The 72,089-nt window shown below is 40.3% G+C and overlaps 3 protein-coding genes, 2 non-coding genes and 1 pseudogene across 6 annotated transcripts in view; 4 read left to right on the top strand and 2 right to left on the bottom strand.

Moving 5' to 3' along the window:
- Positions 1-36,808: 36,808 nt before the first annotated feature.
- LOC148927449 (small nucleolar RNA R71) lies at positions 36,809-36,915 on the top strand. Its single transcript, XR_016129732.1, has one exon. It is a non-coding gene; the product is annotated as a small nucleolar RNA R71 (small nucleolar RNA).
- Positions 36,916-37,620: 705 nt separating this feature from the next.
- Positions 37,621-37,692, top strand: TRNAD-GUC (transfer RNA aspartic acid (anticodon GUC)). The gene has a single exon. It is a non-coding gene; the product is annotated as a tRNA-Asp (tRNA).
- A 3,865-nt stretch (positions 37,693-41,557) lies between these two features.
- LOC125186726 (dirigent protein 2 pseudogene) lies at positions 41,558-42,022 on the bottom strand (annotated as a pseudogene).
- An 18,145-nt stretch (positions 42,023-60,167) lies between these two features.
- LOC125192025 (uncharacterized) lies at positions 60,168-61,639 on the top strand. Its single transcript, XM_048089477.2, has 5 exons — positions 60,168-60,296; positions 60,392-60,568; positions 60,678-60,851; positions 60,929-61,035; positions 61,110-61,639. The coding sequence occupies exons 1-5, from the start codon at positions 60,168-60,170 to the stop codon at positions 61,510-61,512; spliced, it is 990 nt and encodes a 329-aa protein (XP_047945434.1). The 3' UTR covers positions 61,513-61,639.
- A 5,800-nt stretch (positions 61,640-67,439) lies between these two features.
- Positions 67,440-71,048, top strand: LOC125197133 (calreticulin-like). Its single transcript, XM_048095843.2, has 13 exons — positions 67,440-67,596; positions 68,546-68,653; positions 68,726-68,918; positions 69,051-69,309; positions 69,418-69,474; positions 69,566-69,613; positions 69,702-69,788; positions 69,870-69,927; positions 70,000-70,067; positions 70,172-70,267; positions 70,410-70,490; positions 70,577-70,684; positions 70,795-71,048. The coding sequence occupies exons 1-13, from the start codon at positions 67,482-67,484 to the stop codon at positions 70,804-70,806; spliced, it is 1,290 nt and encodes a 429-aa protein (XP_047951800.1). The 5' UTR covers positions 67,440-67,481; the 3' UTR covers positions 70,807-71,048.
- Positions 71,049-71,777: 729 nt separating this feature from the next.
- The window catches only part of LOC125196082 (uncharacterized), a 4,058-nt gene continuing 3,746 nt past the window's right edge, over positions 71,778-72,089 (bottom strand). For both annotated transcript variants that reach the window (XM_048094444.2, XM_089057584.1), the window contains exon 7: positions 71,778-72,089. This exon is cut by the window's right edge and continues 57 nt beyond it. In XM_048094444.2, coding sequence (XP_047950401.1) covers positions 72,005-72,089 — 85 coding nt within the window. In that variant the 3' untranslated portion in view covers positions 71,778-72,004.

Below are 72,089 nucleotides of genomic sequence, written 5' to 3'. Positions count from 1 at the left end.
GTTCGGACAAGCATCCAGCAATCCCTTGAACCGGGACCAATAAGAGCTCAGAGACTCATCATATTCTTGCTTGCACTTCTGAATTTCCTTCTTCAAGGCATTCGTCTTGTTGGACGGGAAAAAATAATCCAAGAACTCCAGTTTGAAATCCTTCCATGTGTTTATCGAGTCCGGTGGGAGCCTCAGCAGCCAAGTATTAACCTCCCCCTTGAGGGCAAACGGAACTGCACGTAAACGGTAGTCCTCCTCAGTCGCCTCGTTGGGGCGCTTTTGAATGCTACACAGCTTACTAAACTCGTTCAAGAATTCGTAAGGACATTCGTTCCTTTGTCCAGAGAATGTGGGAAAAACTCCGAGCACATTTGTCTTGATATCAATAGACCTCCGACGCGGGTTTGAGACTATTGCATGGGCGGGTTCACCGTCGAGATGTGCAGTGAGTGACCCTATCTTCGGACCGGGATCTACTAAATGAGCCATATTTGGGTTTTCCTCCTCCTTAGTCTCGGAACGCTCTGTTTCTGTTGACGACTTCGGGTCTTCTTCTCCTGACGAATTCCACTCCCTCTCACTTTCTGATTCGAACGGAAATGGGTCCACTGTCCTCAAACCTGATCTGGTGGTGACAGTGGACATAGACTCTTTGACTTGCCACTTGTATTGGCCGCTCCCTGACCTAGATGAACTAGCCCAACTTCCAGAATGGAAGCCCGTGTTCATAAACTGTCAAGAAAAACAAAATAACAGAAATTAATTATTTACACCAAATCCTCAACGCCATCCATCCCCGGCAACGGCGCCATTTGAAGCTCTCCTATTTTTCTTTTTAGGTTTTGTTTAGACTGCGTGCTCAGTAAGGAATAACAAGACTCCTAGGTCAGTGAATCCACTAGATCACAAGGTCTAGGAACTCACGGATCGTTGGAAAATCTCTGTCGTCGGACACACAGAATACCACTTCAAAAAAAACCCTCAACCACGTATACTAAAATTTAGCACATGGAAGTAGGGATCGATCCCACAGAGATGGATGCGTAATGAACATGCTCATGGACTTGGAAATTATTTTTGGGTTGACTACTGCCACGCAACGCATTTTTTTGGGTTGAGGAAATTAGACTAAACTTGAAATTTAAATTTGTTACGCTAACAGCTAGATCTAGGCAAATGGAAGAAATCATGCATGTAAACTGGAAATTGAGACAATCACTAAATCTAAGAAACTATCCTAAATTACCTAGACCTGGGAAATAAACTGATAGTGGGGACCATGGCTGAAAAAGCAGAGTACGGTCGAAAAACTGGAAAATCAACTAACTAAAGTACTAACTAACAGCGACATCATCTTCTTCAAATCAAATTTCATCAAAACTCAGTAGAAACAGGTATGAAGCGTAATCGGAAAACAAAGCAGACTGAATTTAAGCAATTTAACAATTAGGAACTAAACGGATCTATGGCTACTAAACGAAGTAAAACAGAAAGGAAATAGAAAACTCAAAATCCATGCACAACTTGAATCCCCTGTTCAGATCCGACCTCGAATGCTAAATCCACTCCGGATCCAAGCATCCGACACAAACTCCGGCCAAAAACATACCATTACTACAAAATCATCAAACAACCTCCGATCAACAACAACACCACAGATCTACAGCCAAATTCCCCAGATCAAGCGCAAAATTGACCAAAACAGAGATTAACATGCAATTGCCGAAATAAAACTTCAAACAAACAGAATCAACGTAGACCAACACGAGATAAACACCATCATGACAGAAACTAAATGCATAGATGAATCGGTAACAGCAACAACCAAATTGACTTCCAAAATGCGAAGTTCAAACGAAATAAAGTGCAAAAACAGAATGAAAGTAGATTGTTTCTTTGCCCTTCACGCGGACGGTGTTACGGCTGACTTTCTCGGAAGATGAGACCCTTAGAACCCTAAACTACCCTAGAACTCCCATTTCCCAAGTGTGTGTGTTGTGTGTGAGCTAAGAGCAAAATCGTCCCTCTTTCGTGCGGTGCATGCTCCTTTATTTATAGGCGTTGAAGTGGGGCCCAGCGAGGTATAGATAGTCTTTGTTGCCCTCAGCTATTGACTCCCTTCTTCTAGCCATTCTTTTCCCTTCACTTCTGCTCATTTTCCTTCATTTCCTTCGCTAGTCCGTTTCCTCCGGCTTTTCCTGGATCTAGCGATTCTGTCACACACCTGGCTTAAAAACTGTGTTAGACCCAGTAAAATATAGTGCTTTTCACGACATAACTGATGCATGAAATTAGCCTTATCAGCCGCATCATAATTCTAACTGGTCAGGGAAGAACCAAGAAGGGCCAAACAACTTGAGCAATAGGAACCAGGGTAACCAAGGGAATTCTTATGTGCCACCACACCAAAGGAATGCCACTGAGAACAATCAGAATTTCCAGCATAACCACCAAGGGAATCAAGGGTCAGGAAATCAGTTCAACAACAATCAGGGAGGTCAAGGGAGCTATCGCCAGAATCAGAGGAGTGGACCAAACCATAGCCAAGGGTCAAATTCAAATCAGCCCAACTATAGGTCTTAGAGGAATTTAGATGCTAGAGAGACTGGGTGGGAAACAGTATTTTTGTTTCCTTGACGGATATAGTGGGTATTTTCAAATCTATGTCGATCCCGACGATCAAGAGAAGACCACTTTTACATGCCCGTTTGGTACTTACGCATACCGGAGAATGCCTTTTGGCTTGTGCAATGCACCTCGCACCTTCCAGCGTTGTATGATGAGTATCTTCTCAGATCTACTGGAAGAGTGCATTGAGATTTTCATGGATGATTTCACTGTGTATGGGGATTCTTTTGATTCCTGTTTGGCCAACCTAGATCTGGTGCTGAGAAAATGTCAAGAGAAGAATTTGGTTCAAAACTTTGTGAAATGCCACTTTATGGTGCCGGAGGGAATAGTCTTAGGCCATGTGGTCTCGGAGAGAGGTATTCAAGTGGATAAGGCCAAGGTGGATGTGATCTCGAAGTTACCCTACCCTACGAATCAGAAAGAAGTCAGAGGATTCCTGGGGCATGCAGGATTTTATAGAAGGTTCATCAGGGACTTTACAAAGATTTTGCAGCCGCTTACTCATCTCCTGCACAATGATGTGGAATTCGTCTTTAACGAAGATTGCAAGAAGGCGTTTCAAATGTTGAAGGATAAGCTTATCTTTGTAGAAGAAGTGATTTTGTAGTAGGAGAAGTCTTGGGACAGAAGATCGAAGGAAAGAGTTATGTCATTTTCTATGTCTGAAAGATCCTCAACCAGGCTCAGAAGAACTATGACACTACGGAGAAGGAGATGTTGGCCGTGGTATACTCATTTAAAAAATTCTTACCGTACTTACTAGGGTCGAGGGTGATAGTCTACACTGACCACGCTGCATTTAAATATCTCCTGGCCAAGAAAGAGTCCAAACCAAGGTTGATCAGGTGGGTGCTACTGTTGCAAGAATTCGATTGGGAAGTAAGACATAAAAAGGGGACAGAAAATAAAGTGGCTGACCACTTAAGCAGAATTACTCGATGCATTTCCCGAGGAACATTTGTACTACTCGATGGGACTTCCTTGACCCATCGAATGGGTAGCGGTGCTAGCAGCAACAGGTCCAGGAACATCAGATAAAGGGAAATATCCAATGAATATAGAGCCATGGTTTGCTGACCTGGCTAATTACTTGGTCACAGGGCCCAGAGAATGAAGTTGAAGAGTGAGGCTAGATTCTACTTTTGGGACGATCCTTACCTCTGGAAAATGTGCTCAGATCAAGTAATCCCACGATGTATTCCAGAATGGGAATAGAAGGACGTACTCAACCACTGCCATGCCCTGGCGTGTGGAGGTCATTTTGGACCTAGGAAAACTTCCCGAAAAGTCTTAGACAGTGGATTTTATTGGCCAACACTGAACAAGGATTCTTTCGAATTCTGTCAATGTTGCGAGAGATGTCAACAGACAGGAGATATTTCAAGAAGGGACGAGATGCCCCAAGTTCCAATAATAGTTTGCGAAATCTTTGACGTGTGGGGGATGGATTTTATGTGACCGTTCCCATCTTCCTATGGTAACACTTATATTTTGGTCGCGGTTGACTATGTGTCCAAATGGATAGGGGCGAAGGCTACACCCACCTGTGAATCAAAGGAAGTGGCAAAATTTCTGAAGACAAATATTTTCAACAGGTATGGAGTGCCTAGAGCTATAGTCTCAGACCAGGGAACACACTTCTGCAACCGCACCATAGAGACGTTGATGAGGAAATACGGTGTCCACCACTGATTGTCTACTCCATATCACCCCCAGTCAAATGGTCAAGCCGAAGTTTCGAACCGAGAAATCAAGAGCATTCTGGAGAAAACGGTGAACACCACAAGGAAGGATTGGAGTAAGCGCCTTGATGATGCTCTCTGGGCCTATAGGACCGCTTACAAGACACCAATTGGGATGTCACCTTATAGTTTGGTGTTTGGAAAAATGTGTCATCTGCCCGTGGAAGTGGAACACAAGGCATATTAGGCCATAAAGGAGATGAATATGAAGGCACTGGCCTGTGAAGAAGAAAGGAAGCTGCAACTACAGGAGCTGGAGGAGCTAAGGCTGGAAGCATTTGATTCGACAATGTGGTATAAGGAGAGAACAAAGCTCTGGCATGAAAGGAACCTCCGGGTCAAGGAACTACGAGTTGGGAAAAAAGTACTTCTTTTTCAATCTCAGCTTAAGCTAATGTCTGGGAAGCTGAAATCAAAGTGGATAGGCCCATACACCATCGTCGGCCTTCGAGCAAATGAAGCAGTGGAAATCCAAGGAAGCGCCCCAAATTCTGTTCCCTTCCTCGTCAATGGACATCGGGTAAAAGTATTTAGGGATAATTTGGAATTGCATGTAGTGGAGGAAGTGCCACTGCATGCATCCGTAATTATTGCCTAACTGGTCAGGCAAATGATTATTCTCAACGAATTCCTGGGTCAGGTAAAATGGGAACAAAATTTTATCTGTGCACTGACCTAGGGAATCTTGAGAATACTCATCTGCAGGTGTAAATAGTTTAATCGCTTTTCTAAAATAAGAAAATCCAAACAAAGAAAAAATTAATCTTCCTAAAATATTCTCGAAACACCAAGCTCCTTAGGGAAATTGGGTTGTCATTCATAATCCTCGACCTTGGACTTTGGTGTTTCACCTTTATCTTTGCGTGGTATTGAGAGATACATAGGGGAGACAAAATACTTTTGGAGGGAAGTCGGTTACTTTTTGAAATTCAAAATCCGCCTTTGAGGAGACGTACGGTTGCTTACACCATCCTGCAACCGTTCGCCTTCCTTATCTAAAATAATTTCCTTTTTCCTTTCAAATCAAAATTCCAACCGACATTCTCTCTCTCATCTCTCCCAAATACTCTCTCTCAATACCCAATTTCTCTCTAACCCTAACCCACATATTACCCTAGTTTTCGTGAAATCTCTACAGAAAAAAAACCATGGAGAACGCACCGGCTACTACTGCAAGGAAGGAAAACCCCGCCCCAAAACCACCATCTAGTGACTCATCTCAAGCGCACCCACCGGTTCCCGCGCAAGCAACTTTCCCGATGCATGATATACGAACCGAGTGGAGATTGGCTTCAGAATTAGAACCCACTACCACTAAAGACCCTAAAGAGGCAGCATTCTTGAGGGAATTGGAGGAAAAATTCGGCAGCAAGGAGGAGGCCAGAAGAATATTTGCCCTCTTTTCGGCGATGCACCAAGGGAAATCTGCCGGAGCCGCAACCACAATGCCACAACCGCCAACAATTCCTGAGGATACAACAACCCAGACCTCGATTCCACTCTCGGAGAAAGCCCAAGCCTCAATCGAAGAGTCTATCCAAGATCAACCACATGCAGAAGCTAGGTCGAGCCCCAACATAGAAGAGTAAAGAGCTAGAGAAGTGCAGTGCAGGTGCGGTGTGTGATATCACACGATCTAACAGGTCCAGAGGATTCGACTAGGTCTCAGAGGCTAGAAGATCATGAAACTATCAGAAAGGGGTCGTTGGGTGCACTCTATTTCTTCAAAAACCTCAACCCACTATACTACAACTAGCACTGGGAAGTAAAGGATCGGTCCCACGAGGACGAAGGTGTTACGAAACTATATTTGAGGATGTTTTGGGAAAAGGGGGGGTTGGCTGCTGCCACGCAATTTTGTGGGTCGAGAACTTAAAATTACTGGGTCTGAGAGATAGAAAAACTTTACTCTACCTACTGGGTCTAAGAAATGAGAACGTACGGAACATGCATGACTTTAGAGAAACGAGATATTTAAAAATTCTAAGACAACTGGAGTTAACTTAACTAGACGGACTTTCCTAATTTGGACAGACAAGTATAAAGCAAAAAGTAGAGACAAGTTTCCTTAAACTACCAGGGTCTGGAAAAGCATGCAGAAAAGTAAAAAGACAATGCAGATGGTACTGACAGGGTCTGGAGAACAATGCAGAAAAGTAAAGTACATGCAGAAAAAGTACTGGCATAAAGCAAATCTAGTTCTAACTATCCACAACTTCATCTTCTTCGGGAATCAAAATAAGAATAGCAGATAAAATAGAGTATTAAACTCCATGAAAACAGAGCAAACTTCAGATCTAACTTAAAACGAGAAATTAAAGCCTACACTAACAGATCTACGCTACTGGACCTAAAGGATGCAGAAACAGAAAGTAAATAGTGATAATCATGCAAACGTAAACAGCAAACATCAGATACATGAAACTCCAACTCAAATCCACCACGATTCAACAAATCCAGACACCTCCATACGTAAATCCACAACCTCCAACAACAAACCAACAGATCTCAACTCCGAACATCCAACAATAAACAATAACGAAAGCTAAAAGCAAGAAATAAACATCAACTCAGCGAGATCCAACAAAAACCAACATAAACTTCCATAATAACTAGAAATAGGTTCGAATCTAGTAGATCAAAGCAAGAACTAAAGTTATGAAACTTAAAAACCAACAAGTACTTGAAACCGAAAACAAACTAAACAAAAGCAAGTAAATATTGTTTCTTCGCCTTCACAAGGCGGTGTTACACAGCAGCAAAACGACGATGAGAACCACGGTGGCCAGAATCACTCCATCTCCAAGTGCGCAGCAAGTAAAATGAGAAATTTGAAGCGTGGAACTAAGGAATGGAACAAGAACTTGAACTAAAAGTGTGTGTAGTAGTGGTTGTCTTGTTCTTCAAGGTAGAGCTCTTTATATATGTGAGGCTCTGATCCCTAGGGTATCCCTCTGGTGATTTGACGCTCTTGCCCTTGAGTAAGACTTTTAAAATGATCTGCTCATGCTCCATTCTATTCCTGTCACCAACTTTTAATTCTCCCAGGTCTGGACGACGACGTCTGATTTTTACTTCAATTTCTTCTCTTTTGCATCTGCCAGGTCAGATAACAGCAACTCCTAGGTCCGGCAGATTTACTACGCACCTGAACTCATAAACACAGATCAGCGCCCCAAATGCACAGAATTTTAACCCACAACCAATGCATGAAACGAGCCTTATCAAACTGCTCACACTTAAACCATACTTGTCCTCAAGTATAAAGACAAGAAAAAGGAATAAGGCAAGTTTCAATGCATGATTTCCCCTTAACCGAGTCTACTAAAAAGAAAATGACTCAAACTACTAGACCTAGACGCTAAAGGACTTAGACAAAGAAAACAGACAAAAACACATATACTAAAACACATTGACACATAAACGCATAAACTGGTTCATTTTCTAGCAGCCATCCCCACAAGCTTAAGGTCAATCCAAGAACCTACAGTCTCCGAATCTTCCCCTTCCCTTCTTCTATCTAATTAGTTTGTCAGTTTGTCAAGATTGCCTCTAACTTCACTAACTGTTGGATTCGCTCGATCACTCATTCCTCACCAGGGATGTTAGGATCGTTCGCTCTTATATTGCTATACCACTGATGCCTCGGGTCAGAGAGTTCTCCTGTTTTTACTCTTATTATTATTTTTTCTCCTTCCCTCCTGGACTTTGTCCAGCTTATACCTCCCTGGACCTTGTCGAGTTTTTTTTTTTTTTCAGACTCTTTGTACTTTGTCCAGTTTATTCCTCCTTTTTAGACCCTGGACTTCGTCCAACTTATACCTCCAGTACCCTTTCCCTAGGCCGAGAGGTTATGCCTATTGCCAAAAATTTCTCCTTCTATGTTCTCTCCCTAAGCATCAAATGGCAGCCCTCTCATTTTGTGTTAGTATGAAGTGTTTAAGGCTTATAACTCACTTTTATGGAAGGCTTCACAACTAGATCAATCGAGGCATATTCTATCGTCCTTACTTCATCCAAACCGATTTTGATTTATTAAGGAAAAGGGCATCAAAGTTGACATGCATTCTCTCTTCAATTACTCTCACTAAGGGGCTTTTGCTTTCTATTTACCAGTTATGCATAAACACAAAATTTCCTACTAAACGACTTACTACTAACTCCTAGACCTAGCAAACAAACACACACGTTTGACACTAACTTGCACTAACTCCCTCCCCCCTCCCACTTCACCATGCTTGTCCCCAAGCATTTTCGGTGAAGTGGAAATCAGGGCTAAGTTAGTGCGACACTCAACAGACTCACAAAACACATATTATAAAAATAAACTTCTCACACTTAGACTGAACATCGGGCTAAGTGGGAGAAGGTATACAAACTAACAGATACCAAAGCATGCTATATTAACATAAACTTCTCACACTTAGACCGAGCATCGGGCTAAGTGGGAGAAGATAGCTAACACATATATACAAACTTAACAGATAAGCAAGGAATATTCACAGACACATATAAACGGGCATGCTTTGTAAAAAGAACTAAAACATAAAAAGACATAAAAAAAATGTAAACTTAAAATTACTTGGTTATGGGGGGGAGGGGTTTCAATTCTTGCTCTGGTCCCCCGTGAGACCAGATTTCTTGGGCACCGTCTTCACTTTCTTCTGGCTTGGTTTGGGTTCATCATCTTTCTTGGCCTTCTGTTCCCCTGGCCTAGGGGTATCCTTCTTCGCTGGTACAATGGTGGTGGTCTCACTGTCCTTCCTCTTCCTGGCTGATGGCATTTCCTGGGCGCTGGATGCTGGCTTCTCTGGGGTCACTCCTGGGGTCAGTTGCTTAAGCTCTGTGGGCAACTTCGGGGGCATGCGCTGCTGTTGGACCCGGAGGATCTTTCGGTCAACCACGGTGACCATTCTCATCATTGTTTCCACAGCCTGGGCCATCTTGTCAGCTTGCGCAGCCATCATCTCCCTCTGAGTTACCGCCTCCTGGTGCAGCTTCAGCAAAATCTCCTGTTGCTGCACCGTATTTGCGCCCAGCTTCAACATCGTCTCCTCCATCCTTGTCTGCCACCCTTCATTTGCCACTCTTTCACTACCTTCTTCTTCTGCCTTCTCGGTCTTTATCTCGACTCCATCAAACCTCCCCACTTCGTAAAATCTCAGCACATCATCCTTCATTATCGTCAAGCCTTTGTTGAAGAAGAACGCGAGATCGAAGTATCCTGGGGCGCTACACATTGGCAGGTTAGTGACTGAGTCGGCTATCTTCATTAACACATTCCTCTGGAGGTATGCTCCTAGCAAGTTTCAAGTGTAGAGATGGCGGTCGGAGTGAGTTCTGACTCTCTGGCATGCATAGGCAGTCCAGTACCCGAGGTGGACTTTCATGTTGTTCAGCATACACCACATGAAATACAGCTCTGGAGTAGTGAGAGTTGCACCTACTTGACCCAAGAGATTGTACCCGATATATACTTGTGCCAATCGGAGTACAAGGTCAGTGATGTGTATCCCTTTTGATGTGCTCGTCTTGAATTTTGCCACCTTCTTGTGGGCAATCATCCTCCAGGCCTCCTCACATCGAAGCCTGTTGTGTTCTTTGGTGCGCCGATCTCCCTCTCATTCCAGGTCCCTTCTTCCTCTTCCTCGGGTGTGAGTAGTCCCATTCTCAGTGACCACTCCCTGATACTCATCTCCATCTCCTCATTGAATAGTCGGAAGGAAATTGTGTCTACATCGAGATCCGTAGTTTGCTTGAAATTGAAGGATGTGAAGAGCTCCTTCGCCAGAGCCACCGGTACCTCCTCTTCTCTGTGGTTAAGAAGCCACTCGAACCCGATGCTCTTGAAGTAGGAGATGAACTTCTTCTCCACTCCCAGATCCCCCAGGTCCGAGAGGCACAGCTTTTTTCCGGATTTCGCCGACTGCCCATTCGCGGCGCGGCCATCACATGCTCGCTGCAACTTGAGGTCCTCAAACTGGACCATAGCTTCCAACAACCTCTTGGTCACTAGGACCTCCATCGTTTCGAACGGGCATTCTTCCACATTAGGTATTTCCGCCTCTTCTTCTTTTGTCGGATGGTCAAATGACACTCGGATCGCCTCCGGCTCGCTAATCACCACAGTGGTGTTCGCGGGGCGAGATTTCTTCTTTTGGGGCTTAGCAGTATGCTTTCCCTTCCTCTTCTCATATCTCGTCTCCAGGGCCTCCGGAGAAATATCCTTCTCGGCTGGCAAAGTTTCCTGGACCTTGGGGATATCATCCCCTGTTTCCTCTATGTCCTCCAGCCTCAGGTTCTTGGCCCTGCCTGCCTCTGCCTCATCCTCCCGCTTTCTATTCCGATGGGACTGCCTCCTTGTCAACCTCTCATCTGTCGGGGTCCCTTGGTCATCAGTTGTGGTGTCGTCTACCACGACTATCTCAGTCTCTATCTCCTCTCTTACGTCCTCGGTCTCTTCTCTGTCAGCATCTCTTTCTCCTTTTTTCTCGACATCCTCCCCATTAACATTCTCTTCCTCCTCTGTCTCCTTCTCAACAACTTCCTCATCAACACTCCCACCTTCCTCCTCAGCCTTCTCATCACCCATTGCTTCACCTTCTTCACCTACTCTACCCTTCTCACCATCTACAGCCTTCTCCACATCCTGCCCTTCCGTCTCATCTACATCCCTTGTTTCCTCTTCATTGTTCTCCCTTGCTTCAGCACCCTCCCCACTGTCTATATCTTCCCTCTTTTCTCCCTCATCCCCTGACCCAGTGGCCTCTTCATCCAATATTTCCACTTGCTCAACTCGTTCACCCTCCTCCTCTCTGTCAGATTCTTCAGTATCCATCCTATCACCCTCCTCCTCTCCAGTTTCTTCTTTATTTACAGAGGACTCGGCTAGGGGCTCAATTTCTATTTGAGGAATAGTGTTTGGGGGGTTGGTTTCTTGGGTTAGGGTTTCGGGTAAGATTTGAGGGTTTTCTTGGTGCGGGGTCAAGGCTTGTGCTGTAGATGTTTCGATTAAGGTTTTGGGCCTTGGTGGGATTGTAAGTGGGGTTAGGGCAGGAATTACCTCTTCTTGTTTCCGGCATGCCTCCGACATCTTGGCGAAGAACTTGCTCGCCTTCGGCTTTTTCCCATATTTCTTCATGCATTCCTGTATGACCTCCTCTTCGTCTAGATCCTCGTCGTCGGATTTCGCCTCAGTGGAGATAATTTCGGCGGTGGGATTGATTTGGCAGATATCCGGTTGTGGTTGAACTTCGACCGGCGTGGGCTGTGGTGGAACTTCGGCTGGTGTGGGTGCTAGATTTTTTCCTGGCGACGGTGTCGGTGGTTTCTCGGTCGCGGGGGTCGAACTCGTCGCCTCCGTTGCCGTCTTTTTGGTCCTTTCTTTCGGTGGGTTCTTCCCGCAGGCTGAGCGGGCCATCGGATTCCTCTGCGTTGTGGTTCGTCGCGGTGGTTGCGGTGGTAGATGATCGGTGGTGGTGGTGGTATGCTTTCGGCACTGCAGAGATAAAAATAATTTTTGAAGTTAGGTTTTAGGAGTTATGGGAATTTTTATTTAGGAGATGGAAGTTAATTAGTTTTAGGGAAGTTATTTTAAGAAAAAAAAGGAAAATAAAAGGAAAGTAAAAGAAAATAAATAAAAGAAAAAGAAAAGGAAATAAAACAAAACGACATGATTGGCTGCAGGCGAACGGTCGCGTCTTTACGCAAGCAACCGTACGCCTCGCCAGCTTTTTGAAATTCGAATTTTTTTAACTTCCCCCTAGTTTCTCTCCACTTCCCTCGGACCGGATAATCTTCAACACTTAGTAAAAAAAAAACGAAATTTGCTGAACATCTGGGTCAAAGAAATAAGCTTTTCAAATTTGTGCATTTCCTTAGACGCTCAGAATTTCAAAAATCTTTTTGGGTTTTAGAAGTATATATTTTTGTATTTTCATAAAAAAACTTATTCAAGTTATTTACATCTAAATGTTTAAATATTCTTGGGAACTAACTGGTCCAGTCAGTTGATAGAAAATTTTACCCTATCTACCTGACCCAGTAATTCCCGAAGAATATTTAAATATGGTTTACTAGGCAATAGTGGAAGGTGTGTGGAGTGGAATTTCTTCCACTTCACACAACTCCGAGCTATCCCGAAACACCTTCACTCTATGACCATTAACAAGGAAAGGAACAGAGTTAGCATTGACTCCCTGAATTTCCACTGCTCCATGCGCTCGAATGCAAACGATTGTGTAAGGGCCTATCCACTTGGACTTCAGCTTTGCAGGCATGAGCTTGAGCTTTGACTGAAAAATGAGTACTTTCTGTCCGACCTGCAGCTCCTTGACCCGAAGGTTTTTGTCGTGCCAGAGTTTGGTTCTCTCCTTATACCACATGGCTGAATCATATGACTCCAGACTCAATTCCTCTAGCTCCTGCAGTTGCAGCTTCCTCTCTTCCTCACATGCCTTCATATTCATTTCTTTGACTACCCAATACGCCTTGTGTTCTATCTCCAGGGGCAGGTAACACATTTTTCCAAATACCAATCTGTAGGGTGACATTCCAATTGGTGTCTTATAAGCGGTTCTATAGGCCCAGAGAACATCATCTAGACGCTTGCTCCAGTCCTTCCTCGAGGTATTCACCGTCTTCTCCAGGATGCTCTTGATCTCTCGATTTGAGATTTCAGCCTGCCCATTTGACTGGGGATGATACGGAGTAGATAACCGATGGTGGACTCCATATTTTCTCATCAGTGCTTCAATCGTCCTATTAAAGAAGTGAGTTCCTTGGTCTGAGATGATCGCTCGGGGCACTCCATATCGGTTGAATATATTGGCCTTTAGAAACTTTGAAACTTCCTTCGCATCGCTTGAACTTGTAACCTTGGCCTCTATCCATTTGGACACGTAATCCACAACAACTAATATATACGTATTTCCATATGAAGATGGGAATGGGCCCATGAAGTCCATGCCCCAAACATCAAAGATCTCGCAGACTATTATCGGAGTCTGTGGCATCTCATCTCTCATAGAAATCCGTCCGGTCAGTTGGCACCTGAAGAGTTAACTTAGAAACTAATGATGGTTAGCGAAAGCATCTTCCTCTTCCTCGGTTTCAGAGTGCTCTGTCTCTGTAGACGACTTCGGGTCTTCTCCCCCTGACGAGTTCCACTCCTTTTCACTTTCTGACTCGAATGGGAATGGGTTTACTGTCGTAAACCCTGATCTGGTGGTGATGATAGACGTTGATTCCTTAACCTGCCACCTGACTTGAGCGTCCCTTGACCCAGACGAGTTACTCCAGTTCCCAAATAGTGAGCTCATAAACTGCCAAGAAAAACAAATAACAGAAATTAAAACTTTATACACCAAATCCTCAAACACGTAAATAAACTACGCCATCCATCCCCGGCAACGGCGCTATTTGAAGAGCTGACTTAGAAGCTAATGATGGTTAGCGAAAGCGTGTTCTAAAAAATAATGAAGAAAACCCTCGGTCCAGGAAATCCGCTAGACACTGGGTCTAGGAACTCAGAGAACCTTGAGCTACCTGTCGTTGGGCACAAAATCACTCCCTTAACTCCCTCTTCAAAACCCTCAACCCGCATTAGCTAGGGAAACTATTACTTGTAAGTAGGGATCGAATCCACAGAGATGAATACGCAAGTAAACATGTCCGAAGACCCGCATTTGCTGCTGCCACGCAACTTTTGGGGTTGAGCTTTAATTCCTAGACTTGGTAATTCAAAAATTCTACTCTAACAGATAGATCTAGGCAGAGACATAAAAGCATGCATATTAACCGAAATAGTGCGAGACAATTGCTAGATCAAACGAACAGTTTCCTAAATTAACCTAGACCTGGGAAAGAAACTAGACGCAGGGACCATTTTCTGAAAAGGTAGAGTACGACTAAAAAGCTGCAAAATAACTAACTAAAGGACTAACTAACAGCGACATCATCTTCTCCAATATATTTCACGAAACAACCAGCTAAAACAGAGTAAAACAAAGATCGAAACAAAGTAAACGAAATTTAAACCGACAAATTGAAGAATAGTTCAAACTAAAGCAGATCTACGGCTACTAGACGAGGTAAAACAAGAATGCAGAATTTAAACAACAAAATCAAGAGAAAACAATCAGATCCATTCACGAGATGCTTAATCCACTCCGGATCCAAGCCATCCGCAACAACCAAACATCATTTCCATCTCCAATCCTCACAAGTTTACGTAGATTCAACCGATCAACAACAGATTTCTTGCAAAACAACTCCAAACTCAGATCAACCAACAATAATCAACAAATCAAACCCAAACATCACTATAAGATAAACGAAACAAAAGCAGTGATATTCATAGAAAAATACGAAGTATCCAACGATAGTAATAGACAAGGCCGGGCCTCGAATAGCGAGGGCTCGGCGAATACCAAAAGTAGACAGAAAAATAAAAGACAATTGTTTCTTCGCCTTCGTGGAGACGGTGTTGCACCCAAATTTCGGATGAAATGAGAACCTCCCTACGCTTTCCCCCAAGTGTGTGAGTGTGTAGAAAAAGTAGAAAACTAAGCTAGGAGCTGGAAAAGTCTTTTTCATGTTGATTGCGTGCTCTTTTTTATAATGGATAGAGCTTCTAGACTGTTCGTGTAATGCCCATTTTGCCCTTCGATTCGATGCTCTTTTGTCTAGCGCTCTTCCTTGTTCAGCTTATTTTTCCTGCCAGCTTCCTCCACCAGGCGATCTCTGTCTTCTTCCTAGGGCTGGCGATTTTCTCTAGACACTTGGTTCAAAAAGGTTTGTTAGACCCAGGAAATCACAGAATTTATCCCTATAACCAATGCATGAAATTGGCCTTATTAGATTTTGGGCAGCTGTCCCCACAAGTTTAAGGTCAATCCAATAGTCTACACCCTCCAAATCCTCCCCTTCCCTTCTTCCACCTAATCGGTTTGTCAGCTCGTTCAGATAGCCATTAGCCTGCTAATTGTTAGATTCGCTCGATCACTCATTCCTCACCACGGATGTTAGGATCAATCGCTCATAGTTAGTTCTTGCTACTGATGCTTCGGGTTATGAGAATTTTCACCTTCTATCCTCCTTCCCTAATTTTTTCTCCTGAACTTCGTCCAGCTTATACCTCATCTTTTCCTGGACTTCGTCCAACTTATACCTCCAGATTTTTTTTTTTTTTTTTTATATTTTCCTCCTCTGGACTTTGTCCAGCTTATGCCTCCAGGTTTGAAATTCTTTCTGTTTTTTTTTTATTTTCTTAATATCTCCTCTCTAAATTCTTCTCTCTAAGCATCAGGTAGCAGCCCCTTTTATTATGTTAGCACTCAATGTTAAGGCTTCTAATTCACATTAATAGTGGGGCTTCACAATTAGGTCAGCTAAGGCACCTTCTATCGTTCTTGCATCCTTCAAACCGATTTTAGCTTATCAAGGAAAGAGACCTCAAAGTTGTAGTGCATCCTATCTTCAATTACTCTCCCTAAGGGAATCTTGCCTTATTATCCTTGTTAATTCATGCTTAAACACATAACCTATAAAAAAACTAGAACTCCTAGACCTAAGAACTTCTTCACATGCTGAGCACATACTGCACTAACTCTCCCACCCCCTCCCACTTCACTCCAGCTTGTTCCCAAGCTATCCCAGTGAAGGGGGGAAATGAGGGAGTTGGTGCACACAATCAAAATAAAACATAATAAAACTTCTCACACTTAGACCGAACAACGGGCTAAGTGGGAGACAACAAAGACATAACAGGAACAAACATACTGAATATATACACAACTTCTCACACTTAGACCAAGAATTGGGCTAAGTGGGAGATGAACACCTAATCACAAAAAAAACATGCTGAAGAAACATATAAACTTCTCACACTTAGACCAAAGATTGGGCTAAGTGGGAGAACACAAGAAAACAATTAAACATGCTCAGCACAAACAACACGGATATACAAAAACAGAAAACAAAATGAAATGACCGAAATGTAAAATTTACTTGGTCGACAGGAGGATTCAACTTCTGCAATGTCTGGGTTCGGCCCAGTTTCTGCACGAGTCGGATCTGGGGTTTTGGAATCCTCTGGGTTTGATCTCAGTGATTGGGCCACTGATTCTTTAGGAATTTCCAGCGGTTTCTGGCGGAACTTCGAGAAACGGGAGAAAAGCTTCTCGGCCTCTTCCTTACTCCCGAACTTCTCCTCCAGTTCCTTCAAGAATGCCTCCTCATCGGGACTTTTGACGGTAGAGGAATCTGGCACAGAAGTCGGGTTCCATTCTGAACGTATATCAAGCGCCGAGAAAGTCGACTGAGCCGGCGGTTGTTTGGCGGCTGGGTCTCCCTTCTTAGCTGTGGTTTCCTGCGTTTTCTTCATGGTTACCTGCAGACTCACAATTTTCTGGGGTAGATTTGGTTAGGGTTAGAAACGATTTTAGGGAAAATTATTTAGAGAGAGAATTATGTGAATAGATTGAAAAGTGAACGATTGATTCTGATTGAAAAACAAATATCTCCAGCCCTTTTTAGAGTGGCAGGCGAACGGTTGCAATATGATGTAAGCAACCGTACGTTCCTCGAAAAGCGGAATTCGAATTTCAAAGGCAACCGCCTTCTCTCCTATATGCAAGGCTCTTCCTCCCCCTAGCAATTTAGAATAAAAGAAATGAAACACCAAATTCCTAGGTCGGAGATCATGAGTGACAAAGCAATTTCCCCAAGGAGTTTGGTTCTTCGAAAAATATTTTTGGAAGATTAAAATTTTAATTTGTTTGGATTTTCTTGTTTTTAGAAAGCAACTGTACTATTTACATAACAAATGAGTATCCTCGAGATTTCCTAGGTCAGTGCAAAAATAAATTTTTGTTTCCCACTTTACCTGACCTAGGAATTCATTAAGGATATCCACTTGCCTGACCATCCTAAGAAACAATAGCATATGCATGTAGTGGCGTCTCTTCCACCACATGCATATCTGTATTATCTCTGTATACCTTCACTCTGTGCCAATTCACTAGGAAAGGAACTGAGTTTGGGGCACTTCCTTGAATCTCTACAGCTCCATTTGCTCGAAGGCCAATGATCGTGTATGGCCCTATCCACTTGGATTTCAACTTACCAGCCATTAGCTTCAGCCGGGATTAAAAAAGGAGTACTTTCTGCCCTACGCAAAGTTCCTTGACTCGGAGATTCTTATCATGCCAGAGCTTTGTTCTTTCTTTATACCACATGGCCGAGTCGAATGCCTCCAGTCTTAGTTCCTCTAATTCCTGTAGCTGCAGTTTACGTTCCTCTTCACAGTCATGTGCCTTCATATTCATCTCTTTCACAGCCCAGTAAGCCCTATGCTCCACTTCCACGGGCAAATGGCACATCTTCCCGAACACCAATCTGTATGGTGACATCCCGATTGGCGTTATGCCCAGAGAGCATCGTCGAGGTGCTTACTCCAATCTTTCCTTGTGGTGTTCACCGTCTTTTCCAAGATGTTTTTGATTTCTATGTTCGAAATCTCTGCTTGACCATTCGACTGGGGATGATAGGGTGTGGATAACCGATGATGTACACCATACTTTCTCATCAAAGCTTCTATTGTGCGGTTACAAAAATGCGTACCTTGATCCGAGATGATGGCTCTGGGCACCCCATACCTGTTGAAAATATTGGCCCGCAGAAATTTAGCTACCTCCTTTGACTCGCAGGTGGGTGTAGCCTTTGCTTCTATCCATTTGGATACGTAATCTACCGCAACCAAAATGTATGTATTCCCATATAAAGATGGGAAAGGGCCCATAAAGTCCATGCCCCAAACATCAAAGATCTCACAAACTATTATCGGATTTTGCGGCATCTCATCTATTCTAGAAATTCCCCCGGTCAGTTGACATCTCTCACAGACTTGACAAAATTCAAAAGAGTCCATGTTCAGAGTCGGCCAATAAAATCCATTGTCCAAAACTTTCCTGGCAGTTTTCCTAGGCCCAAAATGCCCCCCACAGGCTAAAGCATGGCAGTGGTTCAAAACATCTTTCTGTTCCCACTCCGGGATGCATCGTCGGTTAACCTGGTCTGAGCACATCTTCCAGAGGTAGGGATCATCCCAGAAGTAGTATTTGGCTTCACTCTTCAGCTTCATTCTCTGGGCCCGGGGAATTTCGTGGGACCCTGGTAGTTCTCCAATGACTAAGTAATTGGCCAGGTCAGCGAACCATGGCTCTGCATTCATCGGACGCTTCCCCCTGTCTGATGTTCCTAGACCTGTTGCTGTGAACACTGCTTCCTAGTCAATAGACCTAGCAGACTTCCATATATAATAAAGATGTTCCTCGGGGAAGGCATCTAGTATAGCTTCATCCGTATCCCCTTGGAATATTCGACTCAGATGATCTGCAACTTTGTTCTCCGTCCCTTTCTTGTCTTTTACCTCCCAATCAAATTCTTGCAGCAACAGCACCCATCTAATCAACCTTGGCTTAGACTCCCTCTTGGCCAGGAGATACTTAATCGCAGCATGATCAGTGTAGACTATTATTTTCGAACCTAACAGATATGGTCGAAATTTCTCGAATGAGTACACCACTGCCAGCATCTCTTTCTCTGTGGTATCATAGTTCTTCTGAGCCTGGTTGAGGGTCTTCGAGGCATAAAAAATGACATAGCTTCTCCCGTCAATCCTTTGACCTAGGACTGCTACTACTGCAAAATCACTCGCATCGCACATTACTTCGAAGGGGTAATTCGAGTCTGGTGCGCGGATTATCGGGGCGGAGACAAGTCTATCCTTCAGCATCTGGAACGCCTTCTTGCATCCTTCATCAAAATCAAATTCCACATCATTGTGCAAGAGATGCGTTAGCAGTTGGGCAATTTTTGCAAATTCCCTGATGAACCTCCTATAGAAACCTGCGTGACCCAGGAACCATCTAACCTCCTTTTGATTCATGGGGTAGGGTAGTTTCGAGATTACATCCACCTTGGATTTATCCACTTGAATCCCTCTCTCGGAGACTACATGGCCGAGGACTATTCCTTCAGGTACCATGAAATGGCATTTTTCGAAGTTTAGGACTAAATTCTTCTCTTGACACCTTTTCAACACTAGATCTAAATTGGCCAACATGCATCGAAGGAATTTCCATACACCGTGAAATCATCCATAAAAATTTCAATGCATACCTCCAACAGGTCTGAGAAGATGCTCATCATACAGCACTGGAATGTTCCCGGTGCATTGCATAGTCCAAACGACATTCTTCTATACGCATAAGTACCAAATGGGCAGGTAAAAGTTGTCTTCTCCTGATCTTCCGGATCCACATATATCTGAAAGTATCCACTGTATCCGTCTAGGAAGCAAAAATATTGCTTTCCAGCCAACCTTTCCAACATCTGGTCAATGAACGGCAAAGGAAAATGATCCTTTTTAGTGGCTTCATTAAGCTTCCTGTAATCAATGCACATTCTCCATCCAGTCACCGATCTAGTAGGCACCAATTCATTCTTATCATTTTCCACAACTTGTATTCCTGACTTCTTTGGTACCATGTGAACTGGGCTGACCCATTCGTTGTCTGGAATGGAGTAAATAATCCCCAAGGATAGCAACTTCAACACTTCCTTCAGAACTTCTTCCCTCATGTTTGGGTTTAGCTTGCGTTGTGGGTCTCTACGCGCCTTCGCCCCCTCTTCCAGTCGGATGTGGTGCATGCAGAGATCAGGACTGATTCCCACCAGGTCGGAGAGCGTCCACCCTATGGCCTTCTTGTTCCTCCAGATTACTTCCAATAGACCATTCTCCTGTTCCGCTGTGAAGTGGCTGTTGATTATCACGGGGAATGTTTCATCTTCCCCAAGATAGGCATACTTCAGGGTCTCGGGTAGTTTCTTCAACTCCTTCTTTGGTGTGTTGGCTTCCTGGGGCAGGGGGTTTTTCTCCAGACTCTTTGTTGCTATCTCATCCAAGTTTGTTCCCTCGTCTGGACCTTTCACCTGGAGAAGTCTTGTCAGGGGCTGGGCGATTTTTGCGAAGTCTTTAATGAACCTTCGGTAGAACCCTGCATGCCCCAAGAATCCTCGAATTTCCTTCTGATTCATTAGGTGTGGAAGCTTAGAGATTACCTCCACCTTTGTTTGATCTACCTCGATGCCCCTCTCAGATACAACATGTCCTACTACTATCCCCTCCTTGACCATAAAGTGGCATTTCTCATAGTTTAGCACCAGGTTCTTCTTCCTGCATCTCTCCAAAAAAACATCCAGGTGCCCCAGGCAAGTCTCGAAAGAATCTCAATATACGGTGAAATCATCCATAAATATTTCTATGCAGTCCTCCAGTAAATCCGAGAAAATGCTAATCATGCATCGCTGAAATGTCCCAGGTGCGTTGCACAGACCAAAAGGCATTCTCCGGTAGGCGTATGTTCCAAAGGGGCAGGTAAATGTGGTTTTCTCTTGATCCACCGGATTGACATAGATTTGGAAGTATCCACTGTAGCCGTCTAGAAAACAGAAGTATTGCTTTCCCGCCAACCTTTCCAGTATTTGGTCGATGAAGGGTAGCGGGAAATGATCCTTGCGTGTGACCGCATTGAGTTTCCGGTAGTCTATGCACATTCTCCACCCTGTGACTAACCTTGTGGGCACAAGCTCGTTGCGGGCATTTGTGACCACTTGTATTCCTGATTTCTTCGGCACCATGTGGATAGGACTTACCCACTCACTATCGGGAATGGAGTATATGATCCCAGGGCCAGCAGCTTCAATACTTCTTCTCTCATGTTGGGGTTGAGTTTCCTTTGTAGATCCCGATGTGCCTTGGCTCCTTCTTCCAAACGGATGTGGTGCATACATAGATCGGGGTTGATCCCCACCAGGTCAGATAGAGTCTACCCTATTTGCTTTTTGGTTCCTCCCCAATACTTCCAATAACTTGACTTCCTGCTCCTGGGTCAGATGGTTGTTGATTATGACAGGCAGAGATTCGCCTTCGCCTAGGTAGGCGTACTTCAGACCCGGAGGAAGGTTCTGCAACTCTTTCTTTGGAGGGGGTACTTCAGGGGGCAACAAGTTCTTCTCCATACCTTTCTTGACCAACTCATCCAATTCCGGTAACTTTTCCTTACTGGCCAATTGGATTGATCCCTTGGACCCAGGGGATCCTGCTTCGCCACAGAAGTCCATTATTGCCTTTGTTATCTCTTCATCAGATAGCCCTTGCTTAATAACTGCTTCACACCATCCTGCAACTTCTTTTCTCATAGATTCAGTCATCTCCGAGGCATCAACCTGTTCCTGCAATAGTTCGGTCTCAAGAAACTCCTGGACCAGGGGGTTAATGACATCAACGAAATGGAGATTTTCCACGTCAAGTGGTTTCCTCATAGCTTCATCAATGCTAAAAGTGAATTTCTCCCCATTGTAATCTAAACAGATGGTGCCATCAAAAACATCAATTATAGTCTTAGCGGTCCTCAAAAATGGTCTTCCTAAAAGAACGCCACTAGACTCAGCAGTTTCATTGTCACTCATTTTTATCACATGGAAATCAGCAGGGTACAGAAAATCATGAACTTTTACTTCTAACACTCCTTCAGGGCTAATGCATGATCTATCAGCTAACTGGATTACCACTTTCGTATCAGTCATTCTTGCTCCTACCAGTTTTTTATATATGGAAAGCGGTAACACATTAATAGACGCACCTAATTCACACATAGCATGCTCGACTCTGACACCTCCTATAGTGATAGGTAAGGTAAACATACCTGGGTCAGTCTGCTTCGACGACATGATCCTCTTCTGAATTACCGCAGATACATTTTCCCCGATCATGATCTTTCCATCGGATTTTGCTTTGCCCGCAATGAACTCCTTAATGAATTTGTTGAACGGGGGCAGCTTCAAAGCCTCAAGGAACGGGAGATTGATCTCCAGTTTTCCAAAGACCTCCATGAAATCCACGGGGTTGTCCTTTTTCTTCTTGGCATCCCCTCAGTAGGGAAAAGGTTTCACCCTCTTTGTTGCGTTGGTAGGATCTTCTTTAGAGGGTTCTTCCACCTCTTCTTTCTCTTTTTCAATTTCTACCTCAGGCTCCGGGTCTAAGAAATATGGGTCAGCCATTCGAGGTAACGATCTTCCCAAATCACCGGCTTGGATATCATCCTCTGCTCTAACTTCTTCTTTTTGTTGGACTGGGTGGATAACATCTTCGCTCATCGGCACTGGCATTTCATCATTTACCTTCAGCTTGGGTCCTTCATATGCTTTCCCGGATCTCAGGGTAACCTGGCTGACATTTGCCCTTTCTGGTGGCTTTACTGAGGCTAGAATCCTCCCTTCATTCCCTCGCATGTCGCTCAAGGATGTCGCCATCTGAGATAATTGCTTTGACATCAGATCCATCGCGGCCTTATGTTCCTGCTGAGCATCCTGGAGCTTGTGGACTACGTCATTGTTTGCTAGTAAGTTGTTCTGCATGTGCTGTTGAGAACTCACTAGGTCATGGACCATATCATCCAGATTCCTCTGGGGTCTGGAGTTTGGTTGACCGCCACTTGGTCCTTGACCATGATTTGGTCTACCCCCTTGATGCGGGCGAAAGTTTCCTTGACCTCCTTGGTTATTGTTGTACTGATTCCCTGGTCCCTGATAGTTGTTGTTCCTCTGGTGTGGGGGTACATATGAGCTTCCCTGGTTATTTTGATTCCTATTGTTCCAGCTGGGTTGATTTCCTTGACTTCCTTGACTCCAATTACCTTGTCCTTGGTTCCAGTTGCCATGTCCTTCTTGATTCCTTCCTGACCAGTTAGATTGGTTCCCTTGGTTTCCTTCTGAGTTAGTAATCTGGAGTTGAGGGTTTTGATTCCCATCGGACCACCAGAAGCATGGATTGTCCCTCCACGGAGCTTCTTTAATTTTCCACTAGTTCCAATTACTGCCCTGATTATTTTGGTTCCAATTTCCCACAGCATTTATATGAGCTGGACAATCCATCCCTCCTTGAGATCCGCAACAATTGTAACCATCCTCTGGACCCTGTGCTTGTTTATCTTTTTTCTGTTGGACCCAGTGAGTTGTTCTTCCCTAGGGCAGTTAGAATAGTCTTCTCCAGCTGCTCCATTCTAACATCAATCCTTGCATCCACTCGGGCATCCATTCTTTCTTCACTTTGCACTGTTACTGCATCGCACTTCCTCTCCTTAGGATGGTACGAGGTGAATCGTATGCCTTTTTTGCATCAATTAATCTTCCTAGTATCTCTCGGGCCTCGCTCACCTTCCTCTTGGTGAAATTTCCTCCACTAGCGGTATTCATCAGGTCTTTGGACTCAGGTTTTGCCCCTTCATAGAATAGATAGTAGGTTCCAGCTTCCATCATCCTGTGTTTTGGGAAAACATCGAGCAGCCCCTTAAATCTGGACCAGTATTGACTCAACGATTCGTCATATTCTTGCTTGCATTCCTGGATCTCCTTCTTAAGAGCATTCGTTTTGTTAGAAGGGAAAAAGCAATCCAGGAATTCCAACTTGAAATCCTTCCATGTGTTAATCGAGTCGGGTGGCAACCTCTCCCTTCAGCGTAAACGGGATCGCGCGTAGTCGGTAATCCTCTTCTGTTGTATCGTTGGGCCTCTTCTGAATACTACAAAGCTTACTGAATTCGTTGAGGAATTCGTATGGACATTCATTTCTCCGACCTGAGAAATTGGGTAGAATACCCAGCACATTAGTTTTGATGTCAATCGCCCTCTGGCGCTGGGTGGAGACGATAGCCTGGGTGGGCACGCCATCTTAATGGGCAGTGAGCGAGCCGATCTCTGGGTCGTCATCGCCTGCGTTGGCCATGCCTTCAACGCTTTCCTCCTCTATTTCTGAGGTTGACTTTGGTTCCTTCTTACTGACGAAGTTGACTCCTCGTCGCTCTCCGAACTCAGGTGGACTGGCTCCCCTGTTGTAAGCCCTGATCTGGTGGTAACTGGGAATATCGCTTCCTTGACCCGCCAACTAGTCTGGGCGCTTCTCCAACCAGGTGAGTTGTTCCAGTGTCCGAACCGGTAGCTCCTGTTCATAAACTGAAAAAAGAAACAAAAGAAAACATAGTAAATAAACTATTTACACCAAAACATACGCAAACACATAAATAACACCATGCATCCCCGGCAACGGCGCCATTTTGAAGAGCTAGAGAAGTGTAGTGCAGGTGCGGTGTGTGATATCACTCGATCTAACAGGTCCAGAGGATTCGACTAGGTCTCAGAGGCTAGAAGATCATGAAACTATCAGAAATGGGTCGTTGGGTGCACTCTATTTCTTCAAAAACCTCAACCCACGAGGATGAAGGTGTTACGAAACTGCATTTGAGGATGTTTTGGGAAAAAGGGGGTTGGCTGCTGCCACGCAATTTTGTGGGTTGAGAACTTAAAATTACTGGGTCTGAGAGATAGAAAAACTTTACTCTACCTACTGGGTCTAAGAAATGAGAACGTACATAACATGCATGACTTTAGAGAAACGAGATATTTAAAAATTCTAAGACAACTAGAGTTAACTTAACTAGACGGACTTTCCTAATTTGGACAGACAAGTATAAAGCGAAAAGTAGAGACAAGTTTCCTTAAACTACCAGGGTCTGGAAAAGCATGCAGAAAAGTAAAAAGACAATGCAGATGGTACTGACAGGGTCTGGAGAACAATGCAGAAAAGTAAAGTACATGCAGAAAAAGTACTGACATAAAGCAGATCTGGTTCTAACTACCCATAACTTCATCTTCTTCGGGAATCAAAATAAGAATAGCAGATAAAACAGAGTATTAAACACCATGAAAATAGAGTATTAAACACCATGAAAACAGAGCAAACTTCAGATCTAACTTAAAATGAGAAATTAAAGCCTACACTAACAGATCTACGCTACTGGACCTAAAGGATGCAGAAACAGAATGTAAATAGCCATAATCATGCAAACGTAAACAGCAAACATCAGATACATGAAACTCCAACTCAAATCCACCACGATTCAACAAATCCAGACACCTCCATACGTAAATCCACAACCTCCAACAACAAACCAACAGATCTCAACTCCGAACATCCAACAATAAACAATAACGAAAGCTAAAAGCAAGAAATAAACATCCAACAAAAACCAACATAAACTTCCATAATAACTAGAAATAGGTTCGAATCTAGTAGATCAAAGCAAGAACTAAAGTTATGAAACTTAAAAACCAACAAGTACTTGAAACCGAAAACAAACTAAACAAAAGCAAGTAAATATTGTTTCTTCGCCTTCACAAGGCGGTGTTACACAGCAGCAAAACGACGATGAGAACCACGGTGGCCAGAATCACTCCATCTCCAAGTGCGCAGCAAGTAAAATGAGAAATTTGAAGCGTGGAACTAAGGAATGGAACAAGAACTTGAACTAAAAGTGTGTGTAGTAGTGGTTGTCTTGTTCTTCAAGGTAGAGCTCTTTATATATGTGAGGCTCTGATCCCTAGGGTATCCCTCTGGTGATTTGACGCTCTTGCCCTTGAGTAAGACTTTTAAAATGATCTGCTTATGCTCCATTCTATTCCTGTCGCCAACTTTTAATTCTCCCAGGTCTGGACGACGACGTCTGATTTTTACTTCAACTTCTTCTCTTTTGCATCTTCCAGGTCAGGTAACAGCAACTCCTAGGTCCGGCAGATTTACTACGCACCTGAACTCATAAACACAGATCAGCGCCCCAAATGCACAGAATTTTAACCCAAAACCAATGCATGAAACGAGCCTTATCAAAGAGCAAGAGGGCATTGGTGGACTTGAGGTGGAGCAAAAGGGTGTTAGTGGTTTTGCGGAGGAGCTTGACGGAATAACGGTGGACGATTTTGGGAATGAGGCCGCAAGGGATGGTAAAATTTCTGTGGGGAAGTCTGTTGAGGGGGAAACCCCTATTTTAAAGTCTGTTGAAGGGGAAACCCCAAGGAATGCCAAGGGGGTGACCCCAAATCTGTATGTTGAGGGGGGTACCCCATTTGAATCCATTGTGGGGGCAATCCCAAGTTTTTTCGTTGAGGGGGAAACCCCGAAAACTGCTAAGGAGGAGACTCTGAAAATATCTAAGGGAGAAACCCCGTCTATATTTGCTGAGGGAGAAATCCCTGAAAAGTTTGTCGGGGGGGGAGTCCCCATTTTTGCTAAAGAACAGGAGCCCAGGGAAGAAGGGCTACATGAGATCGTGGATCTGGTAGATGTGCCAGAGGGAGAAGACTCGCCAGTAAATCCGAGGGAGTTAAGAAGAATGGTGCGAAGGAGCGCACTGGACGAGGTAGATGATATTGACCAGTCCAGGGGATCAGGATTTCTTGCCTCAGGGGCAGGAAGTGTACAGGATGAGGAAATGTATGGGTCGGAGGAAGAAGTTGACAATGCGGAGGAGCGCCGCATAGCAATGGAGCGTAAGCGTAAGGGAAAAAAGGTGGCCGCTCCCAAATCCAGGAAGTCACGGCGAATCTCTTCCATCAAGGAAGCAGAAGCACCTCCCTCCCCGTGCACCATCAAAGGTTCCCGGACCTAGCAGTCAAGGGGTTGAAAGCGAACCAGACGAAGAATCTGAGGAAGAGGAGATCCCGAACTACGAGCGTACTGAGGTATGGCTTACCAAGAAGCTCTTGGGATCGATGGCCAAGTTCAACGACTCTAGGGGAGCACAAACCTACAAGGAAAGAAGCGCAGTGGGGAAGCTGGCGAAGTCTGGAAAACGTTATGACCCGGCGTCTTTGCAGCACATTGAGTCAGAGGAGAAGTTCCTCAGCTACATTAGGGACATAGGCTTTGAGTGGCTACTGAACCACAGCGAGCAAGAGGTGCCTCTAGTAGCAGCAATGGAGTTCTTCTCCACATTCCGCTTCAAAGCAACCACCGACCCAGATACCGACTCGATCTCATTCCGCCTCTTCAATATCGAGCACACGATGAGCATTAGAGAGTGGTCCCTCAGGATTGGATTGTTTACAAACGCCGAGGATGACGAGGGGATCTGGAACGACAGGATGTTTGGCCCGCCAAGGAATACGCCAGGATTCACACCGCAGACAGCGTGGGAGGCCATAACGCATAGCAGAAGTGGAAATTTTAAGACCAGTGTGTCCAAGGGAATCCACATCACGGATCACCTCCTCTAGTTCGCGCAAGAATTTATCGGCTATAACCTCATGGGAACAGCAAGTTCAAGCCTCACTACCACCGAGCTCTATTTCACCTGGTGCATGTCGAAGGATCAAAGTTCACCTTGATTACTGGCTAGCTCAAGCCTGCCACCAAATGACTATCAACCCATCACGCCACATGTATACATGCCACTTGCTAGGCGCCTTCATTCAACGGAATTTTAGAGTACTTCTTTAATAAGGGGCTCCTATACATGGAATGACAGGATGTGTACTTCTACAATGTGGGGGCAGCGGTGGAGAAAGGTGTGGGAGGTGTGAAGAGGAAACCAGAGGAGGAGGTGGTGAGTGCAGATGTGGAAGAGTTGAGGAAGGAGGTCGCCGTGATGCGTGAGGAGCTGGGCGGGCCTAGAATGGAGTTGCAGGCCATGAAAGGGAGTATTGATGTCTTCGCCAATAGATCAGCAGCCCAGAATGAAAGGATGACCAATGCGGTCAAATTGATGAAGAGGATGATAGAGTGGCTTGAGCAGAAATTCTCCCAGACCCAGCAGAGGTTGCCCCCTGGACCCGGTAATGCGGCCAAGCAGCCCGGTCAAGGAAGCTCGTCACTCCAGCAGCTCCCGCCCCCGTTTAAGCCCTTGGTAGCCCCACTTACATCGTCGTCCCTTGCGTCTGTTTCAGTGAAGAAGCCCCTATTAAAACAACCCATGGTAGATGAAGGAGAGTCGGCGTCTCCGGCTAAAAAGAAAGTGAAGTTGAACCGCCCCAACGTACCATCCAAGTCTGGCTCTCGAGGGGGCCAGACTCAGAATTGATACCCCCCCGTTGACCAAGTAAATTTTATATTTCAGTTGTTTTATTTTATTTTTGTATGATTGTGTTTTAATTGTAATGAGCATGGTATAGTTGTTGTTATGTGCATTCTCCCACTTAGCCCAATCTTTGGACTAAGTGTGAGAAGTTTATGTTTAAGTTGAGCATGCTATGTGTCTTTCTGTAATTCTGCTTTCTCCCACTTAGTCGAATCCTTGGTCTAAGTGTGAGAAGTTTATGTTTATATTCAGCATGTTGTTTTTATGTCTCTATCTTCTCCCACTTAGCCTTGTGTCTAGTCTAAGTGTGAGAAGTTTTATTCTTGTGTTTTGTATGTGTTTTTTTGTGTTTTTGTCCTATTGTGTGCACCAACTTCCTTTTTCCCCCCTTCACTGGGAGAGCTTGGAGACAAGCTGTAGTGAAGTGGAAGGGGGGAGAGAGTTAGTGCAATCCGTGCTCAACATGCGTAAGAGTCATTAGGTCTAGAAGTTAGTTTTTTTAGGATTGTGTGTTTTAAGCATGAACTGGTAAAGATAATAAGGCAAGATTCTCTTAGCAAGAGTAATTGAAGATAGGATGCACTATAACTTTGAGACCTCTTTCCTTAATAAGCTGAAATCGGTTTGGAAGAAGTAAGGAAGATAGAAAATGCCTTAGCTGACCTAGTTGTGAAGCAACTGAGTGCTAACATGTAAAAAGGGGTTGCCATCTGATGCTTAGGGAGAAGAATCTAGGAAGGAGAAAATAGTAAAAAAAAACAATATATATCTGGAGGAATAAGTTAGACGAAGTCCAGAGGAGGAAAATAATTAAAAAAAATCATGTTTTGGAGGTATAAGTTGGACAATGTCCAGGAAAATGAGGAGGTATAAGCTGGACGAAGTCCAGGAAAACAAGGAGGTATAAGATGGATGAAGTCCAGGGAAAAAAAAAGAGGAAAAAAGAAAGGAAGTAGAAGGAGAAATTCTTATAACCCAAGGCATTTGTGGCAGAAAATAACTTAGAGTGATTGATCCTAACATCCCTGGTGAGGAATGTGAGATCGAGTGAATCCAACAACTGGTAAGGCTACAGGCTATCTAGACGAACTGACAAATCGACTAGGTGGACGAAGGGAAGGGGAGGATTTGGAGAATGTAGACTATTGGATTGACCTTAAACTTGTGGGGACGATTGCTTAAAAGTCTGAGCTAATTCATGCCTATGTGTTTTGTTTTCTTAAGTGTTTATTTTCCTTCTTTTTATGTCAATAGTGTGTCTAGGTCTGGGTGTCTAAGTGTCTTAGGGGGTCGGTCTCGAAATAACCATGCATTGAAATTTGCCTTATTTCATTTTCTTGTCTTTATACTTGAGGACAAGTATGGTTTAAGTGTGAGCAGTTTGATAAGGCTAATTTCATGCATTGGTTATGGGGTTAAATTCTGTAATTTCTCATGTCTAACAAGGTTTTGTAAGTCAGGTGTGTAGAGAAAATGCCAGATCCAGGAAGAAGGAGAAAATCGCCTGGAGAAGGAAGCCGGCAGAGAAAGTGAGCAGAATAGAGAAGGAATTTACCAGACGAGGGAGCATATAAGAAAAGGGCAGAATGAGGATTACAAGGAAGAATCTAGAAGCTCCACTCCTTATAAATAAGAGCACGCGGCTTATTCCTTTTTTGATGAAGCTTGAGGTCCTATTTATAGGGGAAGATTATTCCTCATCATAGAAGGAAAAGATCTTCAAAATTTGGTAAATCTTGGAGCAAATCTAGGGCTGGTCGGATTTGCTGCCTTTCTCCGGCGGGCCGCCGCACCTTGGCCGGCGGTCGCCGCGTTGGAGTCCAGAGACTCTGACCCTTCGGTGGCGGACCGCCACATGTCCTCCGGCGGTCGCCGATCGAGACTCTTCTCCTAGCGTAAATTTCCGAGGCGGGCCGCCACATAGCTCTGACCGCCGGGCGCCGACGGTCGCCGTACAACTTCGCGGCGGTCGCCGGTCGCCGTCTGACTCCAGATTTCCAGACTATGCGTTTTTACTCCCCTTTTCGGCTCAAATATGCACATTTCTCACAAAACACGTCAAAATACCAAAATGTATAGAATATGCAAATAATGGACATGTAGAGCGATTTTGATGACAAAAACGGACCAAATAATGGCCTTAAAACAGTGCAAAATCCGGGCGTATCAACTCCCCCAAACTTACATTTTTGTTTGTCCTCGAACAAAACATTAAAGACACAAGAATAGACGCACGGAATGCACAAAGACTAGACGTCATAATTGCCTCAAAAGATGAAAGAATAGATTAAACATGGATTAACACAATCAAATCAAGCAAGGCTTAATAGTGCACTTTCATTACTAACTCGTGGAACACCTTGAATTCAAGCACTCACATGTGGCAAACTTCCAAAGATGGGAAGTGTTCTTTCTCTCACTCTCAAAGTGTATAAAGGTAAAGTGTAAATCACTCAAATCATGCATCATGCAAAGTTTACCATAGGCTTGCTCAAAGTCTAATCCCTCCTCTACTCAATGTGATTAAGCATCAAAAGTCCGAAAGGTCTTTCTTTTCGGTTGTAACGTAGGCTCTTTGGTAGGTGAGGAATATTTGGCTAAAAAGTGACTCTAATATAAAAATATCCCAAGTAGAGTTAAGATGACTCCACTTTTCTAAAACTTAAGGTACTTCTAACACTTTATTTTTCTCCTTCAACTTACTTTCAATCCTTCGTTTTTTTTTTTCACAACCTTTCACACATATTTTTCTTTTTTTTTTCTTTCTCTTTCTTTTTTCTTTCTTACACATCCTTTCTCTTTTTTTCTAAGATCAAGCACATATTTGGAATTTTTCTCAATTTCGCAACTTGTACTTTCTTAATATTAAGCACACTACTTTTTATACTTTCCTCCTTATCTCTCCAATTCCTTTACAAAAGAAGATAACAAAAACTATACTAACCCAAGGAATTGTCCCCCCATTTATTTTGGCTTCCAAAGAAAAGGCTTAAAGGCTCAAAATTGGCTCCAAAGGAAAAAATTGAGAGGGTCGAAAATTTTGGATATAAAAGTAGCTAAGAAAAGACGGCCTAACATCCTCCTAAATCAGCTTAAACACTATGTAAACTTAGGCAGACTAAGAGCAAGTTCTAGAAACATATACATGCATACAGATAAATCACACAATAAAGAATTTAAGGCTCAAATCTCACAAGGTAGAAGCACGATTCAAGGCGAACAAGCAATTCACTAATTATGCACCTTTTCACCCAACCATCATATCAAAATGTTAAGCCACACTTAAACATAGATGGAATATAATATCATTGGCAACTCGGTCTAATGTGTCCCTAAGCATGCGTGTTTCTAAGTTCTTCATGTTATGTTCATGACATGGATTCAAGAAAACATTTTTAGAACACAAAAATCTCCTACGGGTTTTTGGAAAATTAAAGCAAAAACAAACAAAAAACAAAAAGAAAACCCTAAACTCACGGTCCACCACTTCATCCCCCCAAACTTATTTACAACAAAGTGTAAAATAAGTTTGTAGAGTCGGTAGGGACGTGAGTAAACTACTGAAAACAAAAACGTACCCTGAAAAATTTCGCGTAGAGGTTGAGTGGGGCGAAATTTCGAAGAATTTCGAAAAATCGCGCTGGAAAAATGTGCCCAGGTGGCGGTCCGCCGCAGCTGTTCGGCGGTCGCCGCATGTCAAAGATGATTTCCAGCGTTCAGGTGGCGGACCGCCGCAGAGCTTGCGGCGGTCGCCACGGAGAGGTCAGAACCTGCGAAAATTTTTGCAAAGCACAAAATTAAACCAAGACCAAGAATACTTAAAATTAAAGCAAAAATTGTTAAAACAACGAAATAAAACGTCTCAAAAACATCCAAAAACATGGTACAAATGCTCATTTAAAGTCATCGAGCTTGACTTCTTCAATCTTGAGGAGGTGGAGGGAAACGGGCGCTAAGATCCTCGAAAGCTCCAACGAGGTACGTGATATCACTCCTCATTGTCTCTCGTTCCTCTCTAGCTTCGGCGGCCATCATCCGGAGCTCTTCATATTGTTGACGCCGATGAGCGTCTTCCAAACGTTGTTGCTCCCAAAATTCTTGTTCCGCCGTGCGCCAATCGCCTTGAGCCGTCCACCCTTGGCGGTTGTGGGCATTCTCCGCTTGTTGCTCCGCCCATCGATTGTCCCAAGTGTTGGACATGTTTTGCATGTAGGAGAAAATTTCTCCTAATTGGGCGGAGGTGTTGACTTGAAACTCCTCTTCCGGATTTGGCCTCCCGCGGCGGCGGTTCGCTCTTGTCCGGCGGCGATGTCCTTCCACTTCCTCTTCTTCTTCTTCCTCTTCTCGTCGTGGTTGGGATTGCGGTGGCGGCGGTGCTTCATTCCCTTGAGCTTGTGAATGCTCCGCGCCCTCTTCATAGTTATCAATGGCATCAAACGCGGAATCCTCATCGGGCTCAAATTGAGGAATGCGAGAGGGAATGTTCCTCTTTCTAAACTCCCCATTGACGGGGTTAGCCTCGATAGCTCTCCGGTGGGCGGGTGTGTCGAGCTTCCAATTGGCTTGGTTTGCCCAAACATCGACCTTGGTCAATTGCGGGAGTGGAACGGGAAAGTGATCCCCCGCTACTTACATAAAATACCCTTGACCCCAACCATCGGTCTTCAAAAGCCCCACCGAAAATAGCACCTCATAGGTGATGAACTTTTCTCCACCATCCTCCGTCATACCGGCAAAAGAGACCCCCAAATGTTCGCCAATTGCCGTAATCAATCCCCCCAACAAATGACGCCCCCGTCTTTCTTCGTGATCCTATCCACATAGAAGGTAAAGAGGGTCCCATAATCGATTCCCTTCTTGTTGAGTAGGCACCACATCACGTTGAGCTCCGTTTGGGAGACACTTCCTCCATCGATACGAGCAAACATAAGCTGAGTCATAGCACGATGGAGGTACCTCAAGACGGGGTTGCGAATCGATGAAGACTTGGCATAGCCCGCTGCATGCTCTTGCTCATTTGTCATCGCCCCCCAAACCTCTGAAAATTCATATTCATTGTCCTCTTCGGGGTTGGGGTCGAAGCAATGGAAGATCCCACTAAGCTCTTCCATGGTGAGCGAGTGCCAACGGTTCCCTAAGCGGAAATCGATGCTAAGTGGAAAATTTTGGCGGTGATCCTTAGTAACCTTTAGCGAGCTTAGGAACTCGAGAGTATACTTTCGAAACGATGGCCACTTCCTTTGGAACATGTAGACGAGGCCATTCCCATCACCCACGTCGCACAACTTCCAAAAATCCTCCATGATCCCCAAAGTTTGGAGAGGGAAATCGTGGGGATATCTAGAAGGTGCCGTCTCTCGGGCCGACACTTTCTTCCACATAGCCTTTTGCTTTTCCGTGGCAAGGCTAATGCCATAGTTCTTCGCATTCTCTGGTTTCCCTTTTGATCCCATTATCCTACAAAAGAAATTACACTCTTAGAAGAGTACCAACAAGTGGGAGATCAAAAGTTCCCCCAAACTTGCATTCAACCAAGTAGAAATCAAGAGATAAGAACTTATATGCAAGCTTGGGTACAATAGCATCCTAATTTCTAGCATAATAGCATGTTAAGCAAAATCAACAAAATTAGGACACAAAAAAAATCATCCCCCAACGTGAATTCATCCCCCATGCAGAGACGTATCAACCAAATATCCATAAGAACCAACAATCTCTACAAAATCACAAATATTGCAATTCATGGAAGTAATAATAGCCTCACAATGCTATGAACATGATTGCAACTTTTAAACATTATAAACCAAGAGAGAATCATCATTCACAACTTAATAATCACCAATCAAGCAAAATTTAAACCATAGAATTCAAAAATTCATACACATAGTCATCCCCCATCATGAATTAAGAGATTCTACCGAACAATTCACCCAAAATAAAGCACAATCCATGGAAGAAGTAAAGCAAAACTCAGAAATTGAGTTAGGATTCATACCTTTTTGTGGAGAGAATTTATAGAAGAAGAGCTCTAAACTTGGAGAGAATTGAGAGAATGATAGTGTGGGTGTGTGAATTTGGTGATTTATATAAGTGGGGGTTGTGTGCAAGGAAGGAATTTGAGAAGGAATGTGAAAAGGAATGGAAAACATACCTTTTATGGTTCACTCCCGTCTCTGGACTGCGTGTGGCGACCGCCGCGTCTCTCGTGGCGGGCCGCCACACGGGCCTTCGTAAACAGCAATCCTGGCGGGCCGCCGCGGCCCGTGCAGCGGTTACTCTGGCCCGCCCTAAGCCCGATCCTTCCTGCACATGTTAACACACGTGTGGCGACCGCCGTGCTTTAAGTGCGGCGACCGCCACCAAAAAAAAAAATTATTTTATTTTATTTTATTTTATTTTATTTTTTATTTTTTTTAAACAGAACATAAAAAAAACGAGAAAATAAAAAAAAATAAAAGAAAATTGGGTTGCCTCCCAATAAGCGCTTTTGTTAAAGTCGTTAGCTCGACTTGAAGTGGCCCACTAGTTGGGCGGATCAATAACTCGAGTGTTGAAAATTGGCATAGGGAGCAACTTGGTCCCTAGCTTCTTCCACCACTTGTACTTCCCCTCTTTGGTTTTGATGACGTATATCTCGGGGTCCTCTTTGGGTGTTTTCTTTCTCTTCTGTTTCTTCTTCTGTGGAGCAGATGTAGAAGAATTGGCATCACCATTTTTAGAAGAGTGTCTTACCTCTTTGACAATGTAGATAGTGGAGGTAGAAGGATCCTCCGCTTCAAAGGGATCTTTGGGCTTGGTCAAGTCGGTAGTCATGACTGCTCTGCACTGTTGTTCCATTTTTGCCCGCTTTGCCTCCTCAAATTTTAGCATCTCGCGCTCGATCTTATAGGTGGATTGACTATGATTATCACTGATTGTAATCTCGCCACGACCTACATCAATTAAAGCTTTGCAAGTGGCAAGAAAATCTCGCCCTAAGATTAGAGGGACGTTCTTGTCTACTTTCATGTCAAGCACAATAAAGTCGGCGGGAAAAATAAAATCATCAACCTTAACTAGGACATCCTCAATCATACCTACAGTCTTGATAGACGAGTTATCTGCCAACCTGAGTGTCACGTCTGAAGATTTGAGTGGCCCAATGTTGAGCTTTTCGTAGTACTTCATTGGCATGAGATTGATGGACGATCCTAAATCGCACAGTGCTTTGTCAACTTTCCCTTCTCCAATTCGGCATCTAATGATGAACTGGCCCGGATCTCTTTGCTTCACTGCCCTTTCCTTTTGGATGATCTCGCTGCAATGGTGCGGTAGCTTAAGGTCGGCTTTAGTCGGCTTTTTCTTCCTCATTACCGCCTCCCTTAGTAGCTTTGCATACTTTGGTATCTCCTGCAACGATTCAACAAGAGGAATGTTAGTATGGACCTTGCAAAACATGTTAAGGAAATGCTTGAACTGCTCTTCAAGCTTGAACTTCCTCTTTGGCTGAAAAGGGAGTACAATCCCGTTGTGCCGCACAAGCCCCTGCTTAGTGGACGATTCTGCCTTGTCAGTGGCGGGCCGCTGCGGGGTGTGCGGCGGTCCGCCGGCGACTGGGCAGTCCTGCGTGGTTGACTCTGCCGTCTCAGTGGCGGGCCGCTGCGGGGTCTGCGGCGGTCCGCCGGCATCTGGGCAGTCCCCAGATTTCTGCTTTGCCACCCACTTCTTGTTAATATCATCCACTCTTGCTGCTGCCTTTGCTCTATCCTCATCTAACTTCTTCTGAATTTGCTCCATTTGAGTGGTAATATTGGTTACAGCTGCCGAGATTGTGTTCATTCCTTGCTCGAGGTTGTTTATCCTTGCTTCGACCACTCCGATCTTGATGTCATTAATCTTCCTATCTTGCGTAATTACTTCCAAGATCTTCGTGATTCCTTGTTCATACTTATCTTCCTTCTTCATCGGCTCAACCACTCCTCCTTTGCTAACATTAAATCCTGCAGGGGGTTGCAAGTAATTATTGTTAGAATAAGAAAGATTTGGTGCGGACGGTTCCCATTATAATTATTGAAATTACCGGCCCCCTGATTAGGGCGATAATTGTTATTGTAGTTTCTGGGACCGCCTCCTTGCACGAAGTTGATTTCTTCCACAGTTGATATGGCAGTTTCGGGTGCATTGACCGCCACTATGGAAGTTGCCGGAATTGGATCTTCCTTCCTCGTGATGTCCATTTGATCAATCCTGACTCTAAGTTCTGCTAACTCCTTAGCAAAAGAACTTTCTTCGGCCTCTTCTATGGCTGCTACTCTTCTCGTGGCATGCCTTTCCTTAGACCACCCCCGACTGTTGGTGGCGAACTCCTCGATCACCGCCATGGCATCCTATCCTGTCTTTCTTAGAAATCCTCCATTTGCCCCTGAATCAAGCATAGCACATATTTTCTCGTTAAATCCATTATAGAGGATTCCTACCTGATGCTCTATGGAAAAACCATGGTTTGGGCACTTTCGAAGAAGAGCTTTGAAACGAGCAAATGCCTCATAGAGGGGCTCGTCATGGCCTTGTGTGAACTGAAAGATCTCACTCTTGAGCTTCAAAATAGTGCCTAGCGGATAGTATTTGTCGAGGAAGGTAGCTACGATGTCCTTCCATGTGGAGACCTTTTTTGGTGGCATACACTCAAACCACTCTTTAGCAGAATCAATCAATGAGAATGGAAAAAGTCTTACCCGTATGGCATCGTCGTCGACACCATTTAATTTCAGAGTGTTTGCGATTTCCACGAATTTGGAGAGATGGCGGTTAGCATCTTCAGTCGCCCTACCTGCAAAAGGAGTTTGCTCGACCCTTTGGATAAGGGGCATGCGTAACTCAAAATTGTTAGCATCAATACGAGGGCCGTTAGGAAAAGTGATCATATTCCCATGATTGAACATGTTCATCACAGGTAATGTTTCTCTGTTCTTCTTTTCCATGGCTTCTCGGGCTGCTCTCTCCGCATCTCTCTCATCCATCAGCAACTTCACCATCTCCTGCAGCTTCTCAATATCTGTTCGGTCACCCATTTTTCCTGATCCTTTTTCACTTCTTATTATTCTACGAGTTCTTTCAAGCTCTAAATCAAGCGGCTCTAAGATATACTTCCCAGAACGCGTTCGCATACAAAACCTGCAAGACTCGAAAACAAAAACAAATTAAACTAAAAAACTTAAAACAGAAAGCAATAGAAATAAAATGAAAGCGATTAAAATCCAAAGTAGTAAAATTATCCGTTTGAAGATATCACTCCAAAGTGAATTGTCGTTGTAGTATAGTGGTAAGTATTCCCGCCTGTCACACGGGTGACCCGGGTTCGATCCCCGGCAACGGCGCCAAAAACTTGATGCACTTTTTATTTGCACTATAAATACCTGCAAGTATACAGAGTAGGTATAGTATAGCAAAAGGTTAGTACCGGGTATCGAACACGGGGAAGATGTACACAAAGTGTCTATCTTCTACTAGAACTCAATTACTATCTGGAGAAACAAGAATTTTTTGTAACTTTTTTAAAACAGTAAATATTAAAAACAGTAAACAACTAAAAACAAACAAATCACGGAGAGAAAAGTATAGAGATAAGGGGAATTCCAGGGATGTGCTTTCGCTTTATGGTTATACAAATTCCAAACTACAATACCCTAGCACAGTTAATACTTTGAAAGGACGAGTCACCTAGCTTATGCTCATGCGATACAAACGTTGATTACTAACATTAGGGTTGTCAATCCTAACACGTAACTCCAAAAAGCTCCTAAGACCCTTGAAAAGTCCTCACTCTCAATTAACAGTGCCGTATTAAAGGAAGCTAACTGTAGTGTCTACTAAGTGGATCTAACTCGCTAGAACTCTGTCACAGTTATGAAGCAAGTTGTATTGAATCATACATAATTGTGTCACTCAATTATGAAGCATCATGATTAACTTAGGGAAGAAACAAAGTAAAAACAAAACGGATATTAAATAGAAAACGGAATTGTATAACCAAAGTTGCTACTAACACATCCCTAGAATCCTATAAGTTTAGTTACACATGACTGAATAAACTAAAAACATAGATTGAAGGGAAAGCAATCTGAACATAAAACTAAAGCAAATAAAACCCGTAGGTTGAATCCTTGTCGTTCTTGATGTTCTTGAAATCCTTCTTCAACTCCTTGCACAATTGAAGTACTCTAGCTTTTGATCTCTATGAATGTGTTCTTGTTGTGTGTCGGAAAAAAAACTCTCCTTTTTTGATGAAGCTTGAGGTCCTATTTATAGGGGAAGATTATTCCTCATCATAGAAGGAAAAGATCTTCAAAATTTGGTAAATCTTGGAGCAAATCTAGGGCTGGTCGGATTCGCCGCCTTTCTCCGGCGGGCCGCCGCACCTTGGCCGGCGGTCGCCGCGTTGGAGTCCAGAGACTCTGACCCTTCGGTGGCGGACCGCCACATGTCCTCCGGCGGTCGCCGGTCGAGACTCTTCTCCTAGCGTAAATTTCCGAGGCGGGCCGCCACATAGCTCTGACCGCCGGGCGCCGGGGGTCACCGTACAACTTCGCGGCGGTCGCCGGTCGCCGTCTGACTCCAGATTTCCAGACTATGCGTTTTTACTCCCCTTTTCGGCTCAAATATGCACATTTCTCACAAACCACGTCAAAATACCAAAATGTATAGAATATGCAAATAATGGACATGTAAAGCGATATTGATGACAAAAACGGACCAAATAATGGCCTTAAAACAGTGCAAAATCCGGGCGTATCATATCATCCATCATCTTTTAGCTCTTAGCTCATCTTTCTCACTCTCTATGGTTCAAAGTTTCATCAGAAGTTGTGCAACACCGTCTCTACGGAGGCGAAGATACAATTTAATTTCTATTTTAGTGTCTTTCTAGATTTCCCGACACTTCGTTGTTCGAAGCTCGGTCCAATCTCATCGAGTTCGGATCAGGCGTAGCAGTTACGAAGTCATCGCCAACAAGGAATTGGCCGAAGTTTGTGGGAGAAGTGGTCGTAATGTTGGCCCGTGCTACCTCTTATTGAGCTGCATTCGGCCCGCTCAAAATTTCTTGAAGATAAACACGAAATGTTGCTTTCGTATTTAGACTTGAGCCGTTGCATCATTAATGAACAAATTATCAATATTATGGAGAGTTTGGCCATTTCTTTTTATGAAGAGACGGCGGAGAAGTGGGAATTTATAGATGGATAAAAGAATGATGCAGTGTAACTTGGTTTATTTTGTCAAAATGAATTATTGGTTCATTAAATGAGAATTTGTATTTTCAAGTGTTCATGTGGTAGAGAACTGCGTTTCGTATTTACTTATTTTAGAGTGACGCTAAGTGGCTATATTTTTTTATCCACACGTGAATTTTTCATAAAAAGTTATGCCATTTTACGTAATAGTTAGTTTTTTCAAAAGACTACAATTCTTAGGTTAGTAATGGCCTTATGCCTTGATTGTTTCATTATCTGACATGATAGTGTCTTTAGAAAATAATAGTAATTCTCAATTCAATGAACATTTTTTGGAGGACTTAAAGGAAAAATAAGAGATGTGATCTGATTATTAATTATAAAATTTTCATATTTAACCAAACTTCATGATTTAAATAGCTATTATCCTTTTTTTATTAGAATTAATTACAAATTTGAGTTTTGAAAAATGAGATTTATAGCTATAAAGTTCTTGAATTAGGAAAAATATTACCACAGGCCCGTAGAAAATGAAAATATGATATGCATTTTTTTTCTGTTTTTGATTTATAATTGAGGGACCCACCAACTCCGGCGAGCAAAATATAAATGCGCGCTTGCATAAGTTTTTGACTTTTATTTTAGATATTTTTCCTATTTCACGCATAAAATACATAAACCAATTTTTCAAGGATCATATTTGTAATTTATTATTTTTATTAAATAAATATACACATTCCAGTTTATCGTCTTATAATTATATTTTAGAAATAAATTGGAAGAACGAAGAATATCAATAAAATATATATAAACATAAATTTATTTATGGCATAAATATTTAAGTAAAATATAAGATTAATGGGCCTGTCATGGATTACCTAGGTTGGTCCTAAATTATAAACAATGCCAAATAAGTGTTGTAACCGATGAACCCATTTCAAAACTGTTTTGTTTATGGTGGATCGATCTTACGTCGGGCCTTACCAGGCTTGGGTCGGACCGGGTCACTTGACAAGTCTATTTATGTTGGGTGTGTTTGCGTTGGTTGATTAGGCTCGGTCACACTAAAATTGTTGTGGGTCACTTATTTTTTTATTCTTTCCATCCATGAAAAATAGTCTCATTTTGCTATTTTGGGATGTCAACAAAAAATAATCTCATTTTTATAAATGGAAAGTCTCTCTCTCATACTTTACTTACTTTTTCTCCTATCTCTCTTACTTTATCTACTTTTTATCTTTTTATCTTACTTTACCAAATTTCTCATTAAAACATGTACCGTCTACAACTGGACTATTTTTAGTGGATGGAGGAAGTATTAGAGTGTCCACAGTGGAAGGGCCGCAGCGGTGGTGGAGGAACCGCCGGATAGGCGGCGGAAGATGAGGTGGAGTGGCGGCGGCCTATTGCGTGCCGCGACACCGCTGCGGCAGCATATTTTCGAATTTTTTATCTTCTTAATTTAATTCTATAAATGCAACCTATTCTCAATTCATTTTTTTCATTACATTCCAATCTCCAACCTCAAAATTTTCTCAAATACACTATCAGAAAATGGATGACGACGGGCACATCGTGATTACTTTCATTTGTAATTCTCGTTTACTAATTATTTTATAAATGAATTAAGTTTTTTTTTCTAATTATTTTTATCCAATTAATTTTATTCTATAAGTTTAAAATATACCAACAATTGATACAAATAGTGTGATTTGTGGCTGTGGCGTGGCTGAAATTGTGGTTGGACAAGTTTTTGTGGTTGTGCTGACTAGGCGGATAAGTTTTTGTGGCTATGGTGTGGTTGTTCCGCTTTATTGTGGACACTCTTACGCATCATTATATTTATTTTTTTTAAAAAATTTAGATGTACCAGATTATATAGTTCTTCTCAAAATCCAATTATGTTCTAAATCATAATATATCAACGTAATTTTTTTTATTTCATACACCAAATATTATTCCATTCCATGTTGAAACGACTAGTGAAGTTTCAACTATATAGGCTAGCAAGTCAAACAACATAAAAGTCATACATGAAAGTGAAGGAAGTAGGGGTGGAGGAGACCAGGTTGCTAATGGTGTATCCTCGCTCCAAACGGAATACACCGGTGCCCCCGACTATCGGAATTTCCTGATTCTTCCCGAATACCAACTTGCGGCCAGCGATGGTAAGCGAGCTCCCTCGGTATGGTCCGTCCGTGAAGATGAAAGTGAACGTCAGTGCAATGCCGAACTCATCCAGGTCTGAAAAGGCAACAAAGCCTTGGCTTCGGCCCAATCTCATCGAGTTCGGGTCGGGAGTAGCAGTTACAAAGTCATCGCCAACAAGGAATTGCCCAAAGTTTGTGGGAGAAGTGGACGTAATGTTGGCTCGTGCCACCTCGTATAGAGTTGCATTCGGCCCGCTCAAAATTTCTTGAAGATAAACACGAAATGTTGGTTTCTTATTCAGACTCGAGCCGTTGCATAACACCATTAATGAACAAATTACCAATATTATGGAGAGTTTGGCCATCTTTTTTATGAAGAAATGGTGGAGAGAAATGGCAATTTATAGCCAGATAAAAGAATGATGAAGTGTAACTTGGTTTATTTTGTCAAAATGAATTATTTGTTCATTAAATGAGAATTTGAGGTTTCAAGTGTTCATGTGGTAGAGAACTGCTTTTCGTATTAACTTATTTTGTAGACTGATGCTAAATAGACACATGATTTTTTCATAAAAAGTTAGGCCATTTTACATTATTGTTAGTTTTTGCAAAAGGCTACAATTCTTAGATTAGTAATACCCTTATGCCTTGATTGTTTCATTATTTGACATGATAGTGCTTTGAGAAAATAATAATTCTCAATTCAATAAACTGTGTTTTTAGGATTTAAGAAAAAATAAGGAATGAAATCTGATTCTTAATTAGTTAGATTTTAAGAAAATCTAAATAGTAATTTGATTCCTCAAAAACAAGAACCGTAACGTAAAATATAAGGATTATTTTAAACTGTATGAGCTCTATGTTTCTGCGTGAATCTCTCTCTGCGTATCTACTCCTATGGTATTCAGATATAAAATTCTCAAATCTGACGTAATTGTTTTCACTTATATTTGGAGGTTTGAGATTAAATTAGTTTCTAGTCTTGCTTAAGCCACTGACATTTTCAGTAGTTAGTTAAATGTGTTTATGTTTCTATTATAGCATAAACCAAGTATGAATTTTCTTTTTTCAGTAACTTTTGGCTGCGATCCTGCAGCTAAAGAAAAGGTGTTCGATGGTTTCTTCTTCTTCTTCTTCCATGCATTGAGGGCAATAATTATCTCCAATGCCTGAGAAGCCCATTTTGAAATGTCTTCCTTTGGTGTTGAGTCTACCTTGAAAGATAAACTAAATTTGGAGTTGAGCACGTGGTAGAATGAGGTTTCGTCACACCATTGAGCTATATTGTAAAGATGGGTCCTCTTTCGCCATGGTACTCTGTAGACCTGCAAAACAAAAATAGATATAGAAAAAGAATTTGTTTCATCAAAGTTCACATCCTCTTATCATTTGTGTTTTCACTTATAAAGTGTACACGATTCACAGCTACAAGGAGCTCATTAACTACTACTTATTCCTCCCAGGCAAAAAGCTTCTTGATTGTCCGCAACATCTACCATCATTTAAAATGTAAATATGCATTCATGATTGAAATATCACCAACACCCAGCCTCTCTTTGTTCTAAAGGCTTTTGAATAATGTAACACCCCGACTTTTTTTTTCTCTCTTCTTTTGAGCTCGAACCGACATTGAATTTTGCAAGCCGAATTCTTTTATTCGTTAAATCCTTGTTTCATTTCCACGACTAAAAATTTATGGTCAAGCAATTGAGGATTTTCTTTTATATTTAGGCTTTGTCCTTTTAAAATGATAAAATCCAAAACAAATAAAAAGCTGTTGCACCTAAAATTATTTTATTTTCACTAGTACAATTCTTCAAATAAACTTGTTAAGCCCAAATGCTACAAGTAAATTCTTTTGCAAGCCCAAATCTTTTAATCCTTCGTGAGAACATAGCACCTTGTATCCTTCCAGCGTGACTTCTCCTATTCAAGAATCTGCAATCAAAAGTCACATATTAATATCTCAATTACCTTCCAATTCCTCTTCCCTAATGTCCCATACACTCAATAACACCACTCTCCACAATCTCTATCTTGAAAAGAAAATAGAAGAACGGAGTGGCGGCGTTTCAAGCCAAGAACACAAACGAGAAGGAGAGGAATAGGGGACAGCAGTGGCGGCTACAGCCACTGGACGCTGGCAACGGAGAGACGGCGGTGAACGCCAAGCAGCAGCTTGACGGAGACTCGACCCTGCTCAGCGGACATCGATAGCGGTGAATGGTTGAGAGGTGGGAGGAGTCGATGGAGGCCGACTGAGGGTGATGAAGAAGTGAGATGTTGAGATTTTGTCATTGAGAGAAAACGACGAAGAGAGAAGGAAATAGGGAGAGAAGTTGCTAATCTAATTTAGGGGAGATGAGATGGCTGATTGCTGTAGAAGGAGAAAGAAATCTAATTGAGAAATATGGAAAATTTGGTGAGTTGCTTTAGTATATTGATGATGTTGAACGTATTGGGGTGTTGTGAGAAAGTAATATCCCTATTCCCTACTGTGGTGTGCATATTGACAGAAAGTGAGGGCGGGGAGAAGCTTGCTCTCACATGCAAGACTTGATTGTTTCGGGCCAAGTGAATTTTATTCAAATTTGGATCGGCTGTTTTAATCAAGGAAATAGGTTTGAATTGATTTAGTCCTTGCACCGAATTAATAAGATGGAATAGGCCTTTTTTAATTCAGTTTTGAGCTGAATTAATTGTTGAAGGTGTGAAGGATTACATTGAGTGCGTGAATGGCAGATCGGCGTCGCGTGCTGAGAAATACCAAAGGATGATGAAGGCGGTGTCCAACAATCACGTTAAATTTCAGAAAATTTACTAGAAAGATCAATGGGTAAGATTGAACATCTCATAGCATCATGCATTCCAATATTAATTTTTTTTTGAGATTGATGTGTACTTTAATTGTTTTTCAAAAGTGTCGCCTTCGCACGCAGTTTAAAGATTTGATCGAGATGTTGAGTTAAGGAATTTTTTCTAAGCTATTGAGGTGGGCTTTATTACTTAAACTCTTTTATTTCAGCGATGTGAATATGGTTATATAAGGGTGATTTAATGTTATCTCATGCCGTATTTTATGTTTTGAATTGCCTATCTGATTGTCTACTAAAATAACATCCTACTAGACTTTGATGGTTAACGAATTCGGGTCTAACTAGGGTTTGAGCCCCTACTTAGGCTAGTGCACTGATAGAGATCGTGAGCCGTCTTTTGGGTCGGCCAGTCCAGTGATCGAGTTTGTGGCCACATTCTCGTTTCACAAGATGGTTCAGATAGGGTATATGATGGAGGATGATGATGATGTTTGTCTGCGCAGACGCCTTTTACGATGGAAATGATTTTAGTGTTTCTTGGTATTTTAAAGTAAACCCAAGTTTCACTCAACGATGGCTTGATATAACTTTATTGATGAAAATATTTTTGGCATGAGTTCACTGAGTGCATCAAGTATTCAGCCCTGCATGTGTTTTCCCTATATGCAGGTTGAGATATGACGAGGACGGAGAATGTTGAGCATTGGGACGAAAGGCTGTATTCAATAAATGTTCTGACTGCTATTGTGTCTTCATACATAGTAGTAGTCAACTCTCAGATGCTTCCGCTACTCTAGGTTTTAAACTCTTATGTTCTCCTTGAATGGTTGGACTATTTTAATTCATACTTTGTTACTTCGTGATTTCAGACTATGATTTGGTATTAAAGTTTCATCTTTTGATCCATATGTCGTATCTTTTGATCGTTTTTCCTTTTCTTCCTCGCTTCTTAAATTCCCATTAGTCGCAATCCACCGTGCTTTCTATCTTTAGGAAGTGCGGTCGTGACAAATAATATCCCAACAAATGGGATTATCTCATTATTTCATTCTTTCTTTCCCAAACGAAATGCCTATGTAGTTAGATAATAGGACTAGCCACCTTCTTAGGCATACGAAAAAGGCTCAATTCATACATCGGGAGGTTATTGAGCATCGCCTTAAGTGAGTACCAATCTACCAGCTGTCGACAAATTCCTCGCCTCACAAAGAGCAAGCCTCTTCTCAACTTTCTCAATAATCAGCTTCCAGGTTTGAGTTTTCCTTAGACTAGCTACCAGCGAGATATCGAGATAGGTAACAACTAATTTGGATATACCACACTTCAACAAACTTGAGACTTCTTCTACCCAATCATCGTGACAGTTCATAGGGATGAGTGTCAATTTGTCATAGTTGATCTTGACGCCATTAAAGCAAAGCATTGAAAGAATTTCTTATAGTTGTGCGTATTATTCTTGTCCACCGAGAAGATGATGGTATCATCTGCAAATTGAAGGTGGCTGGCTGGTATCTGATTTTTCCCCATGAATCCCCTTAAACACTCCAAGTTTCAATCCCTTGTGAACAATTTTATTGTAGGTCTCAGCAATCAGAAGAAAAGAGAAAGGGTAAAAAGGGGTCTTATTGCCTCAATCCATTTTCGTAATGGGAATAGTGATATGAGTGACCCATCACGAGGGTGGACATAAAGGCCGTCCTCACACACTCCATGATACATGTTCATCTCAACCCAAATCTCATTCCCACCATTGTTTCCTCCAAGAAATTCCATCGAATGGAGTCATACGATTTTTGGAAATCAAGTTTGAGGACCGCAACACTTAACTTTGTTTTTTTTATCCACAAAATACGTCATTGGCTATTAGCGCTCCATCCAAGATCTGTCTACTCTTGATAAAAGTCGTTTGTGTCTTCCAATCATGCTTATCGGCCTGAAGTTTTTAATCTCGAAGGCATCTTCCAGTTTTGAGATCAAAGTCACCCAAGTTTGGTAGAGTTCTCTTGATAGTTTACCGGTGTCGAAGAATTACCGAATGAGCTCACATACTTTCTGACCAATGTCCTTCCAAGGTTCTTTCACAAACTTGAAGTTAACCCATCACACCTTGGAGCCTTTGACGCCTCACACTTCTGAAGTGCAGCCTAAATTTCGCACGTAGAAGGTCTTCTCTCGAGTATCTCTCCCCGGCCTTAGAGATCTTGGGAAACAACTTTCTGTCTAGGTAAAATTTCAACACCATCTGTTGTTGTTAGAGATTCTCTAACTCCAACCAATTACTCCCTCTGGTCCGCATTATTTGGATGGTCTTGAATAAATATGTTATTTCATTTTTACTATTTTTAGTAACGGTGCCCCACATTTCATTGATTATACTCACAATGAATATAAAATAAATATATAAAAATGGTGTCTACATTCCTGTTTTCACTCATTTGCTTTCACAAAGTCAAATAATTTTTTTAAGTACGCACCAGTCAAATATGAGATGTTTATCCGGTCAAATATGTACTCCCCTTAGTCCCATAGAAGTCTCATTTTGCCATTTTTATCCGGTCTTCATTAGAAGTTTTTTTTTTTTTTACTATTTTTTGCAAGAGGACCTCACATTGTACTAACTTACTATACTCATATTTTATTACTCTCTTCGTCCCGGCTAAGATCACACATTCCTTGGGCGGCACGGGATTTTAGGAGTTATAGATTAATGTGTTTAATTGGAGAGAGAAATGGCGGTGTAGGTATTAAATAGAGAGAGAAAGAAAGATGAACATTTTAATAGGAGTGAAAAAAAGTGGTTGGGTGCATTAATTGCAGAGAGAAAGTTTCCAAAAAAGGAAATGTGTCATCTTAGTTGGGAAAAACTAAAAAGGAAAATGTGTCATTTTAAGTGGGACGGAAGGAGTATAAAATTAATACTCCCTCGTTTCCTCATAGTTGAGGCAAAAATTTTTGGCACGGAGTTCAAGAAGGGATATTGAGTGTGTTAAATAAATAGATAAAAAAAAAGTACCCCCTCTGTCCCACAAAAGATGTCACACTTGTGGGACGACACGGGATTTTAGGAGGTTTTATTTTGTGTGTTAGGTGGAAAGAGAAAATATGATATTTATATTATTGTGGGAGAGAATTTATTTAAATGGAAATGTGACATCTTTAGTGGGACAAACTAGAAAGGAATGTGTGATATTTTTTATGGGACAGGTGCGGTAAGAGAGTAATAAAAGAGAGAATAAAGTAAGAGAGTATAGTAAGAAAGAGAAAAATGTTACTCCTTCTGTCCCATAGTAGATGTCACACTTTCTTTTTTAGTTTGTCCCATAAAAGATGCCACATTTCCTCTTTTAGAAAAAGTTTCCTCTTATATCGATTATAAAATTATATTTTCTCTCACCACTTAACACACAAAATAGCATCTCCTAAAATCTCATGTCATCTCCCAAGTGTTACATCTACTATGGGACGGAGAGAGTACTATATATGGAAATGACTCAATTACGAGGGAACTTTTCGAAATGCAAAAATGATTCAACTATAAGGAAACGAAGAGAGTATATAAAGATAGAAATCACCTTTCATTAATTTTTATCTTGAAAATTTAAAAATTTCTTAAAAATCACAAAGATCAAAAATGAAAATTCTATTATTCTTCGAAGGGAAAGGGACTAATTATTTGTGGTGTACCAATTTAAAATCATGGAGGAAGGAATGATTTAGCGGCAGATCCAATGCGTGTAAATAGTAGTGTTGAGTTCTGTGCATCAATGATCACTTTCAGTCACACTACATTAGTTAGTCGTTGTAATTTATGATGATATCAATAATTGTTCAACTTTTTTAGATTTGAACTGTAAATGTGGGCCTTCCAAATATATATGGGCGGTTAAGTGGGTTGTTCATATCAATCCTCACTTTCTCCAAGTTCAAATTGCCTTTTTCCTTCTTAGTCAAGACAACAAAGTTGAACTCCAAGTATCTTCCTACTTCGTATTTCTTAGTAATTTCATTTTTTTAACCACCGCAAATTTAATATGCATATATTAGTTGGTTAAAATAAATAATTTATCATGGTGAAATCATATAACACAAATCATAATCCAGAAAGCCTAATCAACATATTTGATTTCTATCGCCGTGCATGAAACAAACCGTTTAGTTAGTTCCATTCATGGCTGTTGGGATGAGGTATTAGTCCTCTAACTATCTACACTAGGGTTACTTTTGAAAATCCAAAAGAAGTTATTACTATCATATAAAGAAGCATATAATTGTACATATAAAAAAATTATACTCAGACATTCTTACACTATCCGTTATTGCATCGAAATATCCTGAATTCATGTTATACGACACAATTGTGCACATTTCTAACAATAATCTAGAATATAACTTCATATCATATCCATACTCTTATATTTGGTTTAGGCGAAAAACGCATGTCGCTAGTGATTATATACTCCAGAAGTTTATTTTGTATAATAAGAAATTAAATAATTAAAAAAATGTAAGAATGTTTCTTAATCGAAAATAATTTTGAAACTCATTCCATAACATAATAACAACAAACTTATCAATGGGTCGTAGCACAGCTGGCAGCACAGAGTTTTGGTGACCTTAAGGTAACAGGTTTAAACCCTGCCACCCTCTAAAAGACTTTCGGTCTTAATTCGCAAACCCAGTCAAGTAAGATTAATCCGATTCCGCCAGAGGCATACTCGTAACACCTGCTGTCAAACTATCTCAAGCATAGATTGAAATAGATCACACAACTCACTAAAACTAATATAAATGATAAAGCTATCTCACCATAGATTCTAACAATTGATTATAGAGTAAAAGTTAATTTGGTAAAAGACATTCACTTTTTGAAAAACGAGTCCATAACAAATGAAATTCGTGTCGATCCGGTCCCTTTTTTACGGTTCCGTCAAAATGTATACGACCAAAATTGACCTTTATTCATTTTACAATAAAATGTTAGTAGTAGAGTAAGTTAGTTGAATGTGAGACCTAATTACTACTACTATTTATAGTAAAAGTAAAATATGACTCTTATTTAGAGACGGACGAAAATGATAAAATATGAATCTTATTTAGGACCGAAGAAGGACTTTATTTTGATAGAGAGCATTTTATCTTGAGTATCAAAGTAAAAGATATACCGAAATTTAGTAACTGCAAACTAAAATATAAAGTAGAACATTTATTAAATGACTTTTTAACACATCATTTAGTATTTTATATAAATGAGAGTGAGGAAAACGAAAAAAGAGAGGGGGAATAGAAACTAAATAATGGGAACAAGAGAAAATTGGGAAAATAGTGACGATGAGACAGAAATAATAAATTAAGAGAATTAGAGAAATGACTAAAATAGCTCACAAGCCAAAAGAAGTGGAAAAGCGAAAAAAAGTCTGGACACAGTGCAAAATTATCTCAAATCATATTAAGTTATCTTAGAGCATCCGCAATGATACATAGGCCAGCAATAGGCTAGCCATTCTCTCTCCTGCCACGTCAGCAACACTAAAAAATCCACCTGCCACATCAGATTTAGGCCAGCCATAGGCCAGCCACAATAAAAATAATTCAAAATATACTACATTTACGGAATTCAAATTACGATTAGAGCATCCGCAATGGTCGGCTAGCGACCGGCTAGCCGATTCGTCGCGCTGGCCGATCGGCTAGCCGAACCATTGCAGTCGGCGAGCGCTTCGGCGTGGGCTGGCCGATCGCTCGGCGCTGGCCGAAGCGCTGGCCGATTGGCTAGCCGCCATTGTGGCAGCCCGATCGGCCAGCGCCGATTTTTGATTTTTTGTTTTTTTTTTTTTTAACCTATATAAACGCGATTTTCGTTTCATTTTCACTTGCACCACTTATTTTAACGAGTTTTCTCTCTCTCTAACTTTCTGTACAAGAGCATCATCGAGCGATGGATCACAACAACGAGTCCAGTCCAGCGACGAGTGGATCTCAGACTCCCACGGTACCTGTGGGATCTGGATGGGGGCAGATGGGCCCGGGGTTTAACATCCCTTGGAATCAGATGATGGGGATGATGGCCGGTGCGCCGGGGGGGCGCAGGGGGGTATGCCGGGGGGTATGCCGTGGGGGATGCCGGGCGGCGGGCAGTCAGCGCCCGGGTGGGGGGGTATGCCCCAGATGCAGCAGCAGATGATGGGGATGATGTGGCAGGGCGGGATGCAGGGGGGGATGCAGCACGGTATGCATCCCGGTATGCAGGGGGGGTGCAGGGGTCACCGGGAGGGGACACGGTATATCGGCCCTCGCTTGATTTTTTGACGGCTTCGTCTCACACGTCGACCCCAGTGAAGACGCAGTTCACTGGCGATGACCTTCTGTCATTGCATGATATGGGGATCGATCTCGGGGAAGATGATACTCCCGTTCCAGCGAGGCGGGCCGCGCCGAAGAAGAAGACGAGGGGGAAGGGGAAGGCCAAGGCGGTCGGCGAGTCATCGCAGTCCGCTGTTTACGACACCCCTGGCCGGAGGAAGTGGACGGAGGATGAGTACGCCGGGGTGGCCAGGGGGTGGTTGGAGGTGTGCGACGATCCGCTGGTTGCGAACAACCAGCGGATCGTCAACATGTGGGCGAAGATCAGAGCTGCCTATAGGAGGCACTGCCCGCACGGGAAGGACTTCAGCCCAGAGGAGGTCCGGAAGGGGTGGGAGCGCACCAGGGCCGCGGTGGGCCGTTTTTCGAATTTTTACGCCAACGCCCTCCGTCAGCTCAGTAGTGGGCAAAATGAGGACGACGCCCGGATGATCGCCGCGAGTCAGTTCTCCTTGCAGGGGAAGTATAAGGAGTTCACCTTCTGGGAGTGCTTCATGTTGCTGAAGGACTCCGAGAAGTTCCGGGCGGGGTGCGACGCTGGGTGGCCGAAGAAGTGAACTATAGCGGCGACTACAGCGGCAGCAGCGGCGGATCCTACGACCTCCCCCCGGATGCTGAGGAGTTTCCATCCCCTCCTTCATTTACTGGTCGCCCCCGCCCGGTTGGACAGAAGCGGGCGCAGCAGGCTGCGAGGGGCGGATCCCCCCATCGCCCCGCGAGGTCCAGTCCTCCGCCCTCCCACCCGCCCCACTCGAGTACACTCTCCATTTGCGTAACCATACGCGGGATCAGATGTACAAGGTCTTCCAAGAGTGGAAGACCGCCACTGACCCCACGGAGAAGATGTTTCTTCACGAGATGCTCGAGAGCATGCAGGTTGATTTGGAAATCGCGAGGGCACGGCTAGCGGGTTCCGACGTGGGCTCAGATACCACAGGCGGCGGTGGCAGCAGCAGCGGCGACGGCGATGAGGAGTAGAGAGTGGCGGGGCTCGTGTGTTGAAGCCCTTTTTTTTAAAAAAAAAATCATGTACTTTTTTTTTAAAATCTTTGTAATTTTTTTTATGGAATGGATTAATTTTCCCGTATATGTGTCGTAAATTTAATTCCGTATTTTAATCGTAATTTTAATTCCGTAAATGTAGTATATTTTGAATTATTTTTATTGCGGCTGGCCTCTGGCTGGCCTAAATCTGATGTGGCAGGTGGATTTTTTAGTGTTGCTGACGTGGCAGGGGAGAGAATGGCTGGCCTATTGCTAGCCTAAGCACCATTGCGGATGCTCTTAAATTACGGAATTAAATTTACGAGACATATACGGGAAAATTCATTAATTGCATTTAAAAAAGGTACATAGATAAAAAAAATTACATTTAAAAAGGTAAATAATAAAGAAAAAAACTATCGCCGTGCAATCCTCCGTGCCCACAACTCTTCAATTATATCCTTTTGGAGTTGAATATGAGCATCCACTTGGCGCATGTTGGCAAATTCCTTGAGGCGGCCGGCTTCATCGAGAGGTACCCCCTGTCGTACACTAGGGGTGGTCGTTCCGTGGCTTGGACCGGCTTCATCGTCATTGACCCAACTGGTCAGTTGTACGCCTTCGTCTTCGACGATCATGTTGTGCAGGATAATGCAGGCGTACATTATCTGGGAAACGCATCCGACATCCCACAAACGCGTTGGACCCTTAATTGCCGCCCATCGAGACTGGAGCACACCAAATGCGCGCTCCACGTCCTTGCGCGCCGACTCCTGTCGTTCCGCAAAGTAGGCCTTCTTTTCATCACTTGTTTGCCTGATCGTCTTCACAAAGACCGGCCACCGAGGGTATATCCCATCCGCCAAGTAGTAGCCCATATCATGCCGGTTGCCGTTGGCCACAAATGAGACGGTTGGACCGACGCCCTGGCACTTCTCGTTGAAGAGGGGAGACGAGTTCAGGACGTTGAGGTCGTTGTTCGACCCGGCTACCCCAAAATACGCATGCCAGATCCACAGCCGGTAATCAGCTACGGCCTCGAGGATTATCGTGGGATTCTTTGACTTGTAGCCGGTCGTGTAGGCCCCCTTCCAGCCAGTCGGACAGTTCTTCCACTCCCAATGCATACAATCTATGCTGCCTAACATCCCGGGGAACCCATGCTTCTCCCCGTGCATCTGCATCAAATTCTGACAATCTTCGGGAGTAGGGCTTCGAAGGTACTGCTCACCGAAAACGGCCATCACGCCCCCACAGAAATTCTTCAGACATTCCAGGGCCGTCGACTCACCGATGTGGAGGTACTCATCCCACATGTCTGCCGCGCCTCCGTAGGCCAACTGCCTGATTGCCGCCGTACACTTTTGAATAGGGGTGTGGCCGGGTCTGCCAGCCGCATCGTGCCTGAAGCGGAAACAAAGATAGACGCTCTAATGCGCCAACGATGCGCATAAACAACTCCCTGCGCATTCTAAAACGCCGCCGGAACATGTTGGCGGGAAACCGCGGGTTCTCTGAAAAATAGTCGTCGTACAGCCGCTGATGTGCAGCTACGTGATCCCGATCAATCACTGCTCGGCGGTGGACAACTCGTGGAGGGCGAGGTATCGCCTACTGTTCCACCCTAGCATGTACCGCTCCATCTCGCGGTTCATGTAGGCATTCATAGCCTCGTTCATCCTCCGTTCGTACTCCTCACCACTACCACCACTACCACCACTACCACCACCGCTACCACCTGCGTTACTCATCGCGCGATGATGCTCTTGTACAGAAAGTTAGAGAGAGAGAAAACTCGTTAAAACAAGTGGTGCAAATGAAAATGAAACGAAAATCGCGTTTATATAGGTTTGTAAAAAAAAAAAAAAACCAAAAATCGGCGCTGGCCGATCGGGCCGCCACAATGGCGGCTAGCCGATCGGCTCGCTGGTTAGCCGCTTGCCGCCTCCAATGGTTCGGCTAGCCGATCGGCCAGCGTGAAGAATCGGCTAGCCGGTCGCTAGCCGACCACTGGAGATGCTCTTATGATGTATCACAAATATGTAACCTCGATCCAAAGACATATTTCCTCTATCTTCAAAAAATAGATTAATTTTTTATTTTGGACCGCCTATAAAACTAAACGAAGTTTAAACAAAGAAAGTTTTGAACTATGAATAACGTGGACTTACGACCCACTAACACTATTTCCACTACCTTTTCCAACCCTCTTTATCTTATTCATATTTTTTCTTACTTTACCGTTGTATATTAAAACCTATGTCATATATGATTTTGTCAATTTTTTGGGAGACTGTGGAAGTATTTTACAATTCACTCCTTAGACATAAATTAATTAGTCAACGTTATAAACATAAAGATTAGGGTAAGAGTTTCTTTTGTATATTCATAAATCATAATGTTTGTTTAATTGAGTGAACTAAATGAATGGTAACTGATTTTTCACTTTCGCAAGCAAATGGTATCTGATTTTTATTTTATATCGTTTTTGGTATACAGTGATAAAAATAACCCTAGGTACCAAACATGTGATTTTTTAGTTATGGAGGATATTTTTGGAAATTTCAATTAAATAGTACCAAACGTGTGATTATTTTTTTCTTCTTTAATTTCTTCTTCTTTCTTTTTTCTTCATTTTCATCTTTCTTTATAGTATTTTATCTTCCTTTCTTCTTCTTTTTTTCTCCTTAGTTTATGTTTCCACTTTTTTCTTTTCTCTTTTTTTCTTCTTTCTTTTTAGTGTACATACATCTAATTGCATCCATAATATAAATCAAGAACAAAACACCTAATCAAATTAATTATTTAAAATAATTAAATCAATTAAATATTTTTTATTGAATTATTTTATACTCATTTTAGGGTTGGAAAACCTATCTAAAAATATTCAACTCTTAATATCATTATGAATACAATTCACAATTTTAAATTTTTATTAAGACTATATTGATTAGTTATTAATTTAATGTACGATGGTAATAATTAATATTATTATTATGTAATATTGTGTGATTCATAATTTAAATAATTATGAAGTACTATAATTATTTATTACTTACAACTAGTTTTTAGTATTATAACAATAATATTATTACAATAATTAAATATAATTATAACTATAATTATAATTGAGTATATTTGAATGATATTAAAAATAAATTAATATTAATTTATAACATCAAATAATAATATTAATATTGATTAATAATAATGGTATAAAGAGTGCGAAGAATGAGAGAAGATATTCATTTTTGGTATTTAGTTTTGTGTATGCCCAAAATAACCTTAATGATACAAATGCAAAACTTTATTTGTTTAGAGGGTATTTTGGGGTGAAAATTGCATCAGGTATAAAAATGTGATTTATAGATACCAAAAACGATATAAAATAAAGATTAGCTACTATTTGCGTGCGAAAATGTAAGATCAGATACCATTTACGTAGTTCATTATAATTTAAAATATGACATGCATGTGAATATTTAGGAAGATAATACGAAATTGCTAACGGGATATAAGTTAGTTGATATGATGTTAGGAGAGATTGATGACTAGATTTCCAATTACTATTATTAGATGGATTGAACTTGAGCGAGATTAAGACTAAGGATTTCTTATTTGTTTAAATATGCTGCTACAATTTGACATATGTAAAGTCATCAAATAAATCTAAACATATTTAACTATTAGTTATAGTAATGACCATTAAAAATTTCACATATGGCAATGAGTGCGGACTTCGGACCAATAGCTTTTTACAGACCATGCACCAACCCAATTAATCTCCTATAGATTTGAATTAACCTATACGTTAAGGTAGTGATAAATATAAATAAATTGTATACATAATTAAAAAAATTTATATATCACCTTGACAATAAATTTATAAATACTTCATTCAGCCATGAATAATAGTCTCATTGGTGGATGGTACGGATTTGAATAAGAAATTGATAAGTAGGAGGGAGGAATAGTATGTAAAGTAAGAGAGAGATGCAAAAAGTGATTAAAATATGAAAGAAAGTTTTCATGTTTGAAATAAAACTATTTTTTATTAGCATCCACAAAGGCAAAATGAAACTATTTTTTTATGGGCGGAGAGAGTACTGATGTATAATATAAATTGCGTACTAATCATTTTGTTCCAATTTAATAAATATTTAAATTTTAAATTAAATATCTACAGTATATTTTAGGAAAAAAATATTTTTTTATTAAATATTCTATATTTATTTCAAATCAAGCTCGTAATCATGTGAAGAATTTTCATAAATTTGCATATAATTTCTTTTTTATTGCTATAGAATCATATACCTAATAACGAAACTAATTTGTAATTTCATTCAACTCAATTTAAAATATAAGATCATCATGTACATATGCTCTACATTCATCTTTATTCATCTTTAAATATAAAAGATAAATACACTTACAAAAATTCTTGCAAATTTCGTCAAATGATCACCCCTCATGAGTCATTTTGTCAAATGATCATCTCTGTGTCCAAACTCTTTGATTACTGCTTGACGTAGCAAGTAAATGTCTATAGTTTCTTAATATTCTCAATCTAGCTAAAACAAACTATGTCTAGGAAATTTGTGGAATTTTCCCTATAGCATATCTATGATCAAATAGGTTTGAGAATAACAAAAAATGTCATGTCATATAGGAGGGTCCTCTTGGCGTCATTCCACATGTTCCCTATAGCATGTCTATGATCAATTAGGGTTTGGTGAAAAAAAAAAAAAAAAAAAAAAATCTACGGAATAGGAATTTTTGTGATGATCTAGCTACTCTTTAATATATGGGTCCAATTTCCTTGTCACACTTCCACCAACCAAAAAAAGGGCATAACTATGATTGGAGAACAAAAAATGCTTACTCCTTGCTTTTCACACTACTTGACATTGTTCTATATTTTATTTATCATAATATTTAGTTTGGGGAAGCAATATATGTTAAGAATTTGAGTTCGAAGTCACACATTCAAATTTTAGAACATATCTAGTATAGTATAATTTTATGGCAAAACACATTCCTAGGTCCTTATACTTTAATCAAAATGTTCATTAGGTCCTCGTACAATTTTTTCGATTCAATAGGTCCTTATACTTTTCTCATAAATTTCATCGCATCCTCGTACAATTTTTTCGTTTTAGTAGGTCTTTATACTTTGATTATAACTTTTAGTAGGTCCTTACACAATTTTTTATTTTAAGATATTCTTTTACTTTTATCTTAGATAATAATTTATATTTAATTAAATTTAATGAATCTTTTAATTTTATTATTTAACTTATCTTATGATTATAAATATTCAGGAAACGTATCTTTCAATAAAAATATAAATAATCAATTGAAAATTCGGATAGTTATTCTAAAAAAAACTTCGATTTTAATCTTCAATTATCACGGTTAATCTTTTTATTATTCTTTACAACTTATTGAGATTATTAGATAACAAGATGATATTATCTTCATAGACTATGCTAAGTTAAATAATGGAATATTAAAAAGTTCATTAAGTTTAATTAAATTTAGATTATTATCCAAGATAAATGTAAAAAAGTTCCTAAAATAAAAGATTGTACAAGGACCTAATGAAAGTTATGATAAAAGTATAAGGACCTACTAAAACGAAAAATTGTACGAGAACCTGATAAAAATATTGTGAAAAGTATAAGGACCTATTAAATCAAAAAAATTGTATGAGGACCTAATGAACATTTTGACTAAAGTATAAGGACCTAAGAATGTATTTTGCCAAATTTTATTTGGTAACTAAGGTAATTATATATAGACTATATAGTCATACGACATTGAGTATTTTTTATGGTATAATAAAATAACAATGTAATTGGGATAGTACATAAATAATAAAGAATTCATGAGTCGACATTGATTTCCAATTTGAAACGTGATGACCAATACAAGAAATGAGGACCAACTATATCGTCTATATATCACAATCATAATAAAAGTAATGATTGGTCACTCTCTCAAATTAATTATAAGCATGAATCTTAGTCAAAGAATGTGACAGTTTCCCTTGTTTCTATCATTGGATAAAACTACAATAAATCAACACCACCATTATTAGATACATGTGCGTGTTGTGTGTGTGAGTGATCACTTTGGCGCATGCAATTACAAAAGCCATCAAGGCGCAGTCTTTACCCGTTTGAAGATTTGGCATCCAACACTTTCAATCAAAGTCTCCACGTGCTTTATTTTTATATAATACTAATGATTTATTTATTTATTTATGTCCACAATCCAATTAGAATTACTTTTTGTGTTTATATTTCACACCTAATCAATGAGGATCTTTGTTCTCAATTCTGTAGAGATATAATATTAGTGCACGGTATGAAGATAAAGTAACCATTTTTTTCATGTTCAAAAAGTGTTCTAATCCAATTCACTTGGTCCATTGGAGAAACAAAACTATAAAAGGAGAAAAACAAAACAAAATAAAAATTATTCTAACAAAAGAGATGTTCGGACACAACATTCCCACAACTTCAATTTAGAGACATAAACAAACACCATCCAAAGAAAAGACTCGGTTAATTAGCAAACAAAATACGATGCTAAAAGAAGACAAACGAACTAACACATTACACCAATCACAAATACCCAAACCAATCAAGTAAACATACCAATTTGATCGGCATTCGCTAAATGTAACCAATTATCTTTATGAAATAATATTGACTTATGGAATGAAAAAATATAAAATTGTCTTCATTTAAATTAATAAAAAGCTTGAAATTTGCATTTATAATTCTAAAGTTTAAATAGTTGCTTGCCAGATTTATTAAAGAAAACCTTGTGTACGCTTAAGACGATATAACACAATTACCCCCAAAACTACTATTTTTATGCATGAAAAATATTTTTTTCATCCTATTTTCTTGTGGCCGTTTTATTGTGTTTCTCTAAATGAAAGGAATGCTTTTAATAAGGTGCAAACTATATCCCACATCCCACATCGGAGAATGAGTAAGAGTTGAAAGTATATATATGGGTTATCGAACTTCATTAGTATGAGGCCTTTTGAGGAGTACCCCAAAAGTAAAATTATGATGGCTTAGTTCAAAACGGACAGTATAATACTAATGTAGAGTTCGGGTGTTCACTGCCGAACCCAACAATTGCTTCTTCTTTTTTGGTTTTATCAAGAATATCCACCGGCGGACCTAGTGACTATTCTCATACTGATTTGTAGGCACATCGAAGAGTAAGACAGCTGGCCCAAAGATTAAAGCTACCCAAAGAAAAAGATTAATCTTTTGACCATTTAGTTAAGAACAGTCGATTCTCATATATTATCACACCCTTTAAATTCTGTTATTGCATACACATTAGTACTCCTCCGTTCCATCGTAATAGATTCATTTTGTCATTTCGGTACGTTACATAGTAATAGAATCATTTTCTTTTTTAGTAAAAGTCCACACATTTCTCCACATCTACTTCACTCTTACTTTATTTTCTCTTCATCTTTCTACCTTTTTCATTTTCCACTTTATTCTCCTTTTACTTAACCTCTGTGCCGAAAAAAAACGTCTTCATTACTATGGAACGGAAGGAGTAATAATTTAGTTTTAAATTTGGGTGAGATCCATACAGAGCTGCAAATAATCCTTTTTAAATCTACGTCATAATGTTTGTTTTTTTAATTTATTTTAAAAATACGAGCAATATGATGTAGTAGTTGGCATGCAGCATTTAGCAAGACTTAAATCAAAAAGCACTAACAATAAATATAATAATAAATAATAAACAATTCTTGCATCTTATCTTGAATACATGGAATGAAAGCGACTACTAGATATTCTCCGGGCCTGATTAAACTGAAAGAAAAAAGGAGTTATTATGCAGTTACTCAGCATTCCTCTATTATAAAAGCTAATCCAAATTAATTAGCTGATGTAGAAATTCAATAAAGTAACATTGCATGATTTGCATCTCATTAATTAAAATATTTTACACATTCCAGTTAAGATCTAGAGATGAAATCCATGAGAATCCTCATAAATCTAAAGTGAGTTAAGAAGAAATAAAGTACTCAAAAGTTTATGACAACAGGCCAATCTTGAAATAAACATAGTCAATTTTAATAATAATAAGATGGCAGCAAAATCTCCAATTTATTTTTCCTTGCCGCCAAAAAAAAGACTCTTTCATTTCTAATTTCACTCTCTAAAATTTTAGGTGTTTCTCAATTTTCCACGTCAGCATCAGCCTTTTTTCCTATATATAGCCCAATATCTGCATCCATAACACAAGCAAATAAGAAGAAACAATGGGTGAGAATGTTTACGAACAAGGCTCCTGCACATGCCAAGCATTTCAACTTGCAAATCAAAGCATCTATGAAGAAGATTCCAACGGGGTTAAGACAATAAGACTCTCTCTGGAGTCTGATCACCAGGTTCTCTCTTCACTCATCATGTTTCCTTACAGCTTTCTGTTTGTAATAGTACATAAATGCAAGATTTGAATGAATGAATTATGTATGTTGTGTAGGAAGGAGATGAAGAGATGTCAAGCCCTCTTGGATTGACACTTAGCAAAACACCATCTTTCCTGAATCTGCTGGAGATGAGTTTGTCCAAAGCCCGAAAATCGGATGATTTGGGATCTCCCGAAAAGCTAAAAGCTTCCAATTTCCCTGCACTTTACATCAGGATCGGATCATGGCAGGTATGTACGTAGAAATGATAAATAAACAAAAATAAGAACAGATCATTTCTGGTCATATAAGTCCAAGATAGATGAGTTATCTATCTTACTGATTGAAATGGGCATGCAGAGGATGACTAGGCATGAAGGAGATCTCACTGCCAAGATGTATTACGCGAAACGCAAACTGGTGTGGGAGGTGCTGGATGGAGCTCTCAAGAGCAAGATCGAAATCCAGTGGTCTCATATCTCCGCTATGAGGGCCATCACACCCCACAACCTCCCCGCCACTCTTGAAATCGAGGTTTCTTTTCTTTTCTTTTTCCCTTTCAACTCTCTTTTGTGTCTTAATTTTAAAACACATTGGCTGTTTCTTTCCAGCTGAACCAACCGCCATTGTTCTACCGGGAGGTCAATCCCCAGCCCCGGAAGCACACCCTTTGGCAGCAGTCCTCTGATTTCACCGGAGGCCAAGCTCCCGTTTGGAGGTATTATATAGTTGCATTAACTTATTATAGAGTTATTTTATGATTGCTTAAATCTCATAAAATTGTTAACATAGGAGGCACTATGTGAGTTTCCCACCCGGGCTATTGGACAGACACTATGAGAAGCTATTGCAATGCGATCCACGTCTTCGTGCACTGAGCGAGAAGCCATTCCCGAGCCACGAGTCCCCTTATTTCGACCCAACCATGTTTGCCATTTCGCAGCTCTCTCTCGGTTTCAACAACTACGAATGGAGTAGCCATGATCAGCAAAATGTTAGGGGTACTGCCTCCAACTATGAGGGCTTGCCTCACTATAATCCACAGCCGCAGTGGATGATGCCTCCACATCAACACTACTCAAACATAAACGATGATCCTCTACTAATGGAGCAACAGCACTTCACTACTATATACTCACACCCGCCTCCCTACTTCCTTCCCGGTTACAATCCCACCCCCAGCCACTATTTTTGAACGCAAGGGTCTTTGGGGATTTCTAGGGTTGAATGTAATTGTATATTCATCTACCATGCCTAGTCTTCCCCACTATTTTATGATAATAATTTTCTTTATTTATCGTATCTTTATTACTATTATTGAGTTTAAACATGTGATCTTGTAAAGATCAGATCTCTTAATGTATATTACAAATAAGGTGATCAACATTTTATTGAAAGATTACTCTCAAGAATATACAATAATAGTACTATGTAACAAGAATATACACTATCATTAGATCTATGAAATAAATTGCAAGATCTAAAATATTAGAGTACATATGAAAAAATAGCATTAGAAATTAATGCTCATATCTAGCACAATCACATATATCTGAGCTAGTACTGAGTTTTATTGATGATAGCATGTGGATAAGAGAAGAGATACAAATCTTTCTCTGGAAAACAACAAAGAATACCCTCAAGTAGTCACGATAAAACATATCTGGTCTCACTCTCAAGCCCAAGTTCTCTAAAACTTTCCGGCTACGGACGTAAATTCAAGCCAGATTCACAAGAAGATCTCAACAAGGTTATCTCTGCGAAGAACACACTCACCACTCACATAGATCAAGGTGAGAAAAATTGAAGAAGAGAATTGCTTATAGAGCATAAGAGAAAGACGAGAGAAGTGAGAGAAATTGCCGAAGTGAATGTAAGAGAATGAAAATCTGCTACGGACGAGGGGAATTCATTTTACAAGACTAGCTTGTTAGGAGAAAGAGCCTATATAGTCTATATACCAGTTGCTCGATCACAACCAACGTTGAACATTATTCCGTAACAGTCGACCCCCCCCCCCCCCCTAACCAAGTGCCATAGTGACCAACTCACTATGGCCACCACTCTGAGCTCTCATTGTTCACTGACAAGTTATTTTTCCGGCCACCACTCTGAGCGGCTTGGATCTCAATGAAAGTACATGTTAAGACCAAACATGAAAACTCGTCATAAAAGAATAGTCCATTTTAGAAAATAGAGCTTATTTAATCTATATGTAAACCCACATCAGTTACTCTTACAAACAATGTGGGACATTGAGTCCATAATAAAATCATTTTGAATAGAAGAGCCTGGAAGAACTCCATGATTCTCACCTAAGGAAATCAAAAGTCATTGGGCTAACGCATCTAGTTTATGGAATTTTGTATATTGAAACCAATCAAACCATTTACACTAAACTCAAACTCATTTTAATGTAAATTTAAATAGTGATTTTATTTTAACCATTTATACAAAATTCATATTAAAATAATATTATTTATCCACTGCATTTTTTTTACTCGTAAAATTTGAAAAAGTGATTTTTGAATTTGATTTGGTGTAAACTAAAAATGGATATATTTTACTCTAAAACCTAAAATTGGATGGGTACTGGAGTACTATTGAACTGATTATTTCCTAAGCACTTCATTTAAGAAACCTCGATTTTGGGCCACAATATGTCGACCCTAAATGCATCCATAGATATATTAAGAAACCTCGATTTTTGGCCACAATATGTCGACCCTAAATGTATCCATAGATATATTAAGAAACCTCGATTTTTTGGGCCGCAATATGTCGACCCTAAATGCATCCATAGATATGGTCTCAATTATGAGTAGTACTTTTCATCTCACATTGCAAAGTAATACTCCCTCCGTCCCAAATAATTCGTCCCAGTTTTCCATTTCAGTCCGTCTCACATAATTTGTCCCATTTCACTTTTATTATTTTTGGTAGTGGACCCCATATTCCACTAACTTATTCCTACTCACATCTTATTATAAAATTAATATATAAAGGCAGGACTCACATTCCACTAACTTTTTCAACCCACTTTTCATTACAATTCTTAAAACTCGTGCCCGGTCAAAGTGACCCGAATTATCCGGGACGGAGGGAGTAATATATTTTAATATTGGAGCAAGAGATAAACAAGTACATAATCAAAATTGTTATTTCTTCCGCAACCAAACATGCAATCATCCTACAATCAACCAACATAAGAGGAAACCATCAATCATAATAAACAAATACAAAATTATTCAATTAAGGTTACGGCAGGCTGTTGGTTTTGGTTTGGATTTGATTGAGATGTCAATGTTATCGTGAAGATTCAAAGCTTCGTAGATTATCAAGTTAATCATGAGAAGAAGGAAACCCGAGAGAATCATGCACATGATGAAGAAGCAAGCTTATAGGAAAACTAAGACAATGAATAAACTAAGACAATGAAGCGCAGCTCAGTTGGTAGACGCAGCTTTCCCTCTAACCGATAGGTCGGGATTCGAGTCATCATGGGGGTAGATGGGAACCATTGTTGATCCTTAAAAAAAAAAGGAGAAGAAGAAAGTTTATAGGAAAACTATCTTTGCTGCATTGCCACGACCTCGCAACTAACTTATTCTGCGTGGAAATAAGTGTCGATTGCTTTCATTTATAGTGATAAAGATTTATAATTATGGTAATAAATAATAATATAAACTCATTTTGGTGATAAGAATTTATAGTTATAATATATTTGTTATATTTGTAAATATTTGAATTTAGATTAAAAAAATATATTTTTTTATTATATTTAATGATCATGACTATATAATTTTTATTTTTAGATTTATTTAATATATCAAATATATATTTCTTTGTATTGTAACTACGGATTTTAATGTGTGTTATTAATTTAATAAACTAACCTAGAATTAAACTAGAATTTATTTTTTACTCTTCCATTAATAATTAATTATTCTATTAACTTATCAAACATGTTTGATAAGTTAGTAATATTAAGATAGAGAATTATATATGGACATTTCTAATTATTTGATATCATAGTTAAGCTTAACTCAAAGCCCAATATAAGACCAGAGCCCTATCTAATCTTACCAAAATTATAACATTAACCTTGTTTACGTATCTCACCAATTTGTCAAGTTAAGCCATGTTATTTAATATACAATACAAATTTAGATAATTTCTTTTCTATCAAACAACAATAGAAAAAAATCATATCTTTGCATATCTTGACATGAAGCTTGTATTTCTTATCTTGTTTTACATATCTTCTCGTATCTATCTTTTTTATCAAACGAGTTAACGTCTATGTGAATGTTTTATAGAGTAATAATTAATTTCTATTAAAATTCTAAATTTTCTATAATTGATATACATATATTAGTTTAATTTTAGGTTTATTATCGAAAGCAATGTTAGTATATGAGTATTATTTTTGAATTTACTATATTAGTCATTATATTGTACAAGATTAAATTGTTATTACAAAAAAAAAGTTGTCATTGTGAGGGATAGACATTCTGCTAAAAATAACAGCTACTTTTATTTTGGTCAATTTCTTAAAATTAGATACTCTATATTAGGAAATGTTTTAGGATACATTCTTCGCCAAAAATACTTCAATCATTTTTCGTTTCTATTGCTCTCATACTTTAATATTGTGCATTAAAACGGTATCATTTCAAAAGTTTATATTTTTAAAATATAACTTATTATAAATTGATTGTGTGTGACATGGACTAGTACTTCAATTGTCCCGTAATATTAATAGAGACTTTTGGACTACACATTTTAATACAAAACTAAATAAGTAGTATGAGAAAGAAATAAAAAAAAAATTAAAATACAAAATAAGACTATTTATTAAAAGAAATATAGTACTTCCTGTTACATTTGGATAATAGCACGAGATTTTAGAAGATATTGTTTATTGTGTTAAGTTTTAAGAGAAAAAAAATATTTTATATATTAGTATAAGAAAAAAAATTTAAAATAAAATGAATATAACTTCTTTTGTGGGACAATTAAACTGAAACTAAAGTGTCACATCTAACTTGGAAAAGAGAATAAATCCCTTCGTCCTAATGTAGAAGTCATTTTGTTTTTTTATATTCGTTTTGAAAAACTTATACTCTCTCCGTCCTATAATAAGAGTCACATTTGGTGCGGACACGAATTTTAAGAAATATAAAGAATAGTGGGTTGAAAAAATTAGTAGAATGTGAGTTCCACTTTTTATTTTGGTTTTATAATAGAATATGAGTGAAGTGAGTTAGTGGAATGTGAGACCTACTTACTACTTATGGTAAAAGTGAAATGTGACTCTTATTGTAAGACAGACCGATATGGCAAAATGTGATTCTTATTGTGAGACAGAGGGAGTACTAAACAATTAAAGTAAGAGAGAATAATGTAAAGAAGAGTATTGTCTACTATAATCTCTCTACTTTAACTATTTAATATTATTTTCCTAAAACACGTACAAAAAAGAAACGCCTCAATTACCTTAGAATGAATGGAATAATATTCGGAGGAATGGTATGCTACATACTTATGTGAGCATAACTCTTGTTTGACGCATAAATCTTGTTTGACGCACGTTTAGCATTGTTTGTTTTGATTTATATATTTAGTTTGTTTCTAATACATTAAAAAATGTTAGTATGAAATTTCTAATTTCACAAAATTCATAAAAAGCAAAGCTCGATTTGATCATTTTCTCTATAATTTTAAATAAATTAATAAAATTACAAATCAAGCTTTGATTTTAAATGTATTAGAAGCAAACTAAATATATAAATCGAAGGAACAACGTTAAACATGCGTCAAATTGAGAATGATGCTTATACAAGAAGCTCATATAAGGAGCTTACATAAGGTATGTAACATATCATTTCTCATAATATTTGATTTGCGATAACATTTAGTCAATGCATAATAAAATAATTGTCAATTTTTGGAAGTTAAATATGCTAGGTACTATGCATTATACTGATAGGGTGGTGAAACGGGTTACCCATGGATACCCGTACCCGACAAGTCAGATACCCGTACCTGATTTCAGCCAAATATGTTGTCCCAATACCCGCCCCATAACATATTGGGGTTACTCGATATTCGTGTTGGATATCTCGTGCCCGACATTACAGGTACCTGTACTCGACCCGAAAAATAATTTGTAAGAGAATAAATTTATGGGACATAAAATATTTGTTACTTATTAACTAAAATAGAAAATTTGAAAACCTTAATAGCCGACAATATTTCCTAATTAATTTACTGTATTAATTTTGATGGTAAGCATTGAATAGAAGAGGAATAAAAGTGATGGGAAACTCTATATAGTTCCGGTGAGTTTCAACTAAATATTCGTTGGAATATAAAAATGTTTCAAAAGATCTCTTAGAACACTTAGCTTCTATAAAGTATTAAAAAATTGTATATAGCTAATATTAATAATATCGGATATTATCGGGACTAACGAGTATACTCGAGCGGGTAGCGGGTACCCAACACCCGGCGGGTAGCGGGTACCCAATACCCGACAGGTATCGGGTCGAAATGGGAATTACCCGGTACCCATTTTGCCACCCCTAATTATACATTATCACTTAGAGAAGGTTAGGAAATACTCCATCCGTTCCATAGTAATAGAGTCATTTTGCCATTTTGGTACATTACATAATATAGAGTCATTTCTCTTTTTATTAAAAGTCAACACATTTTTCCACACCCACTTTACTATCTCTTACTTTATTCTCTATTTCCATCTCTCAACTTTTTCCATTTTTCATTTTACTCTCCCTTTATTTAACTCACCAGATACATTTTTTTTTAATCTCCGTGTCGAAAAGAAACGTCTTCATAGTTCCGTACATTTCTTATTTTAGAAATCGAAGGGCAAGAACGTCAATTGGAAGCCAGCTGTATAACGCCTACAAGTGTTGGCCCACCTACGGCCACTCGAATTCGTGTAAATTTCCAATCCCAACCGGCCACGTTGATATCAATGACAGCAAACTCCGACGTGGCGCAATGCTAATGGCTTCTCCTTTCAAAAATGTCCACGTCACGCATGCACCAGACTTGCTATTGTGCACTAAAATCCCACCTGCATAAATAAACCACTCCTCTTATTCAGACTTCAGTTGTTCTTTCACTATAGCAGCAATGGCGATAGTAAGGAGAAGATCGCTGATCGCAACTCCTCTCTCTCTAGCTCTTACTCTTTCTCTCCTCCTCGCCGTCTCCTCCGCCGCTGTATTCTTCGAGGAGCGCTTCGATGGTATTGACTCCTCCATCACTCTCACTATCTGACTATACTTTTTGGGTGCATTCTGCTAGCATTTTAGTTTTGTGATTCATGTGATCAGTCTCTCACTTGAATGATTGTGCGAATCTGATTGTTTTGATCTACGATTCATCGTTGGTTTAATTTGTATCCAATTGAGATCTATTGCTTATCGATGTGATGATATTGACATTTCCGTCGATCTAATTAGTGTAATTTGACGCTCATATATGCATATGCTCATTTGACATTTTGATGGATCTAGTTTAGTTTAAAGCCGCATCTAATTGAGCTTATTGAACTGTGGATCTGAAGCAATATTCATTTTTAATCAATTTTTATTGCGTGATAGTAAATTATGATTATAGAGTTGAAAATGCAATTCAATTTAAGTGATAAGAATGTTCGACCTATTGGATGAATTTTCGATGAGACCTTTTATCTAGCCGGCAATTGTTTGTCTATGCAGTTATATTTAGCCTTTATTTCTAACGGAAGAATTTAGGTCGAAGCGTATGAGCTTGGAAATGACGATTTGATTCGTAGCAGCTAGTGCTATGATAAGTATAAACCATAACGACTCTGGTCTAAAATTCGTTTTAGTGATAAACCTACCCTTCATGTTTGTTAGTGGTATTGGTCTTGGCCTACTCCTATCATTTAACGTATTTTTTCTGTTCCAAAATTACATATGAAATATCATACGTAATTTATTCTATTGACATTGGTTTCAATATCTTAGTGTGGAAATGATTTTGTGAACTTGTGAAAAGATGAAAGAACAGTACTTTCTTAAACCTAAAGTGACTCCTATATTCTCAAATGAAAATCAGTTGCCTCTAGAAAAGAAACAAAGCACTGTTAATATTTAATGCTATTTAACATTGCAAGTTGTTGGTGCCTACATTGCAAGCCTAATGCATTTGTCTGATACATGTTATAGATGGATGGGAGAGTCGGTGGGTCAAATCTGACTGGAAGAAAGATGAGAATATGGCCGGCGAGTGGAATTACACTTCTGGAAAATGGAGTGGAGATGCCAATGACAAAGGTAATTAATCCGTTTGTGTCCTGCAATTTGACATAATTGAGTGGACTAGGCTGACTTTCTTTTCAATTGCAGGTATCCAGACCAGTGAAGACTATAGGTTTTATGCTATCTCTGCCGAATTCCCTGAGTTTAGCAACAAGGATAAGACCCTAGTTTTTCAATTTTCTGTCAAGCATGAACAAAAACTTGACTGTGGTGGTGGATACATGAAATTGCTCAGTGGTGATGTTGACCAGAAGAAATTTGGTGGTGACACTCCATACAGGTTCACTCATCTCCCAACCTTTTGTGATCCTATGTGTACACTTTCATTCTCCGACCCGATGCAACCGACAGCATCCTCATCGACAATGTACTTAGTGTGTGTATTGAATGGTATTTGGTTTGGTTGATGCAGTATCATGTTTGGGCCAGATATCTGTGGTTACACCACCAAAAAGGTGCATGCTATTCTAACATACAATGACAAAAACAACTTGATCAAGAAGGATGTTCCATGTGAGACTGATCAACTCTCTCATGTATACACTTTCATTCTCCGACCCGATGCTACCTACAGCATCCTCATCGACAATGTGGAGAAGCAGACAGGGAGCTTGTACTCTGACTGGGATCTATTGCCTCCAAAGCAGATCAAGGACCCTGAAGCTAAGAAGGTTATTTTTTGTACCTGTATTTTAGAGTGGTTTCCCATTTGTGTATTCTTGTATTCTTAACTGTGTGTTCTTGTATTCTTAACATAACTTTGTTGCTACCAATGTCAGCCTGAAGATTGGGATGACAAGGAAACCATTCCTGATCCTGAAGACACGAAGCCAGAGGTGAATAGATTTTATCTTCTGCTAGAAAGGGAGTAGTATAGAACTCCTGGGGTTGGATTAATTATAAGCTAAGAGTTTTCTTTGTTGACAGGGTTATGATGATATCCCCAAGGAGGTTGCTGACCCTGATGCCAAAAAGGTAACTTAGTGGCATATTGATTGTTGCTTCTTTATACCCAAAACTAATATTTGAAAATATTTAATAAACCAACTTTTTGCATTTTCAGCCTGAGGACTGGGATGATGAGGAGGATGGTGAGTGGACTGCGCCTACCATTCCTAACCCGGAGTACAAGGGACCATGGAAGGCAAAGGTTTGTTGAAATTTTAGTGTGGCTTACTGATTTTGCTTGTGAAGCAGACCATGTCTTAATAGCCCTCTTTATCTGTACCAGAAAATTAAGAACCCCAACTACAAGGGCAAGTGGAAGGCACCAATGATTGATAACCCAGGTTTGGATTTGTTTTGCCCCATTATTTCTTAGAATATTGCAGTTTTTTAATTCAATTTCGGGATAACTGCAGAGTTCAAGGATGACCCAGAACTATATGTTTTCCCCAAGTTGAAGTATGTAGGCATTGAGTTGTGGCAGGTACATTTTCATATTTAATCCATCATATGATTTTAGTTTTTCCCCTTTTGTTATCGACTGGATGTCTCGGGATGGTATGTTCAGCTATTAGAATTATATTGCAGGTGAAATCTGGAACCCTATTTGACAATGTTCTTGTAAGTGATGACCCTGAATATGCCAAGAAGGTAGCAGAAGAAACATGGGGAACACAAAAAGATGTATGTCGGTCGCATTGGTTCTATTTCTCTCACTTTTTCTATACTTCATTATCTTTGTAAAAGAGAATGAGAACTGTTATCCATCTATCTATCTACCTACAATCTATCTATTATTGATTTGTCAATGCTTCTGATAATGCAGGCTGAGAAGGCTGCTTTTGAGGAGGCCGAAAAGAAGAAAGAGGAGGAGGAATCAAAGAATGATCCAGCTGTTGATTCTGATGTAAGACTTGTTTGTTCTTTAGAACTAATCCACTATATTCCTTGTCTCATATGTATACTAATGGCAACCTTGAATTCTCATCACAGGCTGAGGATGGTGCTGAGGAGTCCGATGTTGAAGGTGAAGATGCTGAGGATGATTCCAAAGTAGACCCCAACGAAGACCCTACAGCTTCAGTCGATGACGATGTGCACGTAAGATCCCGAGTTTCTTTGCTTATGCATTCATATATGATATATGCAATGTTGGTGTTGGTAAATTCCATGTTAGTTATTCTTATTTTTGTGTATATGTCTCATTGCAGGACGAACTGTAGGATATTAAGTGATGGAATGCTGAAATCACTAGAGACATTGTGCCATCGCCCCGAAATTTTTCTTATTAGATGTAGCGCTTTATGTAGGATAACTAAATGACAGTTGGAAGCTGCAAGAGATCGTGTTTGTGGCTTGATTGGTTTAATTGAGTCTGTTATCTGGTCAGATTTTTTGTTTATCAGCTTGTCTGAGAATTACTGCTATTCTATTAATGCCACGACTTGCAGTTTTCTGATTGAAATTTCGCTGCTTTTTTTCCTCTCTAAGTAAACTAAAGATCAAGCAGCACATTCTGAACATACTTCATCTTTTTCATTGACCAACACCACCTCAATTCTGCTATATTGTAAACTGATAGGTAGAGGAAGTCACGTAAGATAACTAATGATATTGGTGTATCGTGTATGGTATAACACTGAATGGATCATAATTAAATAAGTACGACAAATGATATTGGTGTACATTATGACACTGAATGGAAATGGATCATACTACAAGTACTTTAGGTTGGTTAAACCAAGTACAAAAACTCATGATTGTTTATTTCTACATCTATACAAGTAACAATGAACATACTGTGGTCATCTACTACTTTAACTTCTTAGTATTTGTGGAGGGAGGCGTACCGAAAATTAAATGATCAAATAGCCTATTGTATCCGTCAAGGCTGAAGAGCATTCTGAACCAAAAAATGTTCAAAAAGAGCAAAAAATCTTTCCACCGAAATTATTATACCAAAATATAGGAACTAAATTCTTGTTATAAAATATTACACCTAGAAAAGAAAAAAAAAGATAGGCCTTAAATTTCACATTGGCCACAATTTTGTCCTGAATTGAGAGCTTTTTTTTATGATTTTACCTTGGGTCAAGATTCTAGTTACTACTATAATATAAAAACTATATTGGCCATGTATTTTACTTTAATGAATAACAAGCTCGCTTGGCCATGAACCTTGAAACAACAGTGATATTCGAAAGTAATTATACAGATTCAACTGATGCATTTGGCGTGTATTTTTTACTATTATACATCTACATATACATTGTTTCTTCCCATATCTACTTTTATTCCTACATACATGCATCTGAGAAGAAAATCTTCTTGCCAATGTTTCAACATGGAAAGCATTGGAATAAAGCAGCCCGCTCCCCCTGTAAACCGTGGAAGCAAAAAAGTCGCGACCGATAAACCATTTTAGCGAGCATGTAGTGGTTGTGCATTCTCTAGTGCCTTGTAGCACTGCAGGCTGCAAAGAGGAAGCTTTGATTTGGAATCCCTG

This window comes from Salvia hispanica, chromosome 4, assembly GCF_029641045.1.
Source record: "Salvia hispanica isolate PSC_SH4W2 chromosome 4, Shi_PSC_v1, whole genome shotgun sequence".
NCBI classification, from domain to species: domain Eukaryota; kingdom Viridiplantae; phylum Streptophyta; class Magnoliopsida; order Lamiales; family Lamiaceae; genus Salvia; species Salvia hispanica.
The sequence above is the reverse complement of the archived record's forward strand: the minus strand, read 5'-3'. Positions and strand labels throughout refer to the sequence as shown.

Coding starts and splice junctions, on each gene's coding strand:
- LOC125192025 (XM_048089477.2), top strand. CDS start 60,168: ATGGGTGAGAATGTTTACGAACAAGGCTCCTGCACATGCCAAGCATTT. Junction 60,297..60,391: donor CTCTGGAGTCTGATCACCAG/GTTCTCTCTTCA, acceptor TATGTTGTGTAG/GAAGGAGATGAAGAGATGTC. Junction 61,036..61,109: donor GGCCAAGCTCCCGTTTGGAG/GTATTATATAGT, acceptor TTGTTAACATAG/GAGGCACTATGTGAGTTTCC.
- LOC125197133 (XM_048095843.2), top strand. CDS start 67,482: ATGGCGATAGTAAGGAGAAGATCGCTGATCGCAACTCCTCTCTCTCTA. Junction 70,068..70,171: donor TAGGCATTGAGTTGTGGCAG/GTACATTTTCAT, acceptor ATTATATTGCAG/GTGAAATCTGGAACCCTATT. Junction 70,491..70,576: donor ATCCAGCTGTTGATTCTGAT/GTAAGACTTGTT, acceptor TTCTCATCACAG/GCTGAGGATGGTGCTGAGGA.